At 36.3% G+C, this 72,089-nt stretch overlaps 5 protein-coding genes and 2 non-coding genes across 9 annotated transcripts; 4 read left to right on the top strand and 3 right to left on the bottom strand.

Annotated features, from left to right (window-relative positions):
- Positions 1 to 20,815: 20,815 nt before the first annotated feature.
- On the top strand, positions 20,816 to 36,830 carry LOC109506511 (CST complex subunit STN1). The gene is given in 7 exon segments (XM_073247264.1): positions 20,816 to 20,903; positions 28,546 to 28,569; positions 28,572 to 28,766; positions 28,769 to 28,913; positions 28,915 to 28,949; positions 28,952 to 29,080; positions 33,923 to 36,830. Coding segments are annotated over 7 exon segments (837 nt in total). The 3' UTR covers positions 34,144 to 36,830.
- On the bottom strand, positions 23,532 to 23,641 carry LOC114914061 (small nucleolar RNA snoR100). Its single transcript, XR_003800494.2, has one exon. It is a non-coding gene; the product is annotated as a small nucleolar RNA snoR100 (small nucleolar RNA).
- On the bottom strand, positions 23,820 to 23,894 carry LOC140853546 (small nucleolar RNA Z155). Its single transcript, XR_012136616.1, has one exon. It is a non-coding gene; the product is annotated as a small nucleolar RNA Z155 (small nucleolar RNA).
- LOC140853220 (uncharacterized) lies at positions 36,621 to 41,209 on the top strand. Its single transcript, XM_073247381.1, has 2 exons — positions 36,621 to 39,847; positions 40,080 to 41,209. Exon 1 carries the CDS (start codon positions 36,621 to 36,623, stop codon positions 37,755 to 37,757), a length of 1,137 nt encoding a protein of 378 aa, XP_073103482.1. The 3' UTR covers positions 37,758 to 39,847; positions 40,080 to 41,209.
- Positions 41,210 to 49,362: 8,153 nt separating this feature from the next.
- Positions 49,363 to 52,464, top strand: LOC105056107 (pectinesterase QRT1-like). Its single transcript, XM_010938188.2, is given in 6 exon segments — positions 49,363 to 50,126; positions 50,129 to 50,351; positions 50,906 to 51,095; positions 51,206 to 51,412; positions 51,830 to 52,065; positions 52,164 to 52,464. Coding segments are annotated over 6 exon segments (1,053 nt in total). The 5' UTR covers positions 49,363 to 50,077; the 3' UTR covers positions 52,312 to 52,464.
- Positions 52,465 to 56,022: 3,558 nt separating this feature from the next.
- Positions 56,023 to 58,518, top strand: LOC105056108 (pectinesterase QRT1-like). Its single transcript, XM_019854544.3, is given in 6 exon segments — positions 56,023 to 56,476; positions 56,997 to 57,186; positions 57,297 to 57,503; positions 57,911 to 58,146; positions 58,372 to 58,418; positions 58,421 to 58,518. Coding segments are annotated over 6 exon segments (1,056 nt in total). The 5' UTR covers positions 56,023 to 56,198.
- Positions 58,519 to 59,530: 1,012 nt separating this feature from the next.
- On the bottom strand, positions 59,531 to 70,232 carry LOC105056037 (uncharacterized). Of its 3 annotated transcripts, none has more exons than XM_029267847.2 (7): positions 69,737 to 70,228; positions 68,959 to 69,310; positions 65,272 to 65,363; positions 65,083 to 65,187; positions 64,208 to 64,996; positions 62,595 to 62,817; positions 59,531 to 60,166 (listed from the first exon to the last, which is right to left on the bottom strand). In XM_029267847.2, the coding sequence occupies exons 2-7, from the start codon at positions 69,251 to 69,253 to the stop codon at positions 59,802 to 59,804; spliced, it is 1,869 nt and encodes a 622-aa protein (XP_029123680.2). In that variant the 5' UTR covers positions 69,254 to 69,310; positions 69,737 to 70,228; the 3' UTR covers positions 59,531 to 59,801. The 3 variants fall into 3 exon arrangements, 2 of the variants coding, with proteins under 2 accessions (XP_029123680.2, XP_073104226.1); XR_012136507.1 differs by adding an exon at positions 60,521 to 60,652 and having other exon boundaries at positions 60,030 to 60,166; positions 68,959 to 70,232; XM_073248125.1 differs by having other exon boundaries at positions 68,959 to 70,228.
- Positions 70,233 to 72,089: the final 1,857 nt, after the last annotated feature.

Below are 72,089 nucleotides of genomic sequence, written 5' to 3'. Positions count from 1 at the left end.
ATTGATAGGGAGAATAGGAAAGATCAGACTGTGTCCGAAATATTTTCATCCTTCTACCCAATGATACTCAGCATAAGTTGATGATGTTCTTCTTCTTTCTCTTCTTCTCTCTTCTTTTTTTTTTGACCTGACTTGTTTTCTTTTTTTTTAAGCTAGTGCATGATATGCAGGCATTGGAGAGTGGGTATTGAAAAATTATCTACTTTCGTCGAATGTGGATGGAGAATGTCACGGCTGCGAATGTCGAAAAAGCTGTGGCCACTAAATGACTTGGATGGTAGCCAAGCGAGAGGCAAATTATTAAGAGGAGAACTCTCGCATGAAGGTCAAATTGGAGTTGGCAAGAGTCGAGTTGGAATCAACAAAAGGCGAATTGCAGTCGGCTCGTACTGAGCTAGAATCCACGTAGCAGACTGTCAAATCTCTAGAGTCCCGAATAAAGAAGAAGAAGTGTGAAATCAGTCGGCTCTAGAAAGATCATGATAGCTATGCTAAAGAGTTGAAGGAAGAAAGAAAAAAGCATCGGGCCATCAAATCAAGATTGACACTGGTCGATGCAAGTCGACCTCTGCTAAGGGGGGAGCACAGTCGGCCAAAGATGCTCTGAGTTAGGCACGGGAGTAGGACATTGAGGATTATAAAGAATCACAAGACTTCCAAAATAAAATCCTCAAGGGTGATTATGCTTCTTATTGTGTCAGCTACGAAGATGGTAGGGATATGGTCAGAAAGTTGTATCGGATTTGGACCTGAGCAGCATCGCCTTCCCTAGCTCAGAAGAGGAAACTATCGAGAAAATAGTGCTGACTGAAGAAGTTGCACTGGTTTCACCAGAGTCTGCTCCCATTATTGAAAAAATTGTATCAAAGTCGGTTGCTATCGGAGGCCATAAGACTGATGCTACACTGACTGTCGACACAGTCGAGGAAGAGGCCAACTGGTGACCCGTAAAAATTTTTTCTTTCTTCATAGTTGGACAATAATCCAACTCAATTTGTAATCAAACTTTTGGTCCAATTTTGTAATGCTTGCATTTATGAATGAAAAGATAAATTTTTCTAAGTATGGGCTTCCTTTTCAATCTTGATGTAATTGTTGTCGATATCGCTGAGCATCAGTCGGATAAACAAATGCCAATCGATAATCGAAGTTATAGAATTCATCTGTTAGTCGGATACTAGCCAAGTGAATTGTAGGTGAAAATTTTTTCAAGTGTCATCAAGCATCAATCGACTAAACTTTTGAGATAAATTTAATTTTTTTAAAAATATTTGATAGATGGGGTTAGCTGAATATTCTTCGACTGATCGAAGTCAAGTCGGCTTATTATTCTATTCAACCATAATTAAATCAGTATACTGTTCTGCTTAGTCATAGCTAAGTCGGCATGAGTAGTCGTTCGACTTGAGTCAATTTCCACAGTCATCCGATCAAGATGTGGTCGGTATATGTTGGTCGATTATTTATCGGTCTGATATCACTTTTGTAGATAACTAAATATTTGAAGAAGATTCTAAATCCAATCATTCCATTTCAAATGTGTTGCATATGTGAACAACTTTACTGGTAATACATTTTCAGATTATCGACATTTCAAGTCTGAAGAATAGTCATTCCGTTGAGAGTTTTTAATTGGTATGCATCTGGACGAAGTATTTCGATCACCTTGTAGGGTCCTTCCCAGTTTGGAGATAATTTTCTTTTGTCCAAAGGTCTTGAAATTATTGTCTTTCTCAAGACCAAGTCTTCTGGATGGAAAACCTTCGATTTGACCTTCGTATTGTAGTATCGGACTACTCTCTATTGATATACTGCCATCCGAATTTGAGTTTATTGTCGAACTTTTGGGAGCAAGTTCAGATCGACTCTTCTACATTCGAAATTACTTAGCTCAACATATTGTTCGACCCTCACTGATGGTAATCCAATCTCCAACGGGATCACTGCTTCCATCCCATAGGCCAAGTTGAATGGTGATTCTCCCATTGGTATATGAGGAGTTATCTGATATGCTCATAAGATCGGATATAATTCTTTCATCTAGTGGTTTTTAGCTTCATTTAATCTGATTTTGAGACCATATAGAATCATTCGGTTTGTCACTTCTACTTCACTATTAGATTGTGGATGGCCGACTGAAATGAGTTTGTACGTAATATGAAGTTTCGCATAAAATTATTTAAAGTTCTAATTATTAAATTATCGATTATTATCGATGATGATGATATGTGGCAAATCGAACCTACGGATGAAGTCTTTATCTTACTTTCAGTGATCTGTGCCAAAGGTTCGACTTCTACCTATTTGGTGAAATAATCTATGACGACCACTATAAATTCTTTGATCAAACGTCAGAGGGAACAGTCCGAGTATGTTGATTCTTCATTGTACGAAAGGTCATGATGCAATGATTGATGTCAATTGGCTGGTTGGTTGACGTTGTATGTTGGTATATTTCTGATATAGTTCACACCTTCGGACAAGTTCAGCAATATCTTTCTTCATGATGGGCCAATAATATCTTATCGCAGAATTTTATAAGTCAATAATTTATCCTCCAAGTGATTTTCACAAATTCTTTCATGAACTTCTCAGAGTGTATAGTCGGCATCTGTAGGTCTCAAGCACTTCAATAGTAGAAGGGAGAACGATCTTTTGTAAAGTTGTCCATTCATCAAAACATATTGTGAGGCCATCTACCTTAGTCGTTTGGCCTCTAAAGAATTTTTAGGTAAAATTTTGTCAGTCAAGTATTAGATGATCAGATCCATCCAACTTGGTTCATCATTTATTTATAGCACTTCATCAATTTTATCAATACTCGATTGTTCAAGATATTCAATGAACATTCTATCGAACAAATTGGATGAAGTAGTTGTGAGTTGAGAAAGTGTATCAGCTCGTGCATTTTTTATTCTAAGGATGTGAGAAATTTTAAAATATTTCAAAGTTGATGTAAGATTTTTCATTTTTTGAAGGTACTTCATCATAATCGGATCTCGAGCTTCAAACTCGTCCTTGATCTGTCCGGTGATCAATTGTGAATCGATGAAAATCTTTAAATTGTCTATGTCAAGCTCTTTGATAATTTACAAGCCAACTAAAAGAGTTTCATACTTGGCTTGATTATTTGAGACTTTGAAATTAAATTGAAAGGCATACTCAGTCATGATCCCTTAGAAATTAGTGAGGATGAGGCTGGCTCCACTATCTTGAGTGTTGGTTGCTCCATCAACATGTAACACCCATACCGATGCTAAGTCGGCCTCAAAAATTTTAATTTATTTCAATTTATCATCGAGTTTATCCTCGGGATTATCATTGGACACAGTGCATTCGGTGATAAAGTAGACTAAAACTTATGCCTTCATTGATAGTCATAAGCGATATTGAATATCAAACTTACTAAGTTTAATTGTCTATTTTGCCATCCGACCACAAGTATCAAGTCGGTATAAAATTACTTTTAAAGATTATCTGTCAAGATGCCTATCGAATGTGCCTAGAAGTACGGTCGAAGTCGTTGTGCCGATATGATCAAAATATTGATCATCTTTTTCATTTTTGAATATTGTGTTTTGGTATGGTGGAGTACGTTGTTGGTATAATAAATTGATCGTTGAATCCAATTTTTATCCTCCTAGACAAGTACCAAATTGACTGCTTTTACTAAGGTCGTCAGATAAAGATACAATATTTCTCTCATCTTCGATTTTATGAGTAATGGTGGAGATGTCAGATATTTTTTTAAGTCTTCAAAGGATTGTCGGCATTCATCTGATCATAAAAGGTTTTTCATTTATCGCAAGGTTTTGAAGAAGGATAGATATCTTTTTACCGACTTTGAGATGAATCGACAGAGTGCGGCGATCCTTTCGTTGAGTTGCTGTATCTCTTTCTTGGAGCTTAGATGCTTCATATCGATAATAGCCTTTATTTTTTCAGAATTAGCTTTGATCCCTTGTTACGACACAAAGAATCCAAAAAAATTTTCAGCAATCACTCCAAATACATACTTGATCGGATTCAATTTCATCTGATATTGTCAAAATATGTGAAAGGCTTCTTCTAAATCTTGAGCATGATTAGAAGTTTCAAAATTTTTTATCAGCATATCATCGACGTAGACCTCCATGTTATATCCGATTTATACCTTGAACAGTTTGTTGACTAACTGTTGGTAAGTCGCTCCGATATCTTTTAAACCAAATGGCATCACTTTATAGTAGTAGATGTCTTTGTCGGTTATGAACGCAGTATGCTCTTCATCTTCAGGTACCATCCAAATTTGGTTGTAGCCCATGAAGGCATCCATAAAATTTAAAAATTGATGTCCCAAAGTCGCATCGACTAGTTGATCGATCTTTGGTAAAGAGAAGCTGTCTTTTAGATAAGCTTTATTTAGATTGGTGTAGTCGATACAGATTCATCATTTTTTATTGATTTTTCTCACCATTACTACATTAGCGAGCTAGTCTGGATAATTAGCTTCTCTTATGAAGCCAGCTACGAGAAGCTTATCAACTTCTTCATCGATGATCTTCTGTCTTTCAAGAACAAAAGATCTTTTCTTCTGTCTCATCGTCTAACTTTGGAGTCGATGTTTAATCTGTGAGTTATTACTTTCGGAGAAATCTCTGACATATCGATTGTTGATCAAGTAAAAATATCAGCATTTGTCCTTAGTAGGTTCACCAGTTGTTTTTGCTCCAGATCAGGTAATTACGATCCAATTTAGATTGTCTTTATAGGGTTATCTTCTCTTAGCAGGATCGAAACCAGTTGTTTAGCTGGTTCATCCTTTTCTTTATTTTTTTTTTGATCCAGTTTATCAACCGATAGAGGATCTTTAGATTTACTGTTCTTCATAAAAATCATCAAGCAACATCGAGCCAATTGTTGATCTCCATGCATTTTTTCAACTCCACTTTTTGTTAGAAATTGGATTAGCAAATGGTATGTCGACATTACTGCTCTCAAGGCATAGAGTCCTGATCGTCCAGGTATGGCATTATAAGCCGAAAGAATTCGGACAACTATAAATGTCAAAAGAATGGTACTCTATCATGGATCTGTTTTCATAGTTAGTAGGAGAATAATTTCTCCTTTCATGGTGACTACATCTTCAGTGAAACCAACTAATAGCGTCGAGACTCTTCTGAGTCGGTCAGTCGGTAGTCGTATTCGAGAGAAAGTCAAGTAAAATAAAACATCATTTGAACTTTCATTATCTATCAAGATTCTTTTTATATCATAATTTACTGTCATCATCGAGACGACGATAGTATCATCATGGAGAGTCTGTATTTTCTGAATATCATCTTCTGAAAAAGAGATTATATTATTATCAAATCGTCGCTTCTTTGCAGACTCTTTTTCGAAAGTTGCCCCCCAGTCTTTTGATCACCTAAAAATTATGTTGATAACCCTTGTCATTAATCAATTGTTGATTGCTTCCTCAGGTTGTAGCTGAGGTTGTCGGTCGGTAGGAGATTGAGTTGCACGATCTCGTCAGAATTTTTTGAGGTAGTCTCATCAAATCAGGACTTCTATTTCATCCCTGAGTTGAATACATTATTCGGTATCATGACCATGATCACGATGAAACCGATAGTACTTCTTCTTATCACGGCTCCTTGATGGTGCTTTCATTGATGGAGATGATGAAGGTACTCATCTCCCTCAATTTTCATTAAGATCTGCGCACGGAGAGCAAAAAGAGGAGTATAGAAGTCATACTTATCATCGCAATTATTCGACTTTGGACTCCGCCGGCAGGGTGAAGCTCCATTATTGATCGTTAGCCGATTTGGTTTGATCAGAGCTTCACTTTTCTTCTATTTCTTTTTCTGACCTTTTTCTTCTGTTTGGTGTCGGTCAAAGGTGCCTTCATTTGTGCGAATATCTTATATGTGCACTCTAAAAGTTTAGCATAAGTTTGAGAGGGAGTTTTATCTAGGGAGTAAGTAAACTTGGATCCTTTCAGACCTCATTTCATGGTCAAAAAGGCCATATCTTCGTTGAGGTCCCTGACCTCAAGTGTGGCAATATTAAAGGGGCCACAAAGTCTCTCAGCATCTCTACTTCACCTTGTTTGATAGAGAAGAGACTGTTTGATGTTTGTGATATTTTTTGACTAATGCTAAAGTGGGCCATGAATGAATGTTCAAGTTGCTCAAAAAAATTTATGCTTTCCGGTTGGAGTCCAGAATATCAGGCTCGAGCAGCCTTTCGAATAGTAGCTAGAAAGCTAATGTATAGGAGGGCGTCGGTTGCCCCTTGGAGCATCATGAGAGCCTTCTAGCTCTCCAGATGGTCAATCAGATTGGTGGAATTATCATATGGCTCCATCTGTAGCATCTTGAATCGAGACGGGATCAGTTCATTCAAGATATGCTGAGAGAGAGGTTGAAAAATTAGGAAGTCAAGATCGTTGGAGGACCTTCGACCATTCCCTTGAAGTCGGGCGAGTTGGCAGTCGATCTCCTTAAATTTGCACTCATTGTCATCGAGCCACCATTGCTGAAAAAATACAGGGGTAGAGTCCCCTGAAGAACTTAAAGATCGAGAAGTGGAAGGTGAATGTGACCTCTTCCCCTTCTTGATGCTATGTCCACCAAAAGGAGAAGGAGATCACCGCGAATGGTAGGTGACATGGTGAGAATGTCGGAAAGGTGGTGGCTCGATATGGTAAGAATGTCGAGACGGTCATCGTTCCGGAGATGGAGAGAGAGATCGATGTGGAGCATGGCCACTATGCCTGGATGGCACTGAACGCACCACCGACTCCTCCGCTAGCGGTTGTTGCTGCTACTGTGTTTGTTGTTGTTGGAGACTGTGCACTATCTCCGTCAACACTTTCATTTGTTACATTAAAGCAGCGATTTGGACATCCGTAGTGACTATAGGATGTGAAGAACTAGGTTCTGCTATTGGAGGTAGAGGAGGGAGGTCTTCCTAATGGAAAGATTGCCTTTCGGAGCCTGTGAAGTTATTTTGAGCTCTTATTTTTGTCATAATTTTATTTTATTAATCTCGACCCTTTCCTGGCATGCCAATCTATTGTGGCCAATCTTCTATTGTGTCTAGCTCCGATGAAAAGCAACCAGCAAAAGAAATTTACAGATCGAAATTGTATCTGACAGAGACCCTCCAATGCTTAAGTCAGTGAAAAGTGATGAACAGCAGATAGAATATTCAAAGTGACAGAGTATTAGCCTAAAAGTACCTTACCAATGCTGTTCATTTACCTCTCTTTTATAGATGAATTATTGATAGCCGTTGGTAATGATTTGGCACGTGGGTCCCACTTAGTTCGGTATTATGTGATCATGGCATGGGTAGTTAATACCCATTCCTAATTATGGTATGTGACCATTATGTGTTTTCTGCGTTGACGATTTGTAATATACCAACTTTATGTCGATAGTCAGAGTGCGCTGACTGTATGTCGGTAATTATAGAAATCCGAATGATCACCAGTTGGAGACTCTGGCATATCGACTGGCCATCGATTTTGGAGTCAATCAAGTCACTATAGTTGAATTGTATCTGCCAAGGAAGTTGATTGAGAGTTGCTGACTGTCAGTCGGCTTATCGATTGATAGTCGGTAATCTGTGCCTATTAAGCTGATTGAAAGTTAAGTAATATGTTGTAATTGAGCCGAAACTCATCTTGTAGTATAGCTTTGATGGTCCATCGCTCGCAACTGACAGATGGTCGATTAGCTGACTATGAATCAGAGAAGTAAATTGAATTACTCCAACAAGATACTTCACTGAGGTTTGATGGATAACATACTCAATTAAATTATCTAAGTTGGCATATTGATGGTTTGCTGAAAAGATAGGAGAAAGAAATGTGAGCCTTGGGATTATCACCGGAGAAGACTTCAGTTGGATTCATGCATTGAAGAAGGTCTTGCTGGCCTTGGAATGGGATCGACGAGCAACTTAGAAATCTTACGGGTAGATTTGCAGTAGTTAGAGAAGAACTAGACTGGACTAACTTTCTATGCCAATGTCCAAAAATGGTCGGCGATTTTGGCCATTCTAGCCTCTCCATGGGCATTTTTCTTCGAATACACGAGCATGAGCAATTTGTCATGAAGTAACAATATGCTCTTGGCACATGGTGTATAGGAGCAATAGAGCACATGGAGGACACACACTTTCAAGGAAATGGAGAGGAATAGTAAACTCACCTCCATGTTATCATGGGAATTTGGAATATTTTGGAGTATTCTATATACTCTAGGAACTAGAAATTTGAAACTCTGCTTTTAGCTTTGAATGTGATCTAATATATTTAATATATATATATATATATTTTTTAAATTTAAAAAATAAAATAATTTATAAATAATTAAAAATCTATATTATGTATAAAATATATTTTTTATTATTTTAATTATTTTTAAATATATATATAAAATAGATGTTAATAAAATAAAATATTTTTTGGAAGAGAAAATCACATCTCATACATGGTATAGGATTATAAGCTAATTTATATTATTATAAAACTATGGCTTTACTTTCATAAAAACCCACCAAGAGACTGACATATTAGGTAATGATTTTTTTTAGGAAACGTGGGGAAAGCGAGAAACTTCCTCTCGAATTTTATTAAAAGAGAAGATTATTGAGAAATTTTCGATGGCTGCATGAAAAGGGAAGAAAGTTTACGAGCGGTAGCTTTGTGACCATCCAAAGCTCTCCCGTACAAGGTTGCCCCACAAAAGAAAAGGAGTGTACGTTCTCATGGATACTGAAAGAAACTAATGCCTTTTTGTTTCAAAAAGATCCTCACCTTTCTTTCCTGCCATTTATGCCACATTAATGCCATAGCCATTTCGTCCTCCTGTAGCTTGCTCGCACCTTCCCACATCTCTCGGAAGTTAGAGGGCATCTTCATGATGCTAAGGCAAGAGATAAAAGGTGACCGCGTAAGGTGAGTAAAGAGGCATATGATGAAAAGATGGGATACTGGAATCGCCCCCCGCTCTGTCTTTTTTATCCCAAATTTTGAAGTATTTCATTGTTGGAGACTATGATCACAACAATTTAGAAATTTTTCTTTTTTTTTGGGGGGGGGCATACCATCTTTCTTTTCCTTGGATCCGTCATATGCGTTGCATTTGTCAGAAGTATGAGATTTGGACATGAGATACCATTTTTGAAAGTACCATCAAGTTACATCACCCATATCAACCAAGTTATTTAATTTAAAAAATAAAATCCAAATAAAAGTTATGTTTTAATCGTAAGCATTTCGTTATTTTTTCTGAATTACAACTATTTAGCCAATGCTTCATTCCTTTAAATCAGTCTCATATGCCAACATTACTTCTTATCCTAATATCATTTTATATTAGAATTTGATTGATCCTTTATGTTTTGTTTGGATTGGGGTACATGAGAGTTCATAAAGGGAGGGGAAGATAATGGAGGGGAAGGGAGGAGAGGGTAAGGAAATTAATGATTTTTTTTTTGAAAAGAAGAAGAAGGATAAAAAAAGATATATATCTTATCCTTGTTTGGATAGAGGGATTAAAGGAGAGATATTTTGACAAATATGCCCTTTCTCGTTAATAGATGTACTATTTAATGTTTGTGATATTTTGACAAATATCCGTTCTTTTTGACAAATATGCTTCTCAAATCTGCTCTCTTTGATTCCTTTTTTTGGTATTCATATGAATCTATTCGACAATGATTTTAGCTTTCTGAAATACTCATTTTTTTTGACAAATGCCTATTTCTTTTTTTTGGTTCATAACTCAACTTTCTAATATGATGAATTTCACTCCTGGATTATATCCAACTACATCTATAATGGCTAAAACAATTTATATCACGTTTGATGACCATTCTGGATTATCATCATCCGAATTTGTATATCAGTGGTCATTTCTTTGATTTTGCTATTATACTAAAAGAGAAAATTTGCTCATAGTGGTTTTCATGAATATATCCTAAAATATTAGTTCTTTGAGATATTTGTTTCCATATCTAGGTTAAATTTTTTATCATATTTGATATGATTTTTCAATTTTTTCTTATCAATTTTTTTATCTGAAAACTTTTTCCACATCTCTTGAAGAATGTTGTCATATGCTAACGTAGTGAATGTGCCATTCACTCGATTTTCCAAATAATTTTATTGCAACAAGGTATCTAAAAGAACATCATTCATGGTATTTGTCCAGATAATACAATCTTCCTTGCTGTTTAATTATAAAGATTTTCTTTTAGATGCCATATGAATACCTACATAAAATTAGCATTTACATGTATAATATAAAAAGTAGTAATACTGTGAAGTAGTTAATTTTATCATCCATCACACCATAATAAAAATGAAACATATTCAAATATTAAAAATTTCTTAACCATACATAGGTTCAGGTAAAATGAAACCAAAGTATAATACATGATAAATTTTTGATATTATCAGAAACACAGAGATAAAAAATAATATATCATGTAATCCATCCACATGGCAGCTGCTATTGAGTTTCTAATCCCTTCTCCTCTATGTTCATCCTATGCATCATCAGAAGACTCAAAAACAAGTTCTGGCTCAAGATATTAATTATTAAGTTTTTCATCCACTTTAGAAATAAGTCTCTCATTTGGGTCCATGCTCATCAAATAGTTATGTAAAATAGAACATACAACAAAGATTTGTTTATGTGTTTCAACACAACAAAAAGGTTCATAGACACTTGCTATGATTGGAAATCGCTTCTTAAGTACGCCAAATGTCCTTTCAATTGCATTGCGTAGTGATGCATGTCGAAGGTTAGATAATTGTTGCATGTTTCTTGGTAGATTTCTCGAATACTCTTTTACATGATAACATACTCCTCTATATGGTAAAATTATTCCATCCTTCATCATGAAGCCAGCATCAATAAGATAGAATTTTTCTAGAAAAGTACATTCATCATATATGCACCATAAGGAATATATATGTATTTAAATTATTCTGTTGATTTAAACTTTTACCTTGTGAAATTTTTAGTAAAAATCTTTATGTTAATGCATTCTTTAGAATCCTAGAGTCAAATACAGTCCCTTTCTATCCAGACAAAATATAGATAAATTTGATATCAAAAGTACAGATAGTCAAAATATTTTGGATAAGATAATCCTTCCTACCCCGATACCTAAGAGCAACTATAAGAGAAACTTTTGCATGAATATGTATTCCATCAATTGTACCAACACAATCCTAACATTAGAACTTTATTACTTGATGAGATATAATATACATATTATAAAATAACTTATAGTTTAGAGTATATCTTGCATCTTAAAAAAAGGAAAGAATCGAGAGTATTTCTATAGGGACTTGAGATCCATTGGGTTGTTGTAGGAATTTTCCTTCTAGTTCTATGATAGTCTTTAAAACAGTATAAAAATAACGGCTAATTATCTTTCCAGATCGGTTAAACATGAATTGTACTAGGCAATTCTTGAGTTTGTGCCTTATTAGCGTAAGAAATATAGCAACCTGTTCTCCTACAGTCACTTGTCGTGTAGGTCGAAGACCACTTTTCGATCTTAAAATGTGACATAATTGATGAAAGGCCATTATTCCCATTCGATAAATATTATGATATTTAACATCATTAGCAAGATCAGCAAGCAATAATTGTCGATCTATATCTCTTTTCTCCATAACTTCTCTAGGAATTTTAAGTCATTTTCTCTTAAGCCTTCGATGTAGGAACCACCAATAAACAACAACACAAACACTACAAGAAAAAAATATTTTTGCGATGAAATTATTTACGATACAAATATTTTTATCGTTAATAATAATATTTATGATAAAAAGTAAAATTCATCATAAATAATAAAATATTTATGATGAAAATAATTTTTCATTATGAATAATTGCATATTAGCGATGGAAAAAATATTTCATCATAAATATAAATTATTTATGATAAAATTTTTTATCATAAATAATTCATCATTTATTTTAATTTTAAATTTTAAATATTTATGATAAAAATATTTTTATCATAAATAATTTAAGTATTTACATCATAAATTATTTTATTATCGATAAAAAATTATTCCTAATGAAAATATTTTCATCACCAATATTTGAAAAAAAATTTAAAAAATTTAAAAATTATAGATTATTTATGATGAAATCATTGAACCATAAATAATTGAATATTTATGATAAAAATAAATTTTCATCATAAATAAAGTTATTTACGATGAAAATATTTTCATCATAAATAGTTAAAAAATAATCAAAAATTTAAAAAAATTAAAAATTAATCATTATTTATGACAAAAATATTTCATCATAAATAAGCTATTTTTTTGATGAAAAAATTTTCATTGTAAATATGAGATTATTTTTGATGAAAATATTTTTATCACCAATAGTTAAAAAAATAAAAAATTTAAAAAAAATCAAAAATTGATTATTATTTATGCAAAAATATTTCATCATAAATAAGCTATTTTTATGATAAAAAATAAAATTTAATCATAAATATAAAATTATTTCTAACGAAAATATTTTCATCATCAATAGTTAAAAAAATTAAAAATAAAAAAAAATCAAAAATTGATCATTATTTGTGATAAATTTTTTTGTCATAACTAAGCTCTTTTTATGATGAAAAAAATTTCAACATAAATATAAGATTATTATCGATGAAAATATTTTCATCATAAATAGTTAAAAAAATTAAAAATTTAAAAAAAATTAAAAATTATTCATTATTTGTGACAAAAATTTTCATCATAAATAAGATCTTTTTACAATGAAAAAAATTTTCATCATAAATAAAAGATTATTATCGATAAAAATATTTTCATCATCAATAGTTAAAAAAATAGAAATTTAAAAAAAAATTAAAAGTTGATCATTATTTATGATGAAAATTTTCATCATAAATAATATCTTTTTATGATAAAATTTTTTTTCATAAATATTAGATTATTAACGATGAAAATATTTTCATCATAAATAATTAGAAAAAATAGTACTTTATAAAAATTAAAAGTTGCTTATTATTTATGATAAATTTTTTATCACAAATAATAATTATTTATGATAAAAATTTTATTTTCATTATAAATATTTTTATTTATGATGAAAATATTTTTATCGTCAATATATAAAAAAATTAAAATTTTAAAAAAATTATAAAATTTAAATTTTTGATTTTATGTAAGATAATTGTATTTATTTTTTGTAGCAGCTGTATACATCTTTTGTCCTTTTACATGATAAAGAAATAAATATGAGTTACGATCCAGATTGAACTTTTTATATGAAAAAATCATATGAAAGTGGGTAATGTTCACGGATTAGAATGAATAGATCTTTTGAATAAAATGAGATATATGTTTATTTATGCGTGAAATTTATCTGTTCATCGCTGTTACTATTACTAATGATATCAATGAATCTTTCTGATGGAGTGTCTGCCTTAAGCTGTATGAAAGGAACCTCCTTTTATATAAAAATCATATAGTTAAGCAGCGTATTCTAGCATGATTTCTACGATCTCGAAAGATACTGCACTTTCCATGTCGATCGACGCTCAAATGTATCTCTGTAAGAGTTCTAATCATTAGAAGACAAACAATACGAACACTTATCTTCCTGACAATACAAAGCATAAATATGAGTATGTAATTTATAACACAACTTGCACTATCCGCAGGTCTGCTTTGATTTTGATTAATTGCTAGATCTTTGATGCTCACATAATTCTTGACGAATTTCTCAATCTCGATCCGTACATGCATGCAACATATGAGCTTCTAGAATGAGGACTCTAACTTTGGAATAAGAACTCTAAGAAGAAGTCGAGCTCCTTGGAGATCGAAGACTTCAAAGCTATTGATCTCTCATAGTGTCCATTTCATTACGAAAATGAAAAGCTATTCTTATAACAATTATTAGCAATGTAAATTAAACTTTTTATTGTAATTATAATTTTTATGTATGTAATTTTTTTGATAAATTAAAAAAAATTATAAATTAACTATTTATATAAATTTTTGTTGATTAATAGAAAATAAATTTTTTGATAAAATTATTTTGAATAATTTTTTTAGACCAAAAATTTTTTAGATTAAAGAAAATTTATTTTATTTTTCACCATGAATATTTTTTTAATGTCACTTTTTTGGTTAAATTTTTTGGATGAAAAATTTTTTTGATGGAAAAAATTCAAAATTATTTTTTTATGAAATTATTATTGGAAAGATATTTAATTATTAACGACATAAAACTAATTTTTATCGTAAATAGTCTTTAAATTTTTTTATGAAAATATATTTGTGATGTAAATTTATTTTTCATCAGCAATCATATTTTAAAAGTATTATTTAATCAATTTTTATGAACATAAGATTTGTTAATTGAAAAAAAAAATTATTAGTGATAAAAATATTTTCATCAAAAAAATTATTTTAAAAATAATTTTTAAATTTTTTGAAGAAAAAATTGTTAGAGAGAAAAAATTTTTTTGATGGTAATTATTAGCGACAGAAATCAAGTTTTCATTGCTAATAATGTTATTCACGATGAAATTTTTTTCATCGCTAATAATTTATTTTTGGATGAAATTTTTTTAGAGAAAAAATTTTTTAGCAAAATTTTTTTTGAAAGGAATTATTGGTGATGAAAATAATTTTTCATCGCTAATAATTGTATTAGCAATGAAAATTTTGTCGCTAATAGTTCTGCATTCAATACACGTCAACTTGACGTTCCTTCGTGCGAAATCCATTTCCTTCCCCTCCTCCACTTTCCTCTCCTCTCTCCCTAAGCTCTCTCCTCTCTCTCTTTGAGCTCTCCCCCCCTCTTGCCATTGGCGAGCCCATCTCCACCATCGCCATCGCCGTCCATCATCCGCACTGTTGCCACACCGCCGTTGCGTCCGCCATCCGTCGGAGGTAAGGTTCTTCCAATCCTTTTTTTTGGATTGATCGGGCCATCGGGGGGCAGAGGGGGTTGCGAGGGGGCATGGGTGGTTGGCGTGCCACAGAGCGGAGAGGGGTTCAACCGGTGGAGGGGGTTGCAAGGTGGGGGTGGATGGCCGGGGGTGAGGATGGGGTCGGGGGGCGGTCGGGGATGACACGGGAGCGGGGAGGGGCCGTGGGCGGCCAGCAGCGCCATGGGACCGGGGAGGGGGTCGGCTAGCGGAGGGGGTTGTAGGGTGGGGGTGGGCGGCTGGGGGCGGGATGGAGTTGGGGGTGGCCGGGGGCGACACGGGGGTAGGGAGGGGGCCGTGGGCGGCCAACGGTGCCACAGGGTCGGGGAGGGGTCGGTGGTGGAGGGGATCGACCTGGAGGGGGTCGACCTGCGGGCGTGACACGGGGGCGGGGATGGGGTCGGGGGGCGGCCGGGGGCGACACAGGGGTGGGGAGGGGGCCGTGGGCGGCCGATGAAGGGGGTCAGCCGGGGAGGGGTGGGTGAGGCAGGGAGGGGGTCGGTCGGGGAGGGATGGGTGATAGCTGGGAGGAAGGGAGGAGAGAAATGAGGGGGAAAAAAAATAAAAAAAATAAAGTATTAATTAAATATTTTATTATTTGATTAATAAAAATAAAATCTAGATTACGATTGAATTGGATCGAGATCGAAATCCAATCGAGATCTCAATTTGGATTGGGATCCAGATCGAGATCTGATCAGGATCTGAGTTGGGATCCAGATCATGGAGGTTTGGAGGGGAAGGCGGCACCACGGGGGTGGGTCACATTGGGTTGGTGATGGCGGTGGCACTGCAGGGTGGGGGTCGTGGGGGTTGTGGACGGTCGAATCCAGAGCTCGTTTAGGAAAAAATATTTAGAAAAAAATTTTTAGGTAAAAAATATTTTTGTAGGATAGGACCACACATGTTAGTAATGATTTGAAATGGATAGGATCATGCATTTTTGCTTCATTAAATTGATGGAAGGAGATTTTCTGTATTACTGTTCAGTCTGTATTTTTAATGCGTGCTATTTTGTATAAAATGATCCGTGTCTGAGTTTGGATCGGGATTTGGTCTAGAATCCAGATCGGGATTCGATACGAAATTCGAATCGAGATCCGGTTCGAATGAATATCACTGAAAATTTTTTTATTGTTAATGATTTTCATGTTTGTTGTTAGATAGATATCAACAAAAGTTGGATGAATGTTAGAGATATTTTTTTACCTGAATATCAAAAATATGTTCAAAATTTTATTGACTTTGTATGGCATAAGGCTGACAGTGCTAGTTGGATAAAGTGTACATATAAGAGATATGCCAATATGGTATATCATCACATAATACTTATTGAAGAGTATCTGCTACGTTATGGTATGGATTAGAAGAATACTAACTGGATATGGCATGGAGAGGGTGATCTGAATGAAGTTGTATGCGATGATGACGATATTGAAGATGATAGTGATGTTGCTGAACCTATCGAATATAGTGGTATAGGAGAACTATTAGATAATTTACATCAGGATGTTTGTTCAAATGTATGTATGAGTACTAGTGCATCTGAAGGCAATTCTGATCATTAACATAATATCGGCTTGAGGTAGAAGGACTTCTGAGCAGTTTGCAAAGCTTGTAAGGGATGCACGAGAGCCACTCTATCCAAATTGTATAAAATTATCTAAATTAATTTTTTGATAAAATTACTTCATATTAAAATCATGAACTGATGGAGTTAGAAGTTATTTGACCAAAATTTGACATTGATTAAAGCAGCTCTTTCCGATGGAGAGAGATTTTCGAAATCATATTCTGAAGCAAAAATATACATGCGAGAATTGAGACTTGGCTATATTCCTATACATGCTTGGAAAAATGACTATATATTATTTTATAATGATAACGAACATGCAACTGAATATTCGAAATGCAGTGAGTCTAGATATAAAACTGATAACAGAAAGAAAACAAAATACTCAAAAATTTTGAGATATTTTTCATTGATTTCAAGACTTCAAAGACTGTATATATCCACAAAGATAGCGCAAGAAATGAGATGGCATCATGAGTAGCGGGTTTGGAGAAGAACATACTTAGCCATCTGATGACTTCATAGTGTAGAAAGACTTCGATGCAAAGCATCTGCACTTGTGAGTGACTCGTGCAATATCCAGCTTGGTCTAGTGACAGATGATTTAATCATTTTGATAATTTAAGTACTTCCTACAGTATGTGGCTTGTGATGCTAGTTGTATATAATGTGTCACCTTGGAAGTGCATGAAAGAATCATTTATTTTTATGTCACTGTTGATTTTAGATCTGAAAGTACCAAGTAATGAAATTAATGTATATCTATGACCGTTAATCGATGATCTGAAAGAACTATGAAAAATGAAGTACAGACATATGATTCTATGAGTCGAAAAAATTTTAAGTTGTATGTTTCAATTTTATGGACCATAAATAATTTTTCTACATATGAAAACTTATCTGAGTGGAGCATCAAAGGATATCTGGCATGTCCAATATGCAACAAGGATACATCCCCTTACATTTAAAGTATGGACGAAAAATATGCTTCATAGATCATCGACAGTTTCTACCTGATAATCATTCTTGGAGGATCCGTTACAATCAATACTTTGATGATAAGTCTGACCGACGTCTGCCACCTAAGGAGTTAAGTGGAGCCAAAGTTTTAGAACAATTGAATCATTAAAAATGTTCAATTTAAGAAAACATCGGATACTTACAAGTGGAAGCGTACTAAAACTGAGTTGAATTGGATGAAGTAAAGCATTTTTTTCAAACTACCGTATTGGAAGCAGCTATTACTTCATCATAATTTGGATGTAATATACATTGAGAAGAATATTTGTGATAATATCATTGGTACTGTATTGAACATCTCAAAAAAAATAAAAGATAGTATAAAAATTTATCTTATTTGCAGAAAATAAAAATTTGATCGGAGTTGCATTTAGTTCATGGAGGCGATAGATTTTTTATGCACTTGCATGTTATTCGCTGTTTGACGAGGAAAAGAAGAATTTCTGTGGATGGTTTAAAATCATAAAATTTTCTGACACATAAGCTTCAAATATATCGTGGTGTATTGAGAACAATGATGATAATATCTCTGGCATAAAAGTCATGACTCCTATGTGATGATGCAACACTTGCTTTCTGTGGTCATGCATGGCTATTTGGATGGTAATGTTCAACTGCATTGATTGAGTTGGGAGTGTTCTTCTGAGAACTGTATTATCGAAAATTAAAGATTAACTTAATTGAGAAGTTTGAGAAGATATCGTACTCATTTTTGTAAGTTAGAAAAAAAATTTTATCATCATTTTTTGATGTTATGGTGTATTTGGCTATTCATCTTCCAAAGGAAGCTCTTTTGATCGGACCGATACATTATCGATGGATGTATCCTATTAAAGGTAAAAAATTGTATGCACTTTTCATATCAGTTATAAAATATAAATATATTTTAAAATTTAAATTTATTTTTATTTACAATTCTTGTGTATCCTAAAAAAATATGTGCGTAATAAAACATGGCCTGAAGGGTCTATAGTGAAGCATACGTAGCTACGGAGTGTATTACGTTTTGCTCGATGTATCTTGAGGATATCGAAATAAGATTCAATCGTACATATTGTAACGCAGATCATGAATGGGGTGACAATGAACGACACTGTTTATATTTAAACAAATGATTCGACCCATTGGTGGAAGGATATATGAATTTATGGACGTGAATGAGCTACCCAAGACGCACTTCTATGTTCTAAATAATTATGAAGAAATTGAAGATTTTATTGAGTAAGTACTATCTTAGCATACTATTTAATGTTCTAAGCTATTTTTTTTGTCGATGTAAAATTAAAAATCATGGCTTGTTGCAGTGAGCACAAGAGTATACTATGTAGAGAAAATAACGAATGCTGATGATCGACATAGAAAAAAATTTAAAAATAATTTGATGATCTTATAAGTTGCACTAATAATATTATTTAAATAATTATAAAAATAATTATTTGAACCAATATAATTTTTTATGTTATGGTGTAGATGAAATATAAATATTTCAATAAAGAAAGGGTACGATCGATGAGTTGTACGATTTAGCATGTGGTCCCGATCGAAGAGTTAACCATTACGCATCCTATATCATTGGAGGAATGAGATTTCACACAAGGGAGCTTAAGATGCAACAATGGATCCAGAATAATGGGATTACTATGATAGGATATGAAGGAGAGGAAGAGATTGAATATTATGGTGTATGATAGATATCATAGAACTAAAGTATGGGTCTAGTAATTCTGTATTCTTGTTTCAGTATGAATCATGGGATATTAGCAATAAAAAGATCGGTATTCATATCGATCTACACTTTATCAGTGTAAATTTTGCATGAACATGGTACCAGAATGAGCCGTATATATTAGCAACTCCAGCGAAACAAGTAATATATTTGAAAGATTTAAAGTATCGAGGTAATTAGCATATCGTACAAAATATAACACCTAAAGACGTATATAACATACCCATCCGATTAGAGATGGATGAAAATTCAGATTTATATGAAGAGGAAGAACAAACATTAGTCGAGCTTTTGTTGATGAAAAACTTGTAACAGCTCCTTTGAATAGGGCTGATCTACCGCCCAACGAAGTTGAAGCTACTTTTGTATTTAATCTTGATGAGTCAGAGGGCGACGATTAGTTCATAAATGACGATGAGATAGAAGATGACACATATGTCGATTATTGTGATTCGGAGGAGGATCTACACATCGAGGAAGATATGAATATTGATGAGTAGATTTATATTCTTTGTTCAATCTTCTCTTACAATAATGGTATGCGATATAATTCTATTCATTAGAATATAATTTATTTATAATTATTATTATTTAATATTAGATTCATTTATATGTCAAGAATTGTAGGTATGGCACTAGGAGATAGACGACGACATTCGCATTCGCAGTCTATCCTGGAGGCTGAGGCGCCTTATCGATTTCTACTGTCGCACCAGCTCCATCGCCAGAGGGTCCTGCATTGACAAGTCCCAGTGAGATGGGTCGGAGTGAGGCAGATTCAAGTGGTATTATTATATTTTTATATAATAAAATTTAATTTTTTTTATTTGGATAGCTATCATACTAATGATTTATTTGTTATTGTTTCAGACCAATCTCCACCAATAGTGAGGCGAGGGCGAGATCCATCGAAAAATCTCGATCTAAAGTATTGGAGATGCGAGTATCCAGGATAGTATTCCATATTGAGATACCATCCGACTACATCAGGCTCATTAGGAGATGGTGCAAGCCGTGGCAGACCGACCTGGGCATCATATGCCGCAGCTATGCCCCCGTGATGCTTTTTGATTGACGTCATATTGTATCGGCTCAAAGAGAGATTTTCTACACCTAGTTACAGATAAAATAAATTATACTGTGAATATTTAATTAGCACGGTATTCTTCTAATATTTATTATTGGCGGGTGTATTTGATATTATTGATTTTGAGGAGGATCGCGTGTGGCGAGCTGTGGATGCTCATTTATCTTTGCATTTCAAGGAATATCACCATCGCATCTATCAGCATTGGTATCATGTGATGCAGGATCATGGTGTGGAGGCAGCATGGCAGTGGCCCTATGACAGCATCACTATGGATGATTCAGCTCTCATATGTCGGTATTATGAGAATTCGACATATCAGGTTATACATCCAAATTTTTTTTAAGAGTTTAATGATTGAATTATTTATTCTTAAATTTAGTTTGTTACCTACTAATTTGACTGCTAACTATACAGAGAAGATGTGCTCAGAATGTCATGAATCAGGCGAGACAGATCCTATCGCATTGTGGGAGTTCGAGGTCGTTCGCTTGTCACATAGAGTAGAAGGTAAGTAATTTTTAATTAGTATATTTTAACTTTCTAACTATTTAAAAATTTTAATTAATTATTCTCAAATTGTAGAGAGATACAGAGAGTGGCGAGCTTCCTGATAGGATCGATATCTACCAGCGGACCCACCAGCGACGGTTAGGAAAGTAGACGATGGAGAGCCAGGAGCTTTTTATAAATTTTTTTAATTATTTTTTTATTCACAGTTTAATTTTCAGTACGAAATTAAAATAGTTATAACTTTAATTTTCAGGATTGTATGATATACATCAGATCTCAACCTACCTCTGAAGGCTCGACTGCACCTACAGATGACGAGATCTGTGATCAGATGCTTGGTATGAATCTTGTTATGTTAGGGATCTAGGGCATGGGATCACTGATCCTCATCCTCACACTTGTCCAGGACTGACATCCATACTGCCTGCGATGCTCGACTGACGAAGGTGTAGAGGCAGGCTGAGCAGCGAGCTGATGAGTTGACTGCACACGTTGACGAGTATCAGTAGCTTCAAATCCAGATGATGGAGCGGATAGCACAGATGAGCAGATGATGCAGCTGATGAGGCAGCAGCAGGCCGTCCGAGCTCATCCGAGTGCTCTCCTTCCCTAGTCCGTTCTCCTTCTGCAAATGCCAACACTTGACGGTCTATTTGTATAGCTTTTTATTTTTATTTTAAATTTTTATAATTTTAATTTAATATAATAAAATGATAAAATTTATTTATAGATTTATTGTGTGAATTTTTTTTTATTTTTATTTTTAATTTATAAAAATATTATAAATATAAATTAAATATATATCTATAAATTATTTTTTAAAAAAATATGTATAAATTATTAGCAATAAAATTATTTTTGATGAAATATTGGTTGGCAAAAAATAGATTAGTGATGAAAAATTGATCGTAAATAATTTTTTAATAAATTTAAAAATATCAAAATTTTATATTAAATTAATAATGATAAAAATTTTTTATCATAAATAATTAAAAATTTATTACTAATAAAATTTATGTCCAAAATTATTATATTTGCGATGTAAAATGTACATCGCTAATATTTTTTAAATTTAATTTTTATAAAATTTTTAATTAAATTAATAATGATAAAATATTTTTATTGTAAATAATTATTAGCGATAAAAATTTACGTCAAAAATTATCTTATTTGTGATGAAAAATTTATATCGCTAATATTTTTTTAAATTTAATTTTTATAAAAATTTTTAATTAAATTAATAATGATAAAAATATTTTTATCATAAATAATTGATAATTTATTAGTGATAAAAATTTACATCAAAAATTATCATATTTGTATAAAAATTTACGTCGCTAATATTTTTTTAAATTTATTTTTATAAAAAAAATTAATTAAGTTAATAGTGATGAATAATATTATCATAAATAATTATTTTCTTATTAGCGACGTAATAGTTCATCATAAATTATCTTTTTTTATGATTAAAATTTTTTATTATAATAGTTTTTAAAAAAATAATTTTTTTAACGATAAAAATTTTTCATCGATAATATCAATTATTGATGATGAAAATTTTATTTTTCATCGTTAAAAATTATCAATGACTTCATTATTTGGGATCAAATATTAGCGATGATAATTTCATCGCTATAACTATTAGCGACGATAATTTATTATTAGTAATAATTTTTTTCATCGCTAATATCCTATTTTGTTGTAGTGAAACAACTTGTGCCACAGCCATATGATGCAATTGCTGTAAATTAAGAAGCTCATCATCATTGATATGAGCTATGTTTTAAAGAATCCACCACGAAATAAACTTATAGCAAATAAAGGGAATCATAACTATCATCAATGTAACAATGCAGAGAAGACCAATTTGTCAAACCTATATTCTTATATCTATATCATATGAATAATAGCATCCCCCCAACTAAGCTTAATCAGAAGATTAATTATACCTTTAAACATCAAAAATGATGACAACTTTTGTATTTTCACTTGTTTTCACTCAATTAAGGTATTAAAGAAAAGTCTGTACACTTACAGAAGGTATAGAACTGTTGTTTGATGTTAGTAATTAAATTTCAAAATGTAGAACTTGCTTGCCATCAATTGATACTATTTGTTCTTACAATCTATCAGGGAGAGCTAAAATGTCCAAATCTGTACAGGATTGAAGAACAATGATGAGACTATTATCTTGATGAATTTGAAATTTGCTTTTGTGAACTGTGTGTTGCTTTCAGAGTCCTGAGTGCCTCTTCAGCAGCCTGTGAAGTGTAAGCAATTGACTAGAAGTTGGCATTAACTTGGACATAAGAGATAAAGCACTTTATGAGCTAGACTTGTGACAAAACAAGTATGCGTGAAGCTTCAATAAGTAGCAAATACATGACCTTTCAATGAGATGTCAATATAAACTCAAGATATGGTACAAAAAAAATGCAGCACCACTTTTATAATGTAATAAATTCAAGAGATAGATGAGTTATACATTAAATCATTTTCAAATTAATATTACACTCATGTTATTATGTTTTTCGGGAAAAAAAAATCTTGATTTTGATATTATGTTACAAAGAAACCATAAGATTAATGTTATGTTACAAAAAAATAATAAGATTTTGATATAATGAATGTTAGTTGAATCCAGACCCACTAGATCAACGCCTAAGAGTATCAAAGCAAGCAGACATGTAGATTCATCTTTTATCTCGGTGCACCTTACCATGCTTCCTTCTTCCCTCTTAGTCCAGAGCATCGGTTATTATACATAGGTTCCAAAATACATATTTTTTAGACAAAAGGATTGAAAAATTTAGAGAACAGATTAAAACTATTTTACTTAAAGAAAATTCTATAAAGATTCATAAAAAGAGAAACAAGATGGCCAATTAACAAATGAATTGGAAGAATTATTACCGTTGATCAGATAATTGTAGTCTGATTTTTTCTTAATCAACAATTTTTTTCAGCAAATTTATCATCATATCAATGGCATCGAAATGTTGTCATGCGATTACAGAAAAAAATCAACTTGAGGAAAAAAGAAATAGAAGATCAAAAATATTTTAGATAAAATAAAATATTAGCTCTTAAAACAAATATTTTAGATCTCTACATTAAAAAAAAATCTAGATCTGTTGAGAGATTGTCGTTAGCTCAGACACTGGCAGATTTTGAATCTCTATCATTGAAATCTACCTTTCAAAGATTGTGATATCTGGATTTACGTAAGAAGGAGCGGCCTGTGAGCGAAGGGAGGGCTGTAGGATTTTTGAGTTGTGCGAAGAGCAAAAGAGCGGTTGGAAAATAGAGTATATAATGGTCTAGTTATAATTTTAAATTTTATTAAGGATAAGTTAGAAAAATAAAACTTAATCGTGAACCTTCCCCTCCATTATACCCAAATGGAGAGTACAAAAAATTGAGTAAGCGAGGGGTACGGAGGGGTTGAGAGGATCCTTCTTCTCTTCTTTTATTTCTCAAAAAATTTTACCAAATAGAGATTCATTCTTTACCTTCCCTCTCCTCTCTTCTCCTTATGAACCTCGTGTACCCCCAATCCAAAAATATGTTATAGATTGGGGGAAAACAACCAGCCTTCTCTTAGAAAGGTTTATTTTATGTTGTTTTCATTGCTTAGTCATAATAAGAAATGGTTATATGCATATGATACTGCATGAAAGAATATGTGATGCATCATTTTGCAACACCACAAACTCATGATGGCAATGGGTATATGGATAGCCATGATGAGTTTGGAGGGTTATGGATGGTGCATCACATACATATTGATGTAGTGCCTTCCACAAAATAAAATTTTGCCAACAAATCCTCTCTAAGACAAATATATCTTCCTGCTAAATTATATTCATGAAATGTATAAGGACAGAAGCAAATATAATTATCTTATATTAATGGTGCCATTGTCCTGTTGCAATGGTTATTGAGAAGACCATTATACAAAAAAAAAGAAAAAAAAATTGTAGAAGGGAGAAAAAAATCGCCCTCACTACCGCTGCAAAATTTTATTGAGAACAATACATGGGAAACGAGATCTTTGTAAAGTTTAATTTGCATATTTTTGATAGTCAATCATTTTTTTCTAAATTTAATTCATTTGGAATATATATTTCTATTCGACAATTTTTTTTTTCAAAAATTTTTTCTAACTAGGCTTTGTGACAATTATTATTTTGCCTCCAATTGATATTAAAAAAGGAAATGATTTAGATTATCATATATTACAATCACAAAATATGGTTGATGGCGGATGAAGATATTGATAAAAATTTAAGGATTCTCTCTCAATTACAACTAATTTCTATTGTGCAGTAATCTTTTTTTCACCGAATGTCAATGTCAGGATTCTTCTCATCTTTGTTCACTATTGAATTTCTCTCTGAAACATACCATGGTCCTTCATCAATCTTTGATAGTACGAATCTTAAAGGTATGGGGAAGCATCCAAAGTCTTACTCTGTATCGATTTTGGAGTGGTGGTCAGAATCTTATTTGTCAAGCTATTTGACTTGGGGGCCCTTTTTAGGAGACTTCGAGCAGTCCGCTGGCTCCAACCAAATGGAAGGAATAAGAGCCATTGTTTCTATTCTATTCTCGGGCCAAACTCTTACTAACCAAATATACCTTCAATTTTTTTGAGGCCAGCTATTGTGGTTGGCTCCTATTTAAAATATGGGGGTTGTTATAAACAACTTGATGTATCCATGTTCTATATCTAATGCAAGAAAAAGAAAGATAGTGCATAAGGACATATCTTTGTAAAAACTGTGTTCAACATTTCAAACATACAAAACCAGCATTCATGATTTATCTTAGATCACTTTTTTAATATGTAGACAGATTATTATGGGTGCATATACCTAGCCCCTCCAAAAAGTTTCTGTTGTTTGAGATATGAAGATTGAAAACTGCGTAGTTCTCTTTTTTTAGGCTAACTTATTAGCCAATTCATATTGATATAGTGATGTTGCATTACCATCAGTCTAGGGCCCCCTTTCTTTCTTTTGATTGAAAATGGGAGGTGGCAAGATGCTCCCCCCCTGCTTTATTTTCAGATCAGAAGCACAGTCTAGGTTATCAATTCTCATAAAAGAAACCAGAGGGAGAACAGGCGAAAAACTAGGGGACATAAGAAACACATGGGGATCCTCTGCAAAAGCATCTATCACATCACTATTTTTCCTAAATTTGAAGGATTTAAAATTCAATGTGTGGTGGCAGAGGACTGGGTTCAAAATGAGGCTTAATTTGTCCCAGGCTAAATCTCAATCTGATTTATAACACTACTTCTATACCTGAGTAAAACTTTTATGTGTACCATGTGTGTGGCTTAATTCGCAAATAAGTATAAGATGGATTTTAATAAAATTTGATTTAAGTGAGAAAATCATAAATTATAAGATAGATATAAATAATCTAATATTTTTTTTTAAAAAAATAAAGATGTCAAGTTTATTTCTAACTTTTGAGTAGCTTGGTCATTTGACAGTTTTTATTTTTATTTTTATTTTTTGGACATATTTAGAGATGTGGAGTTTATTTATGCAAATTTGATCTAAAAATCAAAATTTTCTACATATTTTTTAAATAATAAATTATTTTTTTTCAAAAAATAATAAATATATCGAAAGACAAATGAGTTACAATTAGTATTGATTCATCTTCAAACCAATTTGATAAAGTTTTGGTTCTAATTTTCGGATCATGTCCTGATTTAGTAGTTTATCAAGTTAGCACATATTATCTTCTATTATTCTTAATTCTTTTCCAAGTTCCTCCTATGCTTTCTCTAGTGCTTCCCAAACTGGTCACTTGACACTTGCTAGCCACCTCAATTGGGACATATTGAACCAAGCCTTTTGATCTCCAGAGCCATAATCATAATATCCAGAAGCTGAACTAAACATCTGGCTAGACAAGAAGATCTTTGGCCCCACCGGGAGGTCAAACTAGCAAACATTGACCCAAAAAAATCTAAATAATTTAAAGAATAAAAATAAATATTTATACATTGAAAAATAATATAATTCTTAATATATATTAAAAAGATGACCACAATATGTTTATAAGTATGTAGAGGCTACCATATCTCAACTCCTAAATGAATTAATTTAGGGGTTGTTTATTTGAGAAAGGTTGCAATTCTAAAAATATGGCGTTCTTTAAATTTTTTTGAGTTTCTAAAATATATTCAACCTCAATGTTTGATCAAAAGAGAGTTAACCTTTAGATGATTGGATAAAATAAAATCATTCTTTCTATTTGTTTAAAACTTTTATAAGACATTGGATGTTGGTTTGCTTGATCATCAAAGGACGAGAGAGAGAGAGAATCGGACCGGGGGATGGGTCCGGTTTACAGGGTTTCCGGTCCGACAGGTCGCGGTCGGGCCGGAAGATAGGGTGAAGGTTCCCGCTACCAACGCAAGCCCTAGGGTTTTTAAAAGAACATCAAAATCGCTCTTCGTCTTCCCCAACTTTCGCAAAGTTTAGCTTGGGATTTTGACTGCGAGAATCAAATTTTAGCTTGGGTTTCACAGGTCTTCCGCCGAGAACATCGGATAAGGTATTATCTCCTCCATTGCCCTATCTAATTCACCATTTTGGAAGTAGTTGTGTTCTGGTTTATATATAGATTAATATATGCTTGTAGTTCATGAGATTTAGATAGTTGATACATTTTTTTATGTACGTGGAGATGTTTCCATAGAGCTTTTCATGTGATTTAACTTCTCTTTCTTTCGTTTGAGTTTGGGAAATGGGGGAATAGCTTTGGGGTTTCAGAGTTCATTTTTTTTTCTTTTTTCTTTTGGTGAAACAGTAGTTTGGCACACAAAACCCAGTTTAATTGAAAAAATGAAAGGGTCAAAGTTCAGCATCTTAGTTATAAATTGATCTTTGGAAAAGAGTGGCCAATAGATTATGTAAAATTTAAGTTATAATTTATACATTGTTTTTTGTTCTCTTCACTTTAATCTAAGTAATGGTTATAACAGTCAGCACTAACCACTCGGGCTGTCCACTGGATTGTTCGACTTGCCGGGTTGGGTTGTAAGTGGTTACAATGAAGACTGCACTCTGATGACATTTCCAAATATCTATTTATTCAGTCTTTTCTTTTAAACTTTGACTCAAGATCACGTATCAAATTGTATCAACTACTTTTTGTTTAGTTGGTGGTCAACTGTCATGTGTTGCATTGGCTTTTAGCATATATAAATGTATGGATAATTCTAATTAGCAAATTTCACACCAGGTCTATGTTGCATTGACTCGTCAAGTTCTATCGTCCCTTGCATCACTCTGTGTTTTGTGGAATAAAACATTTAATTCTACTTTGGTTATAAATAAATGTTTTTCTTCTGGATAATTTGATATTTGATTTTTGGCTCTAAATTCAGAGTCCCTCTTTTTTTTGCATTGAATTGCCTCTTCATGCTTTGCACAAAAGAAAAAAGAAGTCCTCTTAGTTTCAACAGTGAGCAGTCCAACCCTCTCTCTGTCATTCTCTGTTTTCTTCTTTATTGTTTTGAACTCTTCTTTCTTAGCATCTTTACATATATGTGTGTATATGATTTAGAATACTTCTTATTATCATTATAAGAACTTGATTTTTGTCTCAGATCCTGAACAAATCAAGTCTACTACTATGATCCAATCCAAACAGTTCATGTGAAGCTTCTGGCCTCTGATCTCCTCTCCTTAACTGTCTGGCCTTCAAAACCTCCCTGCTTCACCCGGAAGGGCAGGCCCATATCTCGTGCTGAGACTGTAGGTGTGGTTGTGAGCCATGAGCGCAAGGACAAATTTCTGAGGTTCTTGGTGGACGATGGGAGCGGGTGCATTCCTGCATCCTCTGGCTCAACCACTATTGCCTCACTTCCCATGGTGGTTCATCTGATCTCGATCTTATGGCTGAGATGACACTGAAGCAGTCTGAGATAGTTCAGCTGGGGGAGCTAGTTAGAGTCAGGGGGAGGATTACCATTATAGGGGATGCTACAGATTACAGTGAGGGATGTGGTGGTGGAAGGGATCCAAATGCAGAGGTGTTACACTGGTTGGATTGCATCAGGTTAGCCAAACAGTGCTATGACTTGCTGCCTGCTGTTACTCTTCGTGGATCTGGTCTGAACCCACCTCAAGATGGCTCTGACCGTAAGATTCTAAATTTTTTCAACTTTGATCTTCTTCCATCAACTCCTACAAAGTCATGATTATTTTTTTCCAAATTTGTAGGTTAGTTGGATGGTGCTCTTCAAAGCATGCCAGCCTAGATAGTTTGTTACCTTTTTCAATCTTATGTGTATATCCTCATAATCTGTTCTTGTATGGATTATTTTCATTCAAACTTACAAGTGTTTCTTGTATTCTTGCATCTCCTAGTTTTATGACAATCTACTGAGCTACCAGGTCCTTAGGGCAAATGTCCATTCTTTTCAGTCACTCAATGGAAGCAACTCATATAACAAGGAGATATATGTTTTGCAAGTTCATTGCATTTTTTGTACTTATATCATGGTTATGCTACAATATATGCAAAATCTTAATGCTGATTACAGCTGATAGCTGATTTCTGCTATTATGCATCAGCAAGATATTGATATAACATCTAACAGTTTTTTCTTCTTTTTTCCCTTCTTTTTTTTTTTTTGTGTTTGAGGGGGGGGGGGGGATAGGGTTAGAATTACTTGTGTTCTCCCTTATGCAAATATATGGCTGTTGTTTTGAATGAGGAATATCCCTGCATCTTTTTTCTCTTTTTACTGATTTTCAACTGATAATATTTGTAAAAAAAACATTGATAATAATTTACCCATTGTAAATTGTGAAGCTTATGAAGTCATGTATCACGATGAATAGGCAATATCTCTTACTACCACTTGCACTCTATACTTATGGTTGGAAGTGGGCCGGGCTGGGCCATTCCCCCACAAGAACCTAGCTTGAGATTTTTTTTTTTTTTTTTTTGGGGGGGGGGGTTTGGTCCGGCCTTACATCTGAAAATTTTTGATAATCGATACTTGAGCCTGACTCGAACCTAATTGGGGTGGCCCAAAATAACCCGTTTGGGCCAAACATTGATTTAGCTTGAACCTGATTAAAGTTTGTATTTTATACTGTTGCTTCATAAGTAAATGGGCTTAGCCAAAAATTGGGCTCCTCCTATAACACTAGTAAATGACACATGACACATTATTCTCTACTAAACCCATTCTAATCTATCCTTCCCCATCATTCTCTCCAAATAACAACATGCAAGAATAAATGGGTCTAGGCCGAATTCGAGCACGTTTTGGCTCGGGCTCGGGCTCGGGTTGGGTCGGTCAGGCCAATGATATACTCGAGCCTGGTCCAAAAACAAATGGGCTCTACATTAAACCCAAATCCAATCTAAACTCTTTCGGGCCTAGCTTGTAGGCCGATTTGAAGTCAGCCTGACCCGATGGGCCTCGGACTAGCTCGAGCCCATTTCCAGCCCACCTATACTCCTAGGAAGAGGTAGAGAGCACCAAGAAAAAAAGGTAGGGCAAAGGAAAAAGATAGTTCCAGTCCCTTTAAAGAATATCAATTTGGTATGAGAGAGAAGGCCGGCTAAAGTAAAGTCACCAACATAATAGATGTTTTTTATTGACAAAGACATGATTTAACATTTTGGCAGTGTGGGAGCACGATATCATGATAGCTTGATAAGTGTGACTATAGTTATCAAGCTTGTCCCGGCTATTTGGGGTTAGCATTATGAATCCCCTTTGCCAGGCATTCCTATTCAGGCCTTCCTTTGATGTTCCAAGCCATTTCATTTTCTTTCTCTCAAGTACCATCTATATCAAGACATTCTAGTACTTATTCAAATGAAAGCCATAGTGCAGCTTCTAATAAGAAAGTTGGGAAGGTTTAGGTGAATGAAGGCATGTAATGTGATAATGCAAATTGCACCATGATCAATATTATTTGAGTTGAGGGCTCAAGTTGATATTCTGCGTAGTCATGAAAGGATATTATTAACCCCTAATTCTTAAAGTAGAGTGAAGCAGTTGACCTGGAGAATGAAATCAGTATAGTGTGAAACATTGAGTTAAATGCATGAGAAAATAACAAGAATATGTATGATTAAGATTATGAAGGATAGAGCTGCCCTAGTGGTTGGATCAGCACTGCTCCAATGCCAATTTGCCCACATATTTGTTGGATGCCAAAAAATGAAATATCAGATCAAAGTAAAGGGTATGCCGCAAGTAAGAAAATTAGGCCATTAAATCTTTGTCAACTGTACATGAATATTGCCAAGAGCTGTTTTACTCATGGTTTCTGTGGTCTAACACATATTAGAATTAACCAAAAAAATGTTAAATTATGCAGAAAAAGTATCCAACAAGAAGCAAAAACATAGCCATCCTAAGAAGATAAAGTAATACCCAAGGGCACACCATTATGCTTAAGAAAGTTAAATCAACTCCTTGGAGAGTGAAGAGGGATGGGATTAAGCAAGTCTGGACTCTAGAAGACTGAAAAATGAGCAAAGGATCTCCAAAAACTAAGCAAACTCCTGAGTCAAGAAATACATTAGTCCCAATAAGCACATAGAAGCTGGTTGAAGCTTATGTAAAAATTCCATGGCATTTACTATTACAAAATTAAATATGAGCCCAATGCCAAACCCAAATTTTAAAATTCAAGAGCATCTGAAACTTTAAAACTGAAAAGCATGAATGAAAAAGGCATAACGTGAATGAGTGAATGGATCATATACACACAAAACAAGATTGTGACATGGGTTATGGGATTTTGTAAGCAAAGTGATATGGAGAATCTGAACTTAATCAGTTGAATAGTGCTGAATCAAAGATATTTGTTTCTTGTAAATTGCTTGATAGGTGAAAAGCCTGTTCATCTCTAGTGCAACCTCAGGTTTTTGAATCGTAAGACAACTTCTAATGCAGAGTTATTTCAATCTTAGGGATGTTGTATAGATGAAGAACAATTCCATCTCTATAAAAACACTGATCTTTATGGTCAATGTCGGAACTCCTATGTTGGCAAAGAGCTGGATCAATATTGCTATAATTTAATGGACTCAGAAATGAGGTCTCGTTCACTTAATTCACCATATTTTGATGTCTGCCAATGATGATGGGTGGTTATTTCACCTATTTCCACTGTTTGCATGTGATAAATTGTGGTAATACACTTGTTCAATTTATCTGAACCCCTATAACACAAGAAACTCTGGCACAAAAATGTTGCTTTCCTGTTCAAAATTTTTTTTCTTCAAAGAACTATTTAATACATTGAGTTAATGACAGAAGTGATGATCAGGGAATACTTCTATCATGGATTAGTCTTTCTGATGGCTTACAGGTTTGCAATCACGTTGTTGGTGGTGCCTCTGCTTGCATTATTTTTACTTCCTGTCAGTTCCTTCTTATTTCATTTTGATACTAATTATTTAGGACAGAAAAAAAAAAACTGTCAAGTTCTGCTTCTTTATATCATAGCTTTGCATTTGCTTATGTTGTTCATATGCAAAGTCAATTATGTAAACATTTACCATTGGATATTCCTGATGCAGTTAGTCACTAATTTTTAGCAGATGGGAAATTTTTAATTTGGCCTTGTGAGCTTACACCCTCCTAGTTATTGATGTATGGTCTTTTGTATATTCTATATTTGATTTTTTTTTATTGGTATATATTGCTTGGTTTCATGGTATTATTTTTTAAAGGATAAATTACAATGACCTCCCTCAAAGTTTGAGGTAATTACAGATTCCCACCCAACATTTTGGAAATATATATTTTACTACCTAACTTTTGCTATACACATGACACATAACCCCCTACGAAGTTTTTTCTATTAAATAAACTACCAATCTATTTGATAATTTTTACTAATATCATCAACTATATAATCTATTTGGGTCTTAAGATATCTTATAATTTTTTTATTTTTCAAATTTTAAATATTTATATTTGACCAGGGGGTTATGTGTATATTTTTGAAACATTGGGTGGGATCATGTAATTATCCCAAACCTCGAGAGGAGTTAGGGTAATTTACTCTTTTTTAAAATACGCTTTATAAACATGAGCATATTTTTTTACTTCTGCATCTGTAACAATCTTCTCTTTTCTTTTCTTGGACTTTCTAGATTTCTGAAGTTTTTGAAGTATGAATTAGCTGCCAAATAATGTTCAATTTTATCATATCTTTGTAATATCAATGTTCCCATGTTTTAGTCTAGTCACTTTAGTACATTAAGGTGCACCACTATGGCTTGTCTTGTTCTGAATTTATAATTCCTTCTTTTTTCCTAGTTCTTGGCAAAATGGAGACACTGTTTTTTCCAATGAAACTGTGTCATTTTTAAGGAGGGAAAGGGAAGGGGTAAGAAATGAAAATTTATATATAAGGACACTCAGTAGTTCTTTTTTCTCAAATGTTGTTTTACAGAAAGGTTGCTATTGAGTTTGATGAGAAAAATGTGCGGGCCCTGCAAACTAAATGGAGGAATTTTGGATGTGAGATCTAGTTCCTTGGAAATGTTGGGTAGCAAGGAGAAGATTCTGCACTAGTTTCTTTTGAGGAAAGTGGACTGCACCGTTTTTCTTCGGGTGGATATCTTTGTGGTGCATTTTAGGATTTTTAATAAAGTTTGGCAATCCCTTCTGTCCTCCCTTCAGCAACTCCGTCTGTTGCTACCAACACCTCATCTCGCATGAATTGCAACACCGTATGGACTTCTAATGCTAACAAAACCCTCCATTCCCTTGGTCATGGAGATAATCAAGGCCTATAGGTATATTTCCCATATAAGACAAAAGACTTAAGATGAGCTTCTATAGATGCAGGGGTCTCGCTAACCTCACCCACAATCCTCAACGTGTGCGGTGAGGCAAGCTTCAAATAAACATGTCTGAATGATGCTATAAGTTTGCATGTCACATATTCTTTCTTTTAAATGATTAACCCTGTATCTCAAAATTTTTGTGTGTACAGATCTCTTTTTGCCCCCAGGAGGAAGGTTAAACTTGTTTTTTTGTTCGGAAAACAGAACTATCTTTATGTATATAAGCGGGGATTCACTGCTCTTATTTACAGATAAATTGCTGGAGCTAATCAAATATCTTTTTCCCCTTATGATCTTTCATTTTTTGAGAAATTTTGTGCTTTCAACCTTTGGTCCTGTGTTTGACCATTTTTCATTGTGCTATATCTGAATTTTTTTTCAAGTTAAGGCTGCATCTCTCAAAATTCCGATCAGGATATATAGTTTTGTTTTTAACAAAATACATGGGTCAGATAATGGATTCAAACATCCTTTATGTGTAATATATGATTACTTGCATCTGGAATCGTAGACATTGCTTTCAATTTTGAGGAATAGATTGATGCTTCATAATCAACATTGCTTTCATTCTTACAGAATGAATCACAGTCTTGTATTCCTTCCATTTGGAGTAAGTTTTAAATTTGTTGGACTTCCAAGGAACATGAGTAAAATAATATTGTTACCATCTAACTAGTTATACATAAATTTGTTTTAGACATGCGAGTATTGTAGGGGAAGTTGTTAACATATTATTTATCATAAGCATGCTAAACATAAGAGGGCAAGCCTTAGCACAATTGAAATATTGCTCCATTGTGACCTAGGTGTCATAGGTCTGAAACATAGAAACTGTCTCTCCATACACGGGTAAGGTTGCATACATTTGATCCTTTCTGAACCCTTGCAGTTGTGGGAGTCTGGTGCACTAGGATATCTTTTTAAGGTGCACTAGAATATCTTTTTAAGCACCACTAAGCATAAATAAGTGGCTTTTTTTAACACAAACTTGACAGAATTACTATTTGTTTGATATTTTCAAGAGGGTATGGAGATGAAAGGAGAGTTGGATAGGTTAAAAATTTGAAAGACAAAATCGTGTATGTGTAGAATGATATTTCTATAGTAGGGGCATTTATGGAATTTGGAAACTAGTTGTGATTCCAAAGAAGGCTAATGGTGTTTCCATGGCTGGAAACTACACATTCCATTTGAAAGCTGCATTTATGCTGTCTTGTAAAAATTATTAGACATGGCTTATGGCAATCATATATTTGTTATCAGCATCCAAATTGTGTGTGAATAAGCTATCAAGCAGACTAAGTGTGATAAAGGCCAGCCAGTATATTTTTAATTTATCTAAAGACAACTAGTTTTCTGTTTGCATTATGGTTGTTTAAGAAAATAATGAAATAGGATCCAGGTGATTTGGCTGATCCAGATTATAAATATTCAGATAGTGCCAGGAAATGTATTGTTTGTTTGCAGTTTTAAGAATACTTCGAGAAATACATGAAGGATCCGTGAATAAAAGTTTCTGCTATTTAATATAATTCTGGTGGTTCTCAAATATCTTGGACTCGTTGGACCTTGATGTAGCATGAGATGTTTGGAGGAGTTCATGCAATGATGATGAACTAGCAAACAGATGAGTATCACTTTTCTTTTTGTGAATGTATCTCTTGATTATTTATACTTTTACCAAGTACAGGTCTCTTTTTTACCAAGTACAGGGTTCTTTTTATGGTTGCCCAGCATTAGGGAGCTTTTGTTCTAACCTCTTATGCTGGGAGCTAATAATTGTTCGTATACTATTCAACTGCAAGCTTTGTATGTCGTCTTCTAGTTGGAAACTCTGTATAAAATGGTGCATTTTATCTTCAGAGTTCTTTTAGCCGGTACTTGCTTCTGAAGAAATGTTGCTAATGCAAAGATTTTGATGACTCCTGTTGGGATACCCCGATCGACGACCGACGGATGACCCCGACGGACGATTCCGACGGACTGATCCCGACGGACGACTCCGACGGATCGATCCCGACGGACGACTCTGACGGACGACTCCAACGGACGATCCCGACCGATTCCGACGGACGACTCCGACCGACGACCCCGACAGACGGCTGCCGACAATATCCGACCGAAGGTGTGTCGGATAAACCGAAGGTGTGTCGGCCGAACCGACCTATGCTGTTCCCGACCGACCGAGCGACCGGACCCATATTACCGACTCACTGTCGGGGGTGGCAGCCGACGTCCGACTTAAGCAAAACACCAGACCAGCCGATGGTGCCATCGGATCATCACCCGACGTCCCGGCAGTCGAGTACCGACGTATGATCGGCCAGCCCTCCCAAACGCCGTACGACTGCCAGAAACTGTCAGTCCTGACAACGGCATGCGGCACTGCCGCCTAGGGGCATTATCCCGCCTAAGGCATGGGGCAACCCTAGCGATTTGACAGCCCCATGGTGATTTGACACCCTTATGGCGACTCTGACAGTCTTCAGTGAGTTGACAATTCTTCAATTGTCCGCGCCATTAATGACGGCGCCATACCATGCTCCACTATATATATCGGGGAAGGCAACAGTGCTAGAGGTCCCTTCGAAACTCTTGGGCTTGCTCCCCCTCTCTCTCTCTCTCGTTGAGCTCCTAGTTTTTTTTTCACTGTTGCCTAGTCTCCTCTCTGACTTGACCGTCGGAAGGTCCCCGTCGGAGCCACCTCCGGTCAGTGTGGACTTTCTTTTGCAGGCGCTCATTTCCGACGATCAGGCGATGAGGGGATTGGCCGCAACAGATTAGCGCACCAGGTAGGGGGGTGACACGTACAGGACGTTACGGTACGCTATCCCCACAAAATTCGAGATGACAAAGATGAGAGCTCAGCGATCGAGGGTCACCGGGTCGGCGAGGCGCTCTTCCCGTCGGGAAGAAGCCTCTCCTCCACCCTCCGTGGTGGAACCCAGCTCACCGCATCCCGTGGTGACCACGGAGGCGCAGATCGCGGTGATCGTGCGGCAGATGACCGTGCTGACGGACGCGGTCAAGAGCCTTCAGCAACAGCCGGTCCAGCTGTCGCCATCATCGGTCGGGCAACCAGCGGCACGTCCGATGCCCTCCAGGAGCAGCCGCCGACGTCCGCATCGATCTCCGTCGCCTCCGCAGGAGCACCTGCCACAGCGCTCCCACAGAGAGGAGGGGCGGCCGCGGTGCGACACCCATCGGTCCCGACGGCATTCTCCCTCCCAGCTAGAACGAGCGAGGAAGGAGAAGCGACCGCGAACGCCGTCCGCCTCTCTCTCGGACTCTTCCGGAGATTCCACTCCTGGGGTCTCCCAGTACCGACGGGTCGACGACTACGAACGTAAGTTCGAAGAAATCGACCGTCGGCTTGCCCAGCTGCAAGTGGACGGACAGAAGTCCTCAAACGACGTTGACTTCCAGACCGCCCAACTTCTCTCCCGACTCATCCTCGACGAACCGATCCCCAATCGGTTCAAGGTGCCACACGTGAAGCCTTACGACGGCTCCACCGACCCAGTCGACCACTTGGAGAGCTACAAGGCTCTCATGACGATTCAGAGGGCAACCGACGCTCATCTTTGCATCGGCTTCCCCGCCACACTCCGCAAAGCTGCCAGGGCCTGGTACTCCGGCCTCCGTTCGGGAAGTTTTCATTCCTTCGGACAGCTCGAACATTCCTTCGTGATCCATTTCAGCACCAGTCAGAAGCCACCACGAACGTCGGACAGTCTTTTCTCCCTCAAGCAGAGAGAAAATGAGACTCTACGACACTTTGTGATGCGATTCAATGCGGCCACGCTTGAGGTTCGGGACCTCAACGAAGACATGGCTATCTCGGCCATGAAGAGGAGGCTAAGGGGGTCCCGTTTCACATACTCCTTGGATAAGACCCTCCCCCGGATATACGTCGAATTGATGGAGCGCGCGTACAAGTACATGCGTGCGGACGAAGGAGCTTCCGACCGGCGCCTGACTTAAGGCACGGGCCGAAAGGAAAAATAGAAGAAAGGTCGGGCCCATGCTGAACCCAGCAGGCCCTCCACCGATAGACGGGTCTTGCCCCGACGCAGGAGTCTGAGACCGACGCATCGCAGGTATGACTCCTACACCCCTCTCCCCGCTCCTCGTGCGCAGATCCTGATAGAGATCGAAGGAGCAGAGAATCTACGACGACCTCGGCCTCTGAAGGCAAAAAGCCCCGACCAACATGACTCGATCACCGATCGCCGAATCAATGGTTCGATCACCGATCGTCGAACCGACGGCCTCGGCCTCTGAAGGCAAAAGGCCCCGACCAACATGGCTCGATCACCGATCGTCGAATCAACGGCTCGATCACCGATCGTCGAACCGACGGCCTCGGCCTCTGAAGGCAAAAGACCCCGACCAACATGGCTCGATTATCGATCGCCGAATCTACGACTCCGTCGTTTGCCTGATCGTCGAATCGTCGAACCAACGGCTCAATCTACGTCTCGATCGTCGAGGACACATCGGATTCTACGACGGAAATTGAAGGGGCGGAATATCTACGACGGCCCCCACCTCTTAAGGCAAAAGGCTTCGACTAATGCGGCTGGCTAACTTGCCGACTTAGCTTCGACTAAGAAGGGCAAAAAGCCAAGACGACCGCAGTCACATTCGCGAACTGGTCACGACCGGTCGAAGGATATTCGGCTTGCCACCGTTTATCATACATCCCGATGCATACGTCCGACCAAGGGCCGGACAATGGATATTCGACTTGCCATCGTTATCCTATCCGAATACGTCAGACGCTACTCGACTATCAGATTCTGCGGAATGATCATGTCGATGAGCAACGTTCGGAGGTTGGCCGATCTCCGACCCGACGTGCATGCTCGACCTACAGTCGGGACGACCGATATTGGATCGTTCGTTGATGTGATCACCAGAGTCGAGGCAAGATGAGACGGAAAATCACTCCTTTCGCCCGAAGCCGTCGCCTACGTATTCATGCGAGCCAACACGACATCGGACTCAGGAGTGGGGGGGCAACTGTTGGGATACCCCGACCGACGACCGACGGACGACTCTGACGGACCGATCCCGACGAACGACTTCGACGGACCGATCCCGATGGACGACTCCGACGGACGATTCCGACGGACGATCCCGACCGACCCCGACGGACGACTCCGACCGACGACCCCGACAGACGGCTGCCGACAATATTCGACCGAAGGTGTGTTGGATAAACCGAAGGTGTGTCGGCCGAACCGACCCATGCTGTTCCCGACCGACCGAGCTGCCGGACCCATATTACCGACTCACTGTCGGGGGTGGCAGCCGACGTCCGACTTAAGCAAGACACCAGACCAGCCGATGGTGCCGTCGGATCATCACCCGACGTCCCAGCAGCCGAGTACCGACGTATGATCGGCCAGCCCTCCCAAATGCCGTACGACTGCCAGAAACTGTCAGTCCTGACAACGGCATGCGGCACTGCCGCCTAAGGGCATTATCCCGCCTAAGGCATGGGGCAACCCTAGCGATTTGACAGTCCCACGGCGATTTGACACCCTTACGGCGACTCTGACAGTCCTCAGTGAGTTGACAATTCTTCAATTGTCCGCGCCATTAATGACGGCGCCATACCATGCTGCACTATATATATCGGGGAAGGCAACAGTGCTAGAGGTCCCTTCGAAACTCTTGGGCTTGCTCCTTCTCTCTCTCCCTCTTTCGTTGAGCTCCTAGTTTTCTTTTCACTGTTGCCTAGTCTCCTCTCTGACTTGACCGTCGGAGGGTCCCTGCCGGAGCCACCTTCGGTCAGTGTGGACTTTCTTTTGCAGGCGCTCGTTTCCGGCGACGAGGGGATTGGCCGCAACAACTCCTAACGTTTGGTGCACTGCCTGCATGAAGCTTTACCCTTGGTTTTTGAGCTAATGTGTCAGTTTGAATGTTGCGATATTGTGGTAATTTGTGATATCGATCTCCCATCAAAATTTGACTGTGGTAATCTGTTGCAGAGGAATCTCAAGAATTGGCTTGTTATTTCAACCCCATTCATCTTTCTTCTTCATTCTCATGCAGTCTGTGTTGAGGTATTTCAAAGGATTTAGTTTATCTTATAACTTAATAAATTTACATTCTCCTCTGATTTCAAAAGTTATTTCAAACCATAATACAAGAAGAGAACCCATCTTCAGAAGCAACATTTCTTATAAATATGCTTATTGACTTGTAGCCTGAATGAAGAGAACCTATAAGTCCCTTGGTTTTCCTGTCAAAGGTTGTGCTTTCTCTAAAAGCTTTTGCATCCTTGGAATGAAACAGGGAAGTTATGCATCATCGAGCAGAAAGCCATTCCCTCACTAAGTCATAGCTGCAGATGTTTATCTTACCTTTAATGCTGCTCTGGGATGCCCCTTCACCAAGCACCCCTATCTACCGACTCCCCACCTTAATCCCAGTGACCCCTCCTTTTCACCCATACGATCACCATGTCCTCCCTTCCCTCAGCCACCAGTGGCCACATCTAGAGAACACATCTTCCACCAAGTTGTGCCACTCGTCTCCAGCATGCGAATCTCGACTCTCCTCTTTGCCATGCAGATGCATAGCTTGCCATCTCTCTCTTTCCGATCTCCCAACCTGACCATTCTCAAGTTGCTACTGAAGGTGGAGCTGTGACATGATGCTTATCCAGGGTGGGAGACTACAGTATCTTTGTCGGTGCCACCCCACTAACAGCCACACTAGTCCAGGAGCTCTCCGCCGCACCTGGTACCTCTCTGGAAGTACAACATTTGATGTACACCATTTGCCTTAGAGGAGAACTTCAAAGAGGTGGAGTTGGTGCAGATCAAGCCTTTGAGGAGAACTTCAAAGAGGTGGAGTCGGTGTAGATCAAGCAATGGAAAAATTATGACCGCCCGAATCTGTTTATGGATAGAAACAGCAACAAGGGCAATATGTATGCTTATTTGTTAATATTGTGTTAAGCAGAGGGGTTGTGCTCCATAAGGTTGACAGGCTCTGGTATAATGTACTAATGACTCGAGACAACCCACTGGCGGCAATATAATGTATTAATGAATCAAGCCAGAAGAAAAGACAGCCAACCATTGAGATGGGAATATAATGTACTACTGAACCGAGACCACCCACTGGTAGGTATCTATTGAGAAAAATAACTCGAGATTTAATCCATAATAAGTCCAGAATGAAGTCCGAGATGACAAACAGACTCCAACGAGTACGGAGTTCAAACGATAAAGATACGCATAAGAGAAGGCTGGAAGTAGTTGGCACGACCCACGGACTGTTGAAGGGGCCACAGGCCGGCGTAGGCCAGCGGCGGCATGGGTCAGGCCCAACAGCTAGAGTTGGGCACTGGGTCATGCCTGGCACAGCTCGGCCCAGGCCCATCGGGCCACGGACCAAACGGGCCATATCGGGCATAGCCTAATTACATCGGACCTTAGCCTAGTACGGTCCTAGGCCCTGGGCCTGGCAGGTCGTGTCGTGGCCCGTGAGCTTGATGGGCGGCATGCAGGCCTGATGGTCTGGTCTTTTTATTATTTAAAAAAAAATCAGTCCAAACGAGCTGTGCCTCTCATGGCCTATTTGAGTTCATTACAGGCCGCACCAGGCACGGTCCATTTAAGGCCGTTACGGGCCGTGCCTGGCACGGCTCATTTAAAGCCGTTATGGGCTAGGCCCGGCCTATAATGGCTAAAATCTTTTTTTTATTATTTTTTTGGGTTATAACGGTTATATTTGAAAAAATGACCATTTTGATCCTCTAACAGCCAAAAAATGACTAGTTGAGGGGTATTTTGGGAAAATAAAAATTTTAGGGTTTCCATAACTAGGGCCCTCATCTTTCATTCTCACCACATCAATTCATCAAACCAATCCTCTCCCTCTCTAATATCTTTGTTCCTATTTATTCTCTCTTCTAGCAATTTTGTTCTCTTCTATTCAATATTTAGCAAATAGCAATTATAGTTTAGCAATTCAAGAGTTATACAAGAGGAGAAAGTATCTCCCTTTTAGAGGTCAGAGTTCAAGAAGCAGCTCTTCCGGCTCTACTCTGTCGGCTCTACTCTCTTCAGCTCTCCTCTTCCGTCTCGACTCTTTTCTTCCGTCTCTCCAACTCTTTACCCTACTTCTTCTTCCTTTTTGGCTCTACTCAATTTTTTTTGCTGGTTACAGATTAGTTTTTATTTTTTTTATATTTATTCAATTTAGATGGCAAATTATGATGATGAGAGTATTACCGTCGTGTAATCCGGCTTTCTTCCTATTTCTGAGAAAAAAACTTTTCCTACTCTCTCTGAAGCCCCTTCTGTTGAAGCTGGATCTTCTTCCCGTAAGAGGATTGGTGCTGTATGGAATGATTTTAATAGAATTTTAGTTGATAAAGTCTATAAAATCAAATATAAAAAATATGTCAAATTATATAATTGTGCCAGTTTTGGAGAAACTGGCCATTTGAAGAGATATCAAGAGTCTCATAGGGTAAGTGATTCTTGTCTTCAAAGCATCCTTAATACACAAAGGGGTGCCCTTGTAGGAACTGTTGCTTACAATCGTGAAAATCAAAGAAAAATATTTGTAAAATAGATAGTTAGGGATGAATTACCTTTTAGCCTATATGAATCTTTTAATTTTGAAGAGTATGTTCAATTAGCTTTACAAGCTGCTTACAAAAGAATCAGTAGACGTACATTTAGAAGAATAGCTACGACTAATTACTTAGTAATAAAAGATAATTTGATTGAAATTCTTTCTGTCTTAAATATAAAAATATCATTAATTTTTTATATATAGACTATATCTGTAGATAGTATATCTTTTATTTCTGTCATTGCTCATTATATAAATAATGATTGATAATTAAATAAACGTATTCTTGCTTTTTGTTTATTTGATTATCCCCATTCTAGCCGATAAATATCCAATGCTATTTATCAAATAGCAGCTAAATATGGTATTAGTAATAAAATTATGTCTGTTATATTTGATAATGCATCTAATAATAATGTAGTTATCTAATTATTGAAGGACTTTTTTCATTCCATTCTTAATAAAAATTTGTTTCATATTATATGTACATATCATATTTTAAATCTTTATGCTCAAGCTGGAATGGGTATTGTTCAAGATATAATTATAAGAATTAGGAATGTAGTATCTTTTATTCAATATTCAAGAGTACGATTACAAGAATTTAAATAATTATGTCGAGACTATGGTAAATATTTCAAAAAATTTAAACTTGATATAGTTATCCGTTGAAATTCTACATATATAATGATTCATGATGCATATCCATACAAAAACCTGTTAAGTACATATATAAATGATCATGGATTATGTTTTATTTTGATTGAAACTGATTGGAAAAAAAAAAATTAGAAGATTTTTTAGTTAGTTTTTAGAATGCTACAAATATTTTTTTTTATATTTATTTTTTAATTTTTTATGTATTTTTACGACCAACATATATAATTTATGATCAATTTGCACAATATAGATATGATAATGTTTTAATATCTATTATTCATGAAATGGAAACTAAATGGAATCAGTATTGAGACGTAATATGTTCCATGCATAACTTAGCTGTTATATTTGATTCACGAATCAAATTAAGTGGCATACATAATTTACTTGATGAAATTGATAAATATATGAATCATGATTCCGAAGCATCTAAAGCTGAGGTAACTCAGCTACTTTATGATATTTTTGTATTATATGATGAAAATATTCATGGATCTAAACAGTCCATATCATCTTCACGACCCACTTCTAGTACCTCTCGTTCATCATCTGTTTTCTTATTTTTTGCATATAGGAGACATTCACATGCATCTTCTTTATTGGTATCTTCTTCATCTTTAAGCAACGAATTAGAATTTTATTTACAAAATAAAATCTCTTTTGCATTAGATAAAAATCAAATAAAAAATTTTGATGTGTTGGTCTGATAAAAGAGTGTAAAAAATCAATACCCTATTATGTCTATAATTATACATGATATTTTAGCTGTGTCGATGTCTATAGTAGCATAGAATCAGCTTTTAGTGTAGGTCAGCACGTTCTGGATGAAAAGAGGAGTAGGATGGGCGAGATAGTTGAGATGCTGCTCTGCTTCAAAAATTGTCTAGATACAGAGGCGAGACTTAAAGACAAAGAAGGATATGATACTGGATTTGATGATGAGGATGACACAAATGGCACAGACAATTAGTAAGATTTATTTTTAATTTTTAATTTTTTAAAATTTTATATTTTTATTTTTTATTTATTGAGGTGAGTCACTTCTATTTTCTTCTCTCTCCCTCTTATTGTATTCTGAAGGTAAGGCCTAGCCCCCCTCCTCTTTTATACAATTTTGATTTATATTAATAAACTGATAAGGTTCATGCCAAATCTTCCACCATTACAAGGTGGTTTTTATTTTTACAAAAAAAATTTTAATATCTTTTTTTTTTATGGGCTGTCATACGAGTTGTGCTGGGCCTGGGCACGTATCGTGCCGTGCCTGGCATGGCTGGGCCGTGGGCCACCAAACCCCAACCCAGTCCAGCCCCTAGTATTGGGCCATGCCTTAGAATGGCCCGTTATAGTACTTGGCGGGCCGAGCCAGCCTGCCCGCTACAGTATTTGGCAGGTCGTGCTAGGCCAGCTCGGCTCGATGCCCACCTCTACCGATGGCACAGCGTGTTGGGTCGGCCTAGGCGAGCATGGGCGCCAGCTCACTCAATCCATCATGGACCGCGATCTGGCGTGATCTACCATGTGGTAGGTGGATCGGATGGTGGGGATTCATCCAAACGTGATCCGATGGCTGATGTCGCAGCCGGTCAGGATCGAACAGTTGGGATCTAATCCACCTATGATCAGGACTGTCGACTCATGATATGCACGATCGAACATCTTTGGTTTGAGCCGATCACGATCGGATGGTCCAGAAGGGTTCTAAGATTTGATTTGAGTCTGGTATCCGAGTAAAACACTATTTTGGTGATTCTGGAGCTTATATAGCTCCGATTGATGAGCCATTTATTGTGTGAGATAGCTGGTGATATTCTGGTTGTATAGAAAGGCTTCAAGAGAGATTTCAGAGAGCTTTTGTGAGGATTTTAAAGATTCTTGTTGGAAGATCTTTATATAAGAGTTGAGTGGTGAGTTCTCTTGTATTTGTTTGATTTTTTTCTCTCATAGTGAAGCTTGTACGTCCTGTGGAGATAGGATTGAGGAATCTATATTATCTTGATTTGTTTGTAATATTTTCTCTCTCTTTTTTTTTTTTTCCTCCTGCAACAAGTAGTATTAGAGCACAACAGTATCGGAGGAGAAGACATGGAACCAAAACTAGGCCGTGATATATCCCTTGATAATGGCATGGCAATGACGGAGGCAGACTAGAGTGTAACATCTCAAGGAGATGGATGGGGCAAAGGCCAGCCAGATGGAGAGGCAGCAATATTGGGTCCCAAGAATGGTCCGATGCGGTAGCACAAGAGACCATTGGTAGAGGCCACGAGCTTTAGGCGATAATGCATGAAAAAAGACTTTGAGATTTATTGTCAAGTCTAGTCCAATTAAGATTTTAATTTTAATCGATCATTAATTTTAATGATTTTAAGATTCTATTCTTAATATTATTTTATTTAATTATTTTCTTCTAAAGGTTGCTAGAAAATATGTCCTAGTAGATCATTGACTTGTGAGTTCAAGTAAGAGTCAAACTTTCATCCACATGGTGCTCTATTTAAAAGGACCTTTGGTATCTTCTTAGTATGTGAAAAATGATGTAGAGGACAGCGGAATCATTGTGGTGGAAAGAAAGAGAGAGAAGAAATTATTTGTATGTGTGAAGACTCTTTCATGAGACGTCTTTGTGAGATTTTGATATTTATTCTTATTTGAATAAATTTATTTTATTCTCTCAAATTTTTCTTTCATAATTTTTCATGATTCTTTGCATATATTTTTTTTATTTGATATTTATTTTGGATCTTAGACCGGCATGGTTGATCTATTCTATATAGCATGCCATTCTATATAGTATCTGAGCTTAAAGGTTTGAGATTTGTGGCCCATCTATTTGTGGCTCTATCAGAGCTAAGGTTTTAAGATTGGTGGCCTGTATATTTGTAGTTCTACATGATATCAAAGCTAGAGTGGTTTTAGCAGTTTGGATCTTCAATCAAATTTATTCGGAGTATAGTTTTATGAAGCGGCAACTTGATTATTAGTGGTTCCGTGTTTGTAGCTTGGTATGATTGAAGAGCTTCTAGTAATGTATTGTGCAATGATGCAAGTATGTGGACTTTTATTTGATGATTTAAGGATGAATCATCATGGCTGATGCTATTACTGTCTCTATCAATAGATTTTGTTATGAGATACCTGATCTTACCAACATTAATAAAGCTGTTTTTACAATTATCACTTATTTTCATAAGTTAAACAAAACATATTATGCATATTGGAAGGCTCTTGTAAAATTTTATTTGATAAGTCAAGATTTATGAGATATTTTGGATGAGTCAAAGATGATGCCAATAAATGAAACTACAAGAAGAAAGTGAAATTTAAAATCTCAAAAAATAATATGGATTCTTCGAATTTCAGTTGATAAAAAAAATCTTCTTCATATTTAGAATGTAAAGGAGCCAAGAAAGCATGAGATATTTTTATAGTCTTCCACTCAAATTCATGCAAGCCGAGACATCCCAAACAAAAATTATTGAAGAATGGATTTTGGTCTCGATTTTTTCAAAAATTTCAAAAAGGAACAAAAACTTGGTTTAAAGATGCAGATTTGAAATGGGGGGAGTTGATCAATTAGAAATTGGAGTGACTTTTAAAGGCTTGGAGCGTGATAAGGTTGATTAGCTTGAGGATCAATCAAATCCAGAAAAAAATCTTGAGCAGGAAAGTTTAATCAATGGCTACTTTATCAAGTTTAAAAAAAGATAGTGGTTAAAGAATTTGTTAATTTTGAAATTGCTCAAAAGAGTTAAAGATACTATAATTGATCCGATTATGAAATATGTATTAGGAATCAAATCATATGAGGGAGTCCTATATTGAAGCTATTTAAAATCTGAATGTTTCTTGTGGAGACTTAGTTGGCTATGAAGATGAAAGGTTGATTAATTTAAAGTAGCTTCGGAGATTAAGGAACAAGAAGATATGCTTGGTGGAGGTGATTTTTGTTGTGCCTTGGTATTGGTTGATTTTGAGGCTACTCCAAAGTTTGAGTTGCTAGAAGACTCTATGCATGAAGATTTGGTTCTATATATAGGAGCCAACTATGTGTAGTTATTTGAGGCTCCTCAAGTAGGAATATATGGAAATAACTAAAAATTTTTATTTTGATTTTACTTGTGTGCAGGTAATGACAATGCTTATAGTTATTGCAATCGACAGCTTGATGTTCCTTGGAATAAATGATGTTGGAAGAAATTTTAACATCATGCGTGATTATTGAGTTTGTGCTAAAGAAAGTATTGAGGAATTATCAATTTCGGCATATGCATCATATGGCGATGGCTAGTGCTTTATGACATTGATAAATTCAGCATTATCGATATAGACTTTGCAATCAGAAAGAGTATTAAGATTCATTGCTAAGTCACAATTCAATTAGGATTTCATTTTTAGTTGGTCATTGATTTTAATGACTTTAGGATTCTATTCTAGTGTTACTTTATTTAATTATTTCTTTTTAAAGATTGTTAGAATTTATGTTCTAATAGACTTGGTTTGCGAGTTCAAACAGAATCAAACTTCCACCTATATGGTGGCATAGTGCTCTATTTAAAGGGATCTTTGATATCTCCTTGGTGGTGAAAAATATATGGAGAAAGGTGTGGAAGACGGTGAAATTATGAAAAATTATGGTGGAAGAAAGAGAGAAGAGAGAATATTTATATATATAGAAACTCTTTTGTGAGGCATTTTCTTTAAATAACTTATTTTTTCTTTAAATTTTTTATTCTTTCATAATTTTTTCTCTCGATTTTCTTCAAATGGTATTTATTTTGGATCTTGGACCATTATGTCGATCTATTATGTGTAGTTTGCCATTCTCCAAGTTTCATGTCCATGATGAGGTGGAGAATCACTTCTTTCGTGAGTTTTATTGGAAGACTTGCCTCTGCCAGAGCTTCAATAATTAGTCTCTTGTTTGTAAATACTCGAACTTGCTCACTTTACTGTTGTATTGATAAAGGTAAAGGAAGTGTATAGGCTTTTGATGGATACCGAATCTGTTATTCGATGACCTCACCCAATTTATGATTTTTTTTTCCCATTTCTCCCCTAGCTATGTTAAAGAAGTGGCCTCTTACCTCCAAAAAAAAAAAAGAAAAGAAATTCACTCTATTTCTTTTAGGATAAACTAATGAGAAATTTTAATTGAGTTTAACCTTAAAAGTAGCTCCCCATTTAAGTTTTAAGTAAAGAATACTCTCCATTTCAAACATAATTAAAAATAGCTCTCCAAATGGCATAAAATAATCAAATTGCTCCTGCAGTTATAAACAACACTACAATATCATAAAATAATACTGCCTATTATAAAATAATACTGTACTATTATAAAATACTGTACTATTATAAAATAGTACTGTACTATTATAAAATAGTATTGTGCTATTATAAGCAATACTACACTTTACACTATTATAAAGCAACATTGTATTGTTTAAAGTAATACTATATATGATAATGTCATACTACTTTATTGTAAAAAATACTACACTAATATAATATAATAAAGTAATACGTATTATTATAAAAGAATACTATGCTAATATAATATAATATTATCTTATTGTAAAGGGATACTGTGCTAATATAATATAATAAAAACACTGAGTTATTGTAAAGGAATATTGTACTAATATAATGTAATACTCCATATTGTAAAGAATACTCTTTATTATGTATAAGAATATAAGATAATTTTAGTCAAAATGAAAAATTGCTTTTAATTTATTTTTGGAATGGAAGTTACTTTTACATAAGACTTAACTAGAAGTTGCTTTTAAGTTGAAAGTAGAACTAGAGATTTATCCCTAATTGCATGTTTCTTAGATCTCCTTGCACTAGCTCTATTTTTCTTTTAATAAAAGCTTATGATTTTTTTTTTTTTTTTTTAAGCTCTCTCATCCCTCAAAAAAAAAAAAAAAAAAAAAAAATTTTGCTTGAAGGCCTCCTCCTTCATCCCTGAGCTGCGAGCCATGGGCCAGCTCGATTCGGCCTTCAATTGGATGACTTTCTTTCTTGCCCAACTGATGCAACTTTTCCTTCCGCTTTCGCAGAGGAGCAATCATGGTGTTTCCATCTTCTCCAACTCAAGCGTGAAAGGTTGCCCAAATGGTTCTTCTCCTTCACCTTCAAGATCTACTCCTGGAATCGGTGGTTCATTAAGATCAACCAAGTCACAGACTCTTGCGAAACTTCTCAACTTGAAACTTTCAGTCCAATCATCCAGCCAAAAATGCTGGGAATCTCGTGGCAACCTGTCCTCCAATAACCTCAGATTGAAATCTGAATACAAAATGATCTCCTCCAATAGGAAAAGCTTCAGAGTCACCTGCAGTCTCCGTAGTTCCTTCAACGAATTAATAAGAAATTCTAGACCAAGTCGCTTCACCAAAGTTCTTCCAATAAGAGCCAGCCGCCACTCGGCTCGAGCCTCTTTCAGATCATTCCTTGAGAATTCGACGGCCATGAATGGCGTGAAGCGTTTCCATCTTCTCCAACTTTAGAGAAGTCATTCCCTGTTCCGTTCTTTTCCAACTGCTGATCATTGTTTCCGCCTCCTCTAATCCCTGTGGCCTTGCCATTCTCCGAGACGGGATTGTTCCCCAAACTCAGATCGTCCATTCCACCAACTTTGTTCCTCTTCAATTCCTCCCGAGACTCTTGTATTAGTCTTAAGGCTCTTCGTGTCATAGATCGATCGGCCCAATGGCCTAAATACACTTCACGTAACCATACAACATATAATACGATAGGCCTTTGAAAGCCGGCGAAGCTTTAGAGTCTTTCACAATCCTGTTTCAGTTACAATATAAGACGTAACCGTTGCGTCTCAAACAGTCCAACTGCTCATTAACTACACGGAGGCATCCCTTCTCGTTGTATGTCTTTTTACCTCCCAACGTTTAATAGCATCATCAGTTTCCCACCCCTTCAACGCCTCACTCTCTATAACTTCCACACTCTATAAGACCCAGAATAATGACAAGCTCTAAAGCAGTGAGTTTGAGAGAGAGAGATAGAGGTGGAGAGAGATGGACTTCTTTGTTTTAAGTCTCTTTGTTGTGGCTTGTTTCAGGGTTTTGATTGTCAGGGAACCCAGATACGGCACAAGGATTTCATTTCTTGGGATGACTTGAGTGCAAAGAATTACTCTGGGAACAATTTAATTGATAGGGCTCACAGTCGAGTCATGTTGGTATCGAAGGATGGGAGTGGAGATTCGAGGACAGTGCAGGGAGCGGTGAATATCGTTCCAGATGGTAATAAGGAAAGAGTGAAGATATTTATTTCTCCAGGAGTGTATAGGTGAGTGTGGAGAAGCCACCAGACCATGATGGTATTATGTAATCTACTTGATGATTTCTGTGGCCATTTCCATAGCTTGTGTGTTTCATTTTTTTTAAGAGACTAGGATGTTATTATGTATATGTTTTTCATCAGTCCTCATTGTTTAGACTTGCAAATTTTGGGGAAAAAAAAGAGTGTTTTCTGTTAACTTTAGGTACGCAAGCTAGCAGCAGTAGAAATGTTATTAGGTTTGTAAGAGAGCACTGGTCATTTGGCCAGCAAGTTCTCTTTTGGCCAGTAATTTGCTCTTTTTTTTTTTTTTCTTTCAGCATGGTTTGAGTGTTTTTACTTTGCGTTGTTCTAGGCTTTTTAAATTTATGATGTGTGATCCTTTTCTCTGCCGAACTTCGGATTGCGAAAATGTTATACTTCTTCATCCTTCCTTTGTGTCAAAAACTTGCAAAGCATCCTTCCAATTGAGAAGCCTTCGTTATTTCATTAGAACATGGTCTCATTGCCTAGATGTTTCTCTTTTTTCCATTTGTTAACGTCAGAAAATTTGGATTTTGCAGAGAGAAGGTGATCATTCCCATAACAAAGCCTTATATCTCATTCATTGCCAATGGGAGCTCTGAAACTGTTATCTCGTGGCATTCAAAGGCATCTGATCGAGGTCCCAATGGCCGGACAGTTGGGACCTTTTACTCTGCATCAGTTGCCGTAGAATCCGATTACTTCTGCGCAAAAGGAATTACTTTTGAGGTACCCAGAATTCGTAGCAAAAGCTAGATATGTTATTTACAAAAGATATACAGAAAAGAAAATTTCTAACGTTCTTTGGTTCTGATAGCTTGAAATGGACTGAGTGGCAGAACACAGCACAAGGTGCAGTGCCTGGTGCAATAGGAATGCAAGCAGTGGCATTGAGACTGTCCGGGGACAAGGCCATGTTATATAGATGCAGGATTTTGGGATCTCAAGACACACTCTTTGATCACATGGGAAGGCATTATTTCTTGGAATGCTACGTCCAAGGATCCATTGATTTCATATTTGGAAATGCAAGATCATTGTATCAGGTTATGTCTGAGCAACAAATCTCTCTTTCAATTATGTGAACTTTTTTCAGTTAGCCGTCCATATTAGGATGTGCAAGTTTCCATTATCTTTGTGAATTCAATCATCATCCGCTGAATTCTCTTAACTATTTCAATATTTAATTGGTTGGCCTAAACTTTTCTATAAAGCAGGATGTTCTCCTCTGTTTGATTTTTTTAATTTTTTTTTCTTTGAAAAAAATCAACAACTCATCAGTAATGTATGCTGAAGTATAATTGCTGCTATTTTCATACCCTAGGTAGGTTTATTTATACTGATTTAGATCAAAATATCTGTCACTGCTGTACTGGGTGATAAGAGAACAGTGAAATGTTCACGTTGTTCTGCTTAGATCTTGTAGTCTCGGATCTATTCATGAGTGTCTTGATGTGAAGCAGGGCTGCAGACTTCATGCAGTTGCAATGAGCTATGGAGCAGTCGCAGCTTCTCAAAGGAATTCACCAAAGGATGATTCCGGGTTCTCTTTCCTGGACTGCAGGCTGGATGGCTCTGGCATTCTCTACTTGGGAAGAGCTTGGGGAAGGTATGCAAGAGTGGTCTATTCCTACTGCCAACTCGAAGGCATCATTATCCCTGAAGGATGGAGTGACTGGGGAGATCCATCAAGAACAAGGTACAAGCATCTCTGATAAAAAAAGAAGAAGGCCAATGACAATTAGTAGATGAAAAAATTCTCACTCTACCAGTATTTCGCTGATCTCAATTTTGCAGGACAGTCTGGTTTGGAGAGTTCAACTGCAGTGGTAAGGGTGCCAATTTGAGAAAGAGGGTACAGTGGGCAAGATCACTCAACTACGACGAAGCACGGCCTTTCCTAGATCAGAATTACATTGATGGCAATCAATGGCTTCGATTGTAGCCTTTTTCTAAACTGATCTTATAATGCTGCTGAAGGGTATTTACCGAAGTACATACCATTTGATGATGATGGTTACAATCAACGAAATCATGTTTCAGTCATCATGCTGCTATCTTTTGCTTACATCAACAAGGGACTTCAAAATATCATGTAACATAGTCCCCAACCATTCAGTGTGATAGGCAAATGCTCATCATGGGTCTGTTAACCATTTCAATCAGAGTTGTTGCAAGCTTGTGACCCCCTTTCTAGTGTAGATAATAACATCAGCATGGAGCCTTCAAAAAAAAAAAAAAAAGAGGAAAAGATGAAATAGACTTTAAATGGAAGGGGGAGTAGTACGAAGCTCAAAAAGACCATCAAACACCACTACCAATTCCCAAACCAGAGTCCATACGCCTGACCAAAAGAATCCGTGACTCCATTGAGGATGGGTAAAATGGATTCTAACTCATCCAATTTAAATGCTAAAACTAAACGCTAGAATCAAATTAAATACTACCACTACATCTGCGACATGAGAATTAACATCGGCGATAACTTCACTGACCATAACATCCTGTCACAGCTGCTGAGCTGCTAAGCAAACATATCTGTTGTTCTTCACCTGTCTACAGACAACAAATTGGTCTCCGTTGTTCTTCAGACATTTTCCTGGTTTAGCTACATAATGCTGGAGATAGGGCCAAAAATGATAAGATGGCACCAAGGATCACATAAAGAGACGAAAACATAAGTTGTCAACAGAAAACTAGACATGGTTAGTTCCATATATAAAATTACCATGAAAAATCAATGTAGGCTTGGATTATATTCCCATAACAAGGCCGCACCCATGACAGGGGCACCTGGAAACACTAGTGGCACCATTTGAACAAAGCTGGAAGAGGGGCCATTTCCTACCAGATACTTAAGGCCTAAATCTGAAATTAAATTGCTTGATAGTTAAATGGCAAAAGCTTAAACTAAAGCTACAGAGATTGCCAAGTCTTCGGTTAGTTCACATCTGTTAGAACCGGCAAAATATGATCTGACCCATCAATCCGACCTGTGTTCAACCCATCATAAACAGGTTTAGGTTTAGGCTAAACAGGTTTGAATCATAAACAGTCAACCTATTTAACATTTGGATCAGATTTGGATTTTTGGTATCTGACCCGTTTAACCATTTTATATTTAGGTCGGATTGAGCCAATAATCCATTTAACCCGTTTAATCTATTTAAAACATGTTTAACCTATTTCTGATCAATTTAATCTATTTAATCTTTTTAAAATCTACTTAACATATTTCTGACCCATTTAACCCAATTGTTTACCTATTTAACTCATTTAATCTAATTTGATATATTTAATAAATGATTAAATAGATTGGGTCAGATTACCTGTTTAATAAACCGGTTAGATTCAGGTTTAAATTTTTGGACATTTAATAAACAGTTAGATTTGGATTGATAATTTTTTGACCCAATCTGCATTGACTCGATCCAATTGCCACCCTTAACATCCATCCATGATTCTCCTAATTACTGTGCAGTTAATTTGGCCCCAGAAAGAAACATCATCGTGCTTATATATGGCATTCTATCTCGCACGTTTATATACAGCAAACTTGAAAGCAGGCCCAGCCTTCCAACTCTAGTCACCACCTATGCATACCTTTTCCTCAGAACTTTCATCCCTCAGCCGCTTTCTTGAATTTACTCGCTTCATGATTAAAATTATTAAACATTATCGACTTGGTTTGAAGAAGAATTAATGCCACCTATTCTAACTCGATAAACTATTAAATGTCCGAAAACTAGAACCCAAACTTTATCAAATTGGTTTGAAGAAGAATCGATACCAGGCATAACTCGCTTGCCTTTCAATATATTTATTATTTTTTGAGCAAGGTTTTAACTTATTATTTAAAAAAATATGTAGAAAATTTGATTCTTTGGTCAAGCTCTTATAAATAAACTCCACATCTCCAAGAGTACCAATAAAAAAAATGTCAAACAACCGAGCGTCTTATAAATGAATTTTACGTCATTTTTTTTTTTAAGAAAAAAAAAGCTATTAGATTATTTCTGTCTACAATTTATTAGATCATTTATGTCTATTTATAATTTATGATATTCTCATTTAAATCAAATTTTGTTAAAATACTTATACTTATCTGCAAATTAAGCCGCACGTGAGAGTTCAACTCGGGTGTAGACGTAAAGTTGTAAATTGGATTGAGACAGACTTGGACAACATTAAGCCACATTTTGAACCCAGTCTTCTGCCACCACACACTGCACTTTAAAACCTTCAAATTTAGGAAAAATAGCGATATGAAAGATGCTTTTGAAGAGGCTTCCCATGTTTTCTCATGTCCCCTAGTTTTTCACCTATTCTCCCTTTGTTTTCTTTTATTAGGAATTTATCTTTTCACGTTCCTCATCCATTTATGTAATTGTATGTACATTGATCTTGACTAGAACCTGAATGTGCTTCTGATCTTCAATAAAGCAGGGAGAGAGCATCTTGCACTTCCCATTCAATCAAAAAAAAAAAAAAAACAGAAAGAAAAACTAGATTAATGGCAATGCAACATGACTATATCAATATGAATTGGCCAATAAGTTAGCCTAAACAAAAAGAAAAGATACAGTTTTCAATCTTCATATTCTCAAACAACAGAAACTTTTGAGGGGTTAGGTATGTGCATCATCAGACCCATGATAATCTGTCTCAACAATAAAAAAGCGATCTAAGATAAAATCTTGAATGCCAATTTTTGTATGTTTGAAACTCGAATGCATAGTTTTTTTGTAAAGATATGTCCTTTGTACACTCTCTTTTCCTTTTCTTGTATTAGATATGGAAAATGGATGTATCATTTTTTGCCTAACAATCACCATATTGTAAATAGGAGCCAATCATGGTACTTGGCCTAGTAAAGAATAAGGGCATGTTTGATTGCATGGAGTTGGGCTTCGAATGTGAATGAGTAATTTTATTTTAGTCATTTGTTTGAAGGAGTCCAATTCTATTTTGGTTTCAGAAGAAATGAAAATCCCTAACCCTCCAAAATCTAATTTTAATTTTTCTCTAGCATTCAAATCCTATTTTGATTTTGATTCGAGTCATAATTCAAATACATTATGAAATACAGCTATTCCGATTCCCATTATGATCCATTCCAATTTTGATTCCAATAGTGAGTCAAAATATATAAAGTTAGATTCCATCATCTTTTAAAAATTTTACTATAATTTATTCATAAATGAACGTGTATCCATTCCCAAATTGTTACGCCATGAGCCAAGAAATCAATGCCGGCTGCCAATGCAAAAGCATGGGCTTCAACTTCCCATCCTAAAATTTGAATGCCTGCTAAACTCGCCTGCGGGTTAATTGGATTTCGCAATCTCTCTCTCTCGCTGTTTTTGTTTCTATTAGTCTCTTCGTATCATAGATCGACCCAATGCTCAAATATAATTCACGTAACCGTACAACATTAACATTTTTTTTTTTTTTCTTTACCAAAAAAGGAAAAAAAAAAAAAAGCCGGCAGGGCTTTAGTCTTTCACCATCCTGGTTCAGTTACAATATAAGACGTAACCGTTGCGTCTCAAACAGTCTAACTACTCATTAACCACCTGGAGGCACCTCTTCTTGCTACGCGCACGAATTCTTTGTATGTCTTATTACCTTATCCAACCGTTAGTCTTATAGAATCCAACATTACATAAAGAGGAGAAAAGCAAGAACTACGCTCCCAACATTTAATACCATCATCATTTTCCCACCCCTTCAACGCCTCCACTCTCTATAACTTCCACACTCTATAAGATCCAGAAGAATGACAAACTCCAAAGCAGGGAGTTAGAGAGAGAGAGATAGAGGTGGAGAGAGATGAACTTCTTTGTTTTCAGTCTCTTTGTTGTGGCTTGTTGCAGGGTCTTGAGCTGTCAGGGAACCCAGATGCAGTACAAGGACTTCATTTCTTGGGATGACTTCAGTGCAGAGAATTACTCTGGGAACAACAATTTTAAGGACGGGGCTCACAATCGGGTCATCTTGGTGTCGAAGGATGGGAGTGGAGATTCGAGGACGGTGCAGGGAGCGGTGAATATGATTCCAGATGGTAATAAGGAAAGAGTGAAAATATTTATTTCTCCAGGAGTGTATAGGTGAGTGTGGAGAAGCCATGAGACCATGAACGTATTATGTGATGTACTTGATGATTTGTATCCTTTTTTCTATAGCTTGGGTTTTTCCTTTTCTCTTTTCTTTTTTTTTTTTTTTTTAAAGATATTAGGATGTTATTATGTAATGTTTTTCATGAGTCCTTGTTGTTTATGCTCGACAATTTTGGGAGGAAAAAAATGTGTTTTCCGTTAACTTTAGGTATTCAAGCTAGTAGCACTAGAAATGTAATTGGGTTTATAAGAGGGCACTGGTCATTTGATCAGCAGTTCTATTTTGGCCAGTAGTTTGCTCATTTTTCTTTTCTTTTCATTTTTCTCCGTCGAACGTTGGATTGCGAAAATGTTATACTTCTTCATCCTTCCGTTGTGTCAAAAACTTGCAAAGCTGCCTTCAAATTGACAAGCCTTCGTTAATTTCTGTATTTCATTAGAACATGGTCTCATTGCCCAGATGTTTCTCTTTTTTCCACATGTAAACATCACAAAATTTGGATTTTTGCAGAGAGAAGGTGATCATTCCCATGAGAAAGCCTTATATTTCATTCATTGCGACTGGGAGCTCTCAAACTGTTATCTCCTGGCATTCGAGGGCATCTGATCGAGGTCCCAATGGCCAGACGGTTGGGACCTTTTACTCTGCATCAGTTGCCGTAGAATCTGATTACTTCTGCGCAAAAGGAATTACTTTTGAGGTACCCAGAATTCGTAGCAAAAGCAAGATATGTTATTTGGAATAGATATACAGAAAAGAAAATTTCTAACGTTCTTTGGTTCTGATATCTTGAAATGGACTGGGTGGCAGAACACAGCACAAGGTGCAGGTCCAGGTGCAATAGGAATGCAAGCAGTGGCGTTGAGACTGTCCGGGGACAAGGCCATGTTATATAGATGCAGGATTTTGGGATCTCAAGACACACTTTTTGATCATATGGGCAGGCATTATTTCTTGGAATGCTACGTCCAAGGATCCATTGATTTCATATTTGGAAATGCAAGATCTTTGTATCAGGTTATGTCTGAGCAACAAATCTCTCTCTTAATTAAGGGAAGTTTCTCTCGATTTATATCAGCATGCGCGAGTTTACATTCTCTTTGTGAATTCAGTCATCAAGTGCTGATTCTCCGAACTATTTTGACATTGAATTGGTTGGCATAAATTTTTCTATAAAGCAGGATGTTCTGGTTCCAAGTATGATTTTTAGTTTTGATTTTTTTTCTCTTTAAAGTTCAACAACTCATCACTAACGTGTGCTGAAAGTATAGTTGCTGCAATTTTCATACCCTATGTAGGTAGTTTAGTGAGATAAATTGATTGTGCACATAATATGGGTGATTGGAGAACAGTGAGACGTTCAAATTGTTCTGCTTAGATCTTGTAGCCTCGGATCTATTCATCAGTGTCTTGATGTGAAGCAGGGCTGCAGACTTCATGCAGTTGCAATGAGCTATGGAGCAGTCGCAGCTTCTCAGAGGAATTCACCAAAGGATGATTCCGGGTTCTCTTTCCTGGACTGTAGGCTGGATGGCTCTGGGATTCTCTACTTGGGGAGAGCTTGGGGAAGGTATGCAAGAGTGGTCTATTCCTACTGCCAACTGGAAGGCATCATTATCCCTGAAGGATGGAGTGACTGGGGAGATCCATCAAGAACAAGGTACAAGCATCTCTGATTAAAAAAAAAAACAATGACAATTAGTAGAGGGATAGCTAAAAGCAAAAGCCATGTTATCAAAGTGCCATTGCCATTCATGAAGAACTCTGCAGGATAATCTTGTTTACTAGTGTAGGCCTTAGAGCCAGTCTATGTTAGTTCATTCACTTGAAATCAGGAGATGAAAAATTGCAACTCTGAAGGACTTAATTGATGTCGATTTTGCAGGACGGCCTGGTTTGGAGAGTTCAATTGCAGTGGTAAGGGTGCCAATTTGAGAAGAGAGTACAATGGGCAAGATCACTCAACTACAACGAAGCACGCCCTTTCCTGGATCAGAATTACATCGATGGCGATCAATGGCTTCGATTGTAGCCTTTTTCTAAACTGATCTTATAATATCCCTGAAGTGTATTTACCAAGTCCATACCGACCGATGATGATGGTTACAATCAACGAAATCACATATCAGTCATCATGCTGCCATCTTTTGCTGGCATCAACAAAGGCACTTCACAATCTCATGGACAAAGTCCACCGATTCAGTGTGATAAACAAAAGCTCATCATGGTTCTGTTAAGTGTCAACCATTTCAATCAGAGTTGTCGCAAGCTAGGAAGTAACAAAACATGAATGCTGTGATTCCCTTTCTAGCGTAGGTAATAACATCAGCACGGAGCCTTCCCTTGAAAAAAGAAAAAGAATGAAAAAACATAAGCATGGACCATGTTGCAGGACAAATGATTTGTAGAAATGAATGCCATTGACTTTACTGCAAGACTTAAGATAGAAGGGGGAGTGGTGCGAAGGTGAAAAGGACCATCAAACACTGCCACCAATTCCCAAACCACATGCCATATGCCTGACCAAAAGAATCGTGACTCCAATAAGGATGGGTATAATGGATCCTGACTCATCCAATTTAAATGCTAAAAATAAGCGCTTGAATCAAATAAAATACCACTACATCGGTGACAAGAGAATTAACATGGTGATAACTTCACTGAGCATAACATCTAGTCACAGCTGCTGAGCCACTAATGCAAAGATCCAACATACTTCTGCAGGGGACCAAGGCTTTCAGAATAAAGATTGTGGCGGGTTATAAGGTTCCACAAGTTCAGATAAACTTCACCTGTCTACAGAACAAATTGGTCTCTATTGTTCTTCAGACATTTCCTAGTTTAGCTACACAGTGCTGGAGATAGGGCCAAAAATGATAAGATGGCACCAAGGATCACATGAAGAGACGAAAACATAAGCTGTTAACAGAAAAGTAGACACAGTTAGTTCCATATATAAAATTACCATGAAAAATTAATGTAGGCTTGGATTATATTCCCATAACACACCTGGAAACCCTAGTGGCACAATTGGAACCAAGATGGAAGAGGGGCCATTTCTTACCAGATACTCAAGGCCTGAATCTCGAATTAAATGCTAGATAAAATGGCAAAAGCTTAAACTAAAGGTACAAAGATCGCCAAGTCTTCAGTCAGTGCACATCCATTCATTGTTCTCCTAATTACTGTGCAGTTAATTTGACCCCAGAAAGTAACATCATCATGCTTATTATATATGATATTCTATACTCACATGTTTATATACAAAAAACTTGAAAGCAGGCCTGTTCCAACTTCATCTGCCAGCCTTCAACTCTAGTCACCACCTATGCATTCCTTTTCCTCAGAGTCTTCCCCAGAACTTTCATTCCTCAGCCGCTTTCTTGAATTAACTTGCTTCATGTTTACATCAGTTTTATCACTCAAGCTGGTTTCTGCTTGTTTATCTTCTTCATTTGAATTGGCTTGTGTGGTGATGACATCTTGGTCTGACATTGCAGAACTGCCTGATTCTGCCCTCTTGGGGAAGATTGAGCAGGAAGTTAGCTTTGCTCCATGGCTAACTGAAGATATTGCTGACAAGATATCTGGCTTAGCTACGATATCGACCCACTGGTTCCCTACCCAGTCTTTAGAGATTCTTAAATTTTTTCTCTGGCATATTAAGAAAACATCTTCACCTGAATCATGCAAAATTCACATATCATTTCTCCCCTTCCGAGGTGTCAATTTAGCTCTTAAAAACAGAACTAGAAATTGCAGCTCCATGAGACAGTTGAAATGTCCCAGACAAGCATTTGGTGCACATTACTTACCAAAATTAACCATATATTGCAAGAAGAGAGCAAGCGGTCAATAAGAAAATTCAAATATTGATCCATTGAAATTTTGCTTGCATGTCATTGTTGATTTGCATATATTCATCAAAAACTAAAAGGTTATGGAAAGTTTTTGTTTATCTTTATGTTATGTACTGTCATCGAAGGTTCAAGGAATTTTCCTTGGTAAATGATAAAGGTATCTTACATCAGTACCTTGTCTGCATAAGCCAAATCATCAGAACCTTGATAAACCATCTAGCCTTGTCCAGACTATTTTGTGTCGGCTTTATGGATCCTTATTTGCAACTGTCTGAACCTTGATAACATAGGATAACTTGTTCCCAACTACAGATTATTACATAAACTGGCCTTAGATCAATATGTCCTCAGAATTATCAAAGCTAAAATCCAGACAACAAAACATACACGCAGTCAAGATAACTATTTCAGCAAATTGGCTAGTTAAGTATGTCAAATCAGACTTAACAGACATTCAGACTGCAGAATGATTTGAGAGCATGAAAAGGGAGAGACAGTCCAATGCTTTCTAGATGAGAACAACCTAGCATGTGCTTGAAAAATGTGCAAGTGGTGAAGAAGGTAAGAGATGTTGCAATCGTTAGTTAGTGTTATTATATCAGATACGTGTTATAACCTTAAACTGTAAGGTAGAAAGTATAGTCTCTTGTCTGTTTCAGTTAGCACAGGGTCAGAAACAGTTGATGAAATAGGTTGAAAACAACCCAGCAGGAAAAAACCCCAATGTCAACTGGTTTTGGTTGACTTCAGATAGTTTTAGCTCGGTTTCGTAGTTTTAGAAATCTATGTTATATGTGAAGTGAATATAAACGTGTCAAGTTTCAAACTAGCCAATTAAAAAATTCAAAAGACCAATTTGCCAGCCAAGTTACATTGTTTCACAAGTAGTGAGATGATTGCATGACTCTTCTCCTGAAAGATATTTCTATCCAAAAGCTATACATTTTTTCTCTTTTCTGGGAAAGTTGACATAAGAAGGATCTTTTTTGTTTTTTCTTTTTTTTTGGAGTGGGGTGGGAGGGGAGGGGGTTGGATTTGTGTCAGATGGCCCCGAGAGACGGCAGCAGGAGCCCAAGATAACATAGAGATAGGTCATAAGAAAAATATGGAATAATTTGCAGTCACCTTTAATGGAGATGGGTCGTGAAACATTGACAAACTTGACCAGAATAGTTGAATTAATGCCTGAAGGTTACTCCCTTTGATTTCAAGTAGACAAGAAAGCTCAGCATCTTAGCTTTAAGATTAAAATCTGAGTACAATGAATTCAGATCTTTTGAAACAGCAAACCATCAAATTATTTGGTAAAAGAATGTTTTGCAATTCGAGAACAACATATCACTGTCATGTACTAACATTAATAATTTCTTAGGCGAAAACATCCATGTTACTTCCGCTTATCTGACACTATTGTATTACTTTTTTTTAGTAAATATGGTATTACTTATTTGAAGAATGTTTCAATAAAGGACATCTGACTCTGCCAGAAAGTAAGGCTGATACATCCACTCAGCAAAAAATGCAAAACAGATACCTGGTAATTTAAAATGTGATCTTAGTCTTTCCACTTATATTTATATGATAACAGTAAATGAGAACATTTAGGACTGAGATTGAACTTTTGTTATTTTCTGGTCTTACAAAATACCTAATCTGCATAAACTATAACATAACCATTTGGGATCAGCTGTTTAAATATGCTTTTACCATTCATTCCTATTTAGGACTACAAGAAAAATGTGCATATGATTGATGATGTGCATTGTGTGTTCTCTTGTTAAGCTACTAGAGCGTCGAGAAAAAAATGGCCAAAAAGGGAGAAATTTGTTTTTTAGAATTATGTGGTACATCATCTGAAAATGCAATTTAAATGTCAAAGGTACAAACAACTCCAGACAAGGTTCCTGGGTAAAATAAATAATGCATTTCTACATAAATAGCTAAAGGTATGTGTAATGCATACAAACCTCTATTCACATAACTACTGTTTTTACTCCTGAATGACCATTTGCAAAAATCCTTTTTCTTACTGGTAATTCCAAATCACCCTGTGAGAAGGGATACCATGGGAGACCAGAAATTGATAGCACAAGCAGATGTGTCTCACTATCATACTCATTCCAGATTCTCAACTAATACATAGAATGGGTGGCAGCTTGGACAGAACAACCACATAAACAAAAATGTCTTAAAAAGGGGGAATAACAGTGTAGCAACTCAAAGTTCAAACAGATGAGGAAGTGCATACCTGGAAAATATACTTGCCAACTATCATCACCACAGCTGTCTGTTCCAACCACAACTCCCTCCCACCAGCCATCATTCCACCATGCATCCACTGGGGTTCCATTAAGTAAAGCAATACTACCGAGTAAATGATCACATGTGGGACAAGGACGAATTGTTAGGCGGCCTGAGCATCTCATGCCTAATTTATCAGGAGCTGCTGGTCTGAAGGCAGGGATCCATTCCTACAAAATACAAACTAACACATATAAAACTGGCAAGACAGATGTAGCAAATTAAATAAACATTCAATCGATTCCTGGATGCAGAGATGCTGTTGTATAATGCATTTGCAATAGGCATTGCAATCAAGGGACCATATAGTGCTTAGGCAGAAGGCAGATTCTTAGTGTTGTATTATAAGAACACCAAAGTACAATAAAGAAGAACACATGTATTAAATAACTAAAAATTATACATATATCAAGAAAAAATGATAAAAGAGAAAAAAGTGAATTAAGGAAACACTATCACATTTATTGGAGCACTTATATCAGCATAGCATGGCATGCTAATTAGTAAAATCACAGGTTGTCCCCACAAATTATAGAATAGTATTAGTTTATCATGCATAGAAACATGACCAATTATTAAAGAGGCTTAATGTAACTAGCAAGTCTATATATGTTGAATACTCAATCAAACTAAGAGATAAACAAAAAATCAAGAAATGCTAGAAACCATAACTGAGTTGGTCTGAATGCCAAATGCAAAGTAGCTCAACTATCCACCTAACACTCGTAGTACCCTATTTTGTCACATCTAATACCCAACACACCCCAGGATATAGTAAAAACCTGACCTAACTTGGCCACCTAGCCTAGATGAGCTGCTTAGGCACCTATTAGGTGGATATACCAACCAAAGCAGCTGCCTTGGCAGTTGGTCCTATGTGGAGCAACTCGGGGACCATTTCTCTAGGGAGCTGTCTTAAAAATTGTGCAGAGAAGCATTCAGATATTCAGCAGAGCGAGAAATATTTCCAAAAGTATATTTTTAATAGAAAGGATTTTAATAAATGTGGCAATTCTTGTTCATGAAAGAACATGATATTATTTTTCAGGAATAATAGTTGTTGCAAGTTTGTAATAATTAATTTATGTATATAAAAATTTAAGGCTCCATATTTTTGCCTAGTTCCAGCTTACTGTTCGTACTATTAGATATCCACTTACATATGTCCATATCCTGATCAGTGAATATGCAATTATACTTAACAATAAATTTTAGATAGAAGCAAGATAAAGAGAACAATTAGAATATCTGCCCACACCTATATGATATGAAATCTATGCAGTATTATACAAATCAATCTTTGCATATAAAATTTGAGGCCCTATAGTAGTTCAATCTTACTTGGTAAGCACATTCATATATCCATTTGTTTGCAGATGAATAAAACTGTGCGTCTAATGCATAAACAATATCGTGTTGTAACTAGAAACAGGAAAAAGAAAACACCTGGATATCAGGTCTACATCTGTACAATATGAAATATGAAAAATGAAATTTTCTTTTCCTTAAATATATGGTCCACCAAAATTTAAAAATGCAAGGTCAGTTCTTATACTTTACCTCCACATTCCCACAGCCATCGACATTCTGCAAATCATCATATCGAACCTTCAACCTCTTATGAGATAATTGCAAAACAGTACATTTGAACCAGCAGCCTCTGATGCCACTATCTTGACAGAGAAGCTCTATCTTCTCACCAACCTTAAAAGGTGGGCTAGGCCAATTGCACGGTCCAACAAACTTCACTGACAGTGGTCTTCTAACAGCTAAATGGAATCTTAGGTTTTCATAAGCTGGTCTGCAGACTGTCATATGGCCTGACATCTTTGCACCTAAACAGTCCGCCAAAAATCTCTGATGCCCCTTGATGAACTTAATTCTCTTGGGTCCAGCACGTTTTATGATGCTTCCATGACCAGATTCTTCCTCTTCCTTCCCAAACTTAGTGCTTATATCCAGGTGCATAAGAACTGCTTGATTAAAATATCCACGCAAAGTTCTTAAGTCAAAGAGTTTGAATTTATTTTTGCTGTACTGCCGAAAGCACAAACAGATGCCAGCTAAAGAACAACATGGAAGCAAGGCCAAGCATTTTTCGTAATGGTCAGGAGTTAAAACAGTTGCTATATCATCCACACACTCTGCACTGATAACTTGAGAGTAAGGTGTGATAAAGACTTCACTGGGATGTGGAGTAGGTGGTGGTATTGTACCAGCAAATTCTTGATTTTGATGAAACCACCGTACTTTAACCTTCTTCTGTCCTTTTTTATCTTCATACATATCTTCTAAATAAGCAAGATAGCGATTTTCCTCCTCAGACATGACAAGAACAAAAGAATGATTCTGCACAGCAGAAACAGCAGAAAGTCTTTGTTTGGCACCAAAATATTTCTGTAGGAATTAAGTTAAATGGAAATGATGGTGCTTACAGCTATTGTGGTTCCGTTGCGACAAAATGCTTGGTAGTGCCGGAGCTGTTTGCCACATGTCCAGGAAGCACCAGACCACATAATGTCTGAATTATGACTTTTATCCTAAGATAAAAGATTAAGAAGATACAATAAATAAGCTCATAGAGTTTACACATAAATAAGAGAATTTGTTCAACATTTGATTACCATGTGTTTAAATAGAAATCCTCCAGTCTCCTTGAATCCATTCACCTCTACATCAGCAATCAAACATTGTGGCGACTCATATTTTGTTGATTCTAATGTAACATAGGTGAGGACGGTAAGTAATCATCTCATATTGACAAACACAGCATAAGTGGATGAGTAAGTTTTCTCAATCGAATAACCTAAAACTTTTTATTGAGCAAGAACAATGAAATGACCTGTAAGAACAAAAGCCTCCCAATTTTTAAATAAAGAATTACGTGTTGTTACATAGTTATTCTTTGAGTATGATATTACTTTATAAAAGAAAAAAAAATACATAAATCAACAAAATCTTCACCAATATAAACTCCAATACTAGAATATCAAGGACTATGACTTTGCAACATTGTGACAAGAAATATAAGGACAGATTCACTAAGTATATTTATATTCGTGTGTGTGATGTTTAACATGTTGCACCATTTGTCACATGACTTAATGGATTAAAGTCATGTAGGACTTGCCATGTTCGTGCTGGTCATGGAAACAACTGCCGTGCTTGGTAATATGCAGCATTGAGGAGACTGATGACATATTTTATAGTGTTTGCACCCAAGAAAATTATGTCTACCAATTGCTAATTGACCATCCACTGTAGAGTATCATCTCTCACCAGAAAGCTAAAACTTTTTTTTGCCATTAACGCCAAACGAACTTGCCCCTCAATATATGACAACCATGTGACTTCATTCTTGGATTAGCCATTTGTACAATCTGTAAAGTTTTAGTTATACATCATATTTTGATGTTAGAAAGTGTTCAGTACTTTCAGGAACTATGGATATTGGACATCCTTCAGTATCTGCTGGAGGCTGATCATGTGATCCCATCCTCACCTTCATAATCCTGATTTATAATCAGGAAGCTTTTTGCAACACAAGGCAGACTAATATGTTTGTTCTCTCTTTTCAAGAGGGTGCTTATAATAAAGTTGACAAGAGAAGCAGTTGCTAGTTGCAAGTCCTTGCTATGTGGTGTAGATCATTAGAAAAGCTTCCTTGGAACAAAAATGCCTCAAAGTGATAGCTGAAAGCTATGCTAACAGGAACTGTTTGATATGAAAAATATTCACCATCATTTTAAGTGACTAGATATATTCAAGTAGCATCTAGTAGCTGGAATATTCTACCAAGGGTAGCACACCAACTTAGAAATCTTCCCGGAATGTCAAACCTGCACGAGTTTCCTAAGTGCTTCCTTACTAAAAGTATTTCTAAAATATCTGCATCCATTGAAACCACACTGTATCCACTCCCGTACCAGCTCCTGATTCTGCAACTAAGAGGTAGCAAGGTCAACTCATCAAATTTTTGGGATATTCATTTAATGTTGGATTTCACAACTAAAGTTGCAAATATACCAGTCACCCTCTGGTAACGACTATCAAGCATTCTAGGTGATATTGGAGTTTAGACTAGCTTGAAGATTTCATACAATTGATGGAAAGAAAAAGATTTCAGCAGAAAAGAACTAAATTTTGAGATTTTAGTTTGATAGCACTTGAAAATTAATTTTGAAGAATTTAATGTGCCAAATTTAGATGTTTAGTTGATTAAGGAAAAAGATTAGAAGTCCTCAATAGTTCTTTTATGTCTTTTTGGTTCTGGTTTTTAAGTCTACAGTACCACGTTAGCATCAAGAAGCCCATTTTCTCACCAAAAGAAACAATTGATTGAGCCAGGGAACATAAACTGAAATCCCATTTAGGTGCAGTGTGAGATATAAGGGGCAACTACATTTGTGAGGTCAGTCATAATAGAGAAATCTCTTGCTAGCTGAGTCCTTATTAACCACTAATCCTTGATCTTGACTTCTTGAGACCTTAATTTTGCTTCTAGTCTTTCTTTGAGAGAGAACTTCCAGAAGACACTGTATGTTAAGAGTCCAAGATTACAAAGAGAAGGAAAGTATTTGGTTTAAAACAAGTCTTGCTTCTGTAATTTGAGGATCTACTCATAGAAAATGAACCCAAAAATATCTTCTGAAGATGACGTCAAGACTTGGAAATGGAATTGCCTCATTGGTCATGGATGCAACCTAGACTACAGAAATCAAGAGAATAACCAGAAAATTGAATTTATATTTCAGATATTAATCAAGTTTTAGATCTTTATTTGGGTGAAATGCACTATTCTAGATGGACTCTCCATCTTAATGATTAATATCACTATCAATTTAGTAAAATAAAATGACTGGTTTCAAATGCTTGCCTTTCCCTCAAACAATTAGCTCTCTGGATAGCCAATCTAGCATATTGCATCTTGCCACATATCAATGTGGATTAAAGCATAATGTATTCACATGCTACAGGACCAAAAAAAACAAGGGAAAAAACTAGCATGAAGACCACTAAGCTTTGGAATGTTGATGTAAGATACGTTGCTTTAAGTTAGACTTAGATAAGACAGAAGGCTGATCCCTAGGAGAAAAATTATGCCATATTGTTAATGACTGGACTGGGTTTTGAAGAACAGAGTTTACTCTATTGCAAAAGGCAATCATGAAGTTCACCGTAGGTGATCAACATGGCATAGGGATGAAGATTTTCAGCTCATAGGCTTAGTTAGGGCATTAAACATGGAAAACAGATGAAGAGGCTCTGTTGACATGGCAGATTTATATGAAAACAACAAATGGAATATTGTGGCTGTTGTAGATCCTGACAAGACTTGATTGCATTGATAATTTAAACTAGAGAGGATATTTGCATCTCATGACATTGGAAAAACACATAATGCTGAATTTGAAATTCCAACTATCAGTTCAGGTTTGGGTGATACAAGGGGACCTAAGGCTAGAAACAGATCTCATTTACCACATAACTCTAATAAGAAAAATGTGTTGCATGAGTGATGCAAACTTCGGAACTGACAAGCTCCACATGTTAACACCTTACATCATTCAAACTCTTAGTTACCTTCTAAAAAAAGAAGGGAAAATGAAGAATCTTCAGAGATATAAACTCTCTACATATTCTAATGTCTAACTGGAAGAAAAAAAATGGCCTGAAATCCCGAAAATTGTCTAAGCATAGAAGGTTCAGCATTAAGAAATCCATCTATCAGCATAGTAGGCATTCTCTATTCCCCACCAAACGAACAATGGAATGGCACCATGATCATGATTTTCATATCCCTTACCTTGTCACAGCAACACCAGAGGAAGCACTACTTGCAAGATAACTTGTTAGAGTTAAATACAATGACATACCAGAAGATAAATATCTTGGAGGACAGTACACCAACTAAGCAGGAAAAACATTAAAGAAGAAGGAAAACCAAATCAATCCTTGGTGAGAAGTAAAAGCTGCTGTATATATAAAAGCATTTTGACCAAAACAACATTCTGTCATGGTGAATTAGCATCAACTGCTACGTACAGAAGCTGTAGAGCAAGATCACTTAAAATATAAGAAGCAACGGTCTGCAAATGATGGGAAAAATTGGACAATGCAAACAAGATATATTAAACAGCTTTCCAGCAACATCGCAAATGCATATCAATGCATCAATCCAAGCATAAAATCAAAAAGTGAAGTTCCCAAGTAGAGAAACACAAGAAGTTAACCCACTCAACATCCAAACGCCCAGATAGATGTGAAACTGAACTTTGAGGGACAGAATAGCATTTAGAGAGAACAAGTACTTGAATTGCCCTGGGTGCAGGTCTTTGCTGGAAGGAATGAAGTCAGCCAATCTACCACCTCCCTTCTCGATCTCCACTTGAGGCAAGAGAACCCAGACTTTTCAGGCCCGTAGGCCTGACTGAATTCCTCCGAAACCACATAAAGCATGTGCCTCAAGCTCCTTTCAGTGCCAATGACGGCAAGATGGGAATCTCCCCCGAAGTCGTCCAGGTAGTAGTGGACGACTCGGCTTCCACGCTCCTGTGAGATGAACTCCTCCCTCCACTTCACAAAACCAGGACAGTTTGATGTCATGGCCGCAGACAACACCAACACCGGATCAAAGTAGCATTCCAAACCTCCTATAAAACCCTAAAACATCAAGCTTAACGAGATCAAAAATCTCAGAACCAGTGGTTTTCATCAGAATCAGAAGGAAAAAGGTGGAAACGAGCAATAACGTTGGGAGATTTCCATCAAAAGTCTCAGAAAGCTCAAGCCAGCAGCTCGGGTTTCCAACAAGTCAACTGACTCAAACGTTGAAACCACGCCCCACATCGCGCTCCCCCTCCCGCCTCCCTCCTCTTTCTTCCTCAAAATCTAAGAAGCGGGCTTTCTCAAGCACCAATCATTTGAACCAGAACTGCCAAATAAACAAAGAAACAACCCAACCCTCCTCCCCACCCCACCCTCCCCCGACAAAAATGTCACCTTTTCGAGAGAAGTCAACCGAGCGAAATTGTGCTTCTCATCAACACCATCTGCTTGAACTGAAAAAGATTTAAGTTGAGCAAAAACCTCTCCATGACGGTGAAATCCAGCCAGAGAAGATCAAGAGTTGGGGTCGCCTCCAATCCTCGGAAAAAGTTGGGGGAGAGGAGTAAGATCAAATCGGGCGTCCTCTAAGGCATCATCCGAAGCGAAAACCGCCAGTAAACGGGCGAGCCAAGGGGGAGTCCTGTCCACGGGGGAGGACCCAACGGGGAAAAGAGTTCAAACGAGAGCTCTGAGAGAGGAGAGCGAAGAGAGCCGACCTCGGGACGGGGTTGAGGGCTTGGGAGCTGGACGGCGAAGGAGGAGAGGTCGGCTCTGGGCTTCTTCTAGCTTTCTCTCTAAGCTTGGAGATAGAAGAGAAGGAGAGAAGGAGAGGGGAGGAGGACCGGTGGAGGCTAAAATGGGAGTTCGCACGCCGCAGCGAAGGAGGGCATCATGATGATGGTGGGAGCAGCGGGCGACGGCCAAGAAGGGAACAAGAACACACACACTGTCGCGCCCCGCCCCCACCACTCTCTTTTTAAGAGGTCGAACACATGAAGTCCAATGAGGGTTGGGTGGGGAACATGGCGAGAGAATCTCTCTCTCTCTCGCCCTTCTCGTGCGCACGCGGCGCAGCGTACCAAAGCCTTGTCCAGTGCTTAGGATTTAATGTAGTATCGATGCTACGCCACTCTAATTGAAAATAGAGTTGGCAATCGATTAGATTGGATCATAAATAAATTAAATCGGATCATAAATAAATTAGATCAAAAAATTATTAATTTATATTTAATTTATTTATTAAATAAATTAAAAATTTAAATTTAAATTTAAATTTAATCTATTTATTAAATAAATAATTTAATTTAATTTATTTAATTTATTTATTAAATAGATCAAATTAGATTAAATCAATTTAATATGTTAAACGAGTTAAATATGTTAAACGGATTAAGTTAAATGGATCAAGAACAATTAAACAGATTTTAAATAGGTTAAATAGATCTTAAATAGATTAAATATATTAAATAAATTTTATTAAATAGGTCATAAATAGATTAAATAGATTAAATAGATTACCTGACTCAATCCGATTTGAATATTAAATAAATTAAACGAATCAGATATCTAAAATTTAAATTTAATTAAATTATTAAATAAATTAAATAGATCGACTTATTATAACTCAAACTCGTTTAATCTAAATTCAAATCTATTTATAATTGATCGAACACAGATCAGATTGATGAATCAAACCATATTTTGCTAGTCTTAATTGAAAATTATTAGTTTATAACTCGTACGATGCACGAAATATTTTTTTATATTTTATTTATTTATTTATTTATTATATATATTATATTTTTATTATTTTAAAAAATAATATTTTATTATTATTATTATTTTCTTTCTTTCTTTTCTTCTCCGTTGGCGTTCAGTAGTGAAGTTCACTCGACTTTAATTGGTTTCGAGCCTATGGCATCGTCGGATTCCATCGTATTTGGTGGCAAGGTGAAGTTTACGGACGTGCTGAAGTGTGCCAGCACCGTAGGACGTCGTGCGAGATGACGCATTTTGGAGCTCTCTTTTTTTTTTTGAACCAAATCATCCAGACACGTGTCACCATTGCGATGCCACCATTTTTAGGTATATAATAGATTTGGTGCTGATTTTTTTATGGCGTGACCTAATGTAAAATTTCCATTACGTTAGTGAAATTGTCAATTTAGGGCCTCTTTGATTGGGGTTAATTTGATAGGGCAAAATGAAGCCATGTAGAAGAGAGATAGTAAAAAAATTGATAAATTTTATATTTATTTTCAGAAAAACAAGATAACAAAAAAATATGAATTTTATGCGGTGTACCATAGAATACAGTGCATCATGCGCATCATCCATCACACAATGGATGGTCTTATGTGGATGCAGACCATGCAGCCATCCATTATACAATGAACGGTGCGTATATACAATGCACTGCATCTTGCGGTGCACCATAGAAAATTTGCATTCAAAATAAATATTATGGAGAGGTTAGTATTGGATAAATTTTTGAATAATGGTAGTCCATATTTGATAGAAATTCCTCCAATATAGTCATTGAATTTGTTTTGGTGTCTTTTCAAATTCATTCAATAAAAAATTTTTATATAAAAAAGAAAGAGATATAGATAATATTATATAAAAGGCTATGTAATTATAGTCATTACATAAAATTGATCGGAGATGACAATAATATTTTGATATCAAAAAATTATTTTATATTGATAGATATGTTTGTAAATATGATTATATTTCTATATATAATTACATCCAATCAGATGTAATAATCTATTTCCAATGATATTTTTTGGAATAATTTTTCCACAACTATTTTTTTAAATAAATAATTTTT

The sequence above is a fragment of the Elaeis guineensis genome, chromosome 13 (assembly GCF_000442705.2).
Source record: "Elaeis guineensis isolate ETL-2024a chromosome 13, EG11, whole genome shotgun sequence".
NCBI classification, from domain to species: domain Eukaryota; kingdom Viridiplantae; phylum Streptophyta; class Magnoliopsida; order Arecales; family Arecaceae; genus Elaeis; species Elaeis guineensis.
The sequence above is the reverse complement of the archived record's forward strand: the minus strand, read 5'-3'. Positions and strand labels throughout refer to the sequence as shown.

Bases quoted from the DNA above. Each gene is read 5' to 3' on its own strand.
- LOC105056037 (XM_073248125.1), bottom strand. From the start codon at position 69,253: ATGACATCAAACTGTCCTGGTTTTGTGAAGTGGAGGGAGGAGTTCATC. The intron at 62,818-64,207 runs GTAAAGTATAAG...TGTATTTTGTAG, and splicing joins ATGGCTGTGGGAATGTGGAG to GAATGGATCCCTGCCTTCAG. The intron at 60,167-62,594 runs GTATGCACTTCC...TGCATGATTCAG, and splicing joins TTGGCAAGTATATTTTCCAG to GTGAAGATGTTTTCTTAATA.
- LOC140853220 (XM_073247381.1), top strand. From the start codon at position 36,621: ATGACAAAGATGAGAGCTCAGCGATCGAGGGTCACCGGGTCGGCGAGG.